The sequence below is a fragment of the Hibiscus syriacus genome, unplaced genomic scaffold, assembly GCF_006381635.1.
Source record: "Hibiscus syriacus cultivar Baekdansim isolate YM2019G1 unplaced genomic scaffold, ASM638163v2 tig00004919_pilon, whole genome shotgun sequence".
In the NCBI taxonomy this organism is placed as follows: Eukaryota; Viridiplantae; Streptophyta; class Magnoliopsida; order Malvales; family Malvaceae; genus Hibiscus; species Hibiscus syriacus.
This window is the reverse complement of record NW_024062035.1, coordinates 112961-175399: the sequence shown is the minus strand read 5'-3', so window position 1 is coordinate 175399 and position 62439 is coordinate 112961. Positions and strand designations below refer to the sequence as shown.

The window sequence follows — 62439 nt, the reverse complement described above, 5'->3', positions numbered from 1 at the left end:
AATTCAGTCATGATCACTTCTAACACTAGTGATAGAGTAACCTTTTTCGTTTTGGATTACTTTTGAAAATGTGATGAAATTTCTAATGCTTCATCTTTAGTACTTAAGAATAGAACCCAAGTATATCTAGAGTAGTCATCTACCAAGACAAATGCATATTGTTTTTCCACCCAAGCTAGTAGTCCTAGTTGGCCCAAAAGATCTATATGGATCAATTGTAATACTCTACTATTGATACATCATTAATGGATTTAAAAGAAACTCGTTTTTTATTTCCTTAGCACAAGCATCACAGATTTTATCATTATCAAATTTAAGTTTAGGCAGCCCTCGAACCATTCTCCTTGAACTAACCGTTGCAAAACACTCATGCTAGCATGTCCTAGTCTCCTATGCCATAACCAACTATCATGCTCATCCTTTGCAACTAGGCATAAATTAGTCATTTCTATAGAGTTTAAATGCACCATGTATATGTTTCCTATTCTATGACCAACAAGCATAATCCTATTAGATGCAATGTCAATGACTTTACAACCATTAGTTTCAAATATGACATTGAATCCCTTATCACATAATTGACTAATACTCAAGAGATTATGCTTTAATCCATTCACATATAACACATTTTTAATTTGTATGGAAGAGTTATTACCTATTGTACCTATACCTTCAATGTGACATTTTGAATTATCACCAAAAGTCACTTCTCCTCCATTTTTGGCGTTAAGCTCTATGAACCGGTTTTTGTCTCCGGTCATGTGTCTTGAGCATCCACTATCAAGGTACCATGAATTTGGATTTGTTTCCCATGCCTTGTAGCAATGCTATTTTCCTACAAACATAGATTAATTTCTAATTTTTGGTACCCAAATTCTTTTGGGTCCATATTCATTAGTTTCCAAAATCCTAGCCCCCTTTGGTATCCATTTATGAAGGACATCCTTATCTTTAGTAGTAATGAGTTCTTTAGGAACCCACATACTTCTAACGATTTTTCCATTAGAGGTTCTTCGGGGACCTTTATGATTGTAGTTTTAAAACTTTTTCTAACAAAGTTGGATTTTGAATTTTCTCCTTTTTCAAAACGTTTTGTTCCAACTTTATCAAAAGAAGCTTTAAGATCGTCAATTTTCTTTTGATGATCCTCATTGACCTTTGAAAGTAAATTTTGCAAATCCGAATTTTTCTTTTCAAACTCTTCTAGTTTGATTTGCAAATCTTTGATTTTACTTTCAAGATCGTTGTTGGTTTTGGATATGAGTTTATTTTCATTTTTCAATTTTGAAATATCATTTTTATGTTTTAAAATAATTTCTCATAATCCGAAGACAACCCATTATATTCCTCTAATAGCTCATTATAAGATAAATCATCAAAATCAGATGAGTTAGAGGTTACCTTAGAATATTCCTCGAATGCCATCAAGCATAAGTTTGCTACTTCTTGTTCCTCTTCATCGGAACCTTCTTCATCACTCCATGTAGCCACATGAGCCTTGTGCTTATTCTTTGATTGACCCTTTCTCTTCAATTGTGGGCAATCATATTTGACATGCCCCAGCTTTTTGCATTCATAGCAAATGATCGGGTCCTTCTCTTTTGGTTCATTTTTGAGGCTTTCATTTCGTTTGAATTTTCTTCATTGGTAAGGTCTCATCATTTTTCTGAACCATTTGGCAAATAATGCAATTTCCTCATAATCGTCATCTTCATTCGAATCACTCTCATCTTTTGTGGATTTGAGAGCAACTCCAATGTTTTTCTTCTTCTCCTTCTCCTTTGGTGCCTCGTCAATCTTATATAGGTCCACCTCATCTTCAAGCATCATTTCATGAGTGAGGAGGGAATCGATTAGTTCTTCAAGAGTTAAGGACGTTAGGTCCTTAGACTCGATGATTGTCGTCTTCTTTGATTGCCATGATTTTGAAAGGGAGTAAACTAACTTCCTCATAAGCTTTTCATTTGAAATGATCTCTCCATATGATTTGAGACAATTGACAATCGTTGAGAATCTATCTGTCATAGCTTTGATATCTTCATTTGGTTTCATCCTGAAATTTTCATAGCTATGCGTTAGAATACTAATTTTAGATTTTTTTACCTCATCAGTACCTTCATGAGTGACTTGAAGTTTGTCCCAAATTTTTTTGGCGGTTGTACAAGATGAAACTCTTTCATATTCATCTGGTCCAAGAGCACAAAATATGACATGGATGGCTTTAGAGTTGAGCTGGAACATTTTTGTCTCTCCTTCACTCCACAATCTTGGATGAGTGAGAGGCTTGATGTATCCTTCTTCTACAACATTCCATGCTCCCATGTCACTTGCTTGAATGAAGTACATCATCCTATTTTTCCAATAGGCATAGTTAGCCCCATTGAAGAAAGGAGGCTTGTTGACGGGCATCGAATCGAGACCGGAGTCAAAGTTTGAAGTATAGGCCATTGATGACTTTGATTATCGATATAACTCTTCCCGAATCGACTCAAGAGGTGATTAAACCTTCAAATGAGTTAGGCCCTGATGCCAATTGTTGAGTTAATCGATTGACGAAATCGGCCAAGAGGGGGGTGAATTGGCAATTAAAATTTTGTGGAAGCTTTTGCAGAAAATTAAAAGCAATTGCACAGCGATTTAGAGTGGTTCGACTTTATCAACCAAAGTCTACGTCCACTACCTTAGCTATCCACACTAAGTATTTTCCACAAATTCACTAATTTGTCTTTCTTTTGAGGACAAAGAGTAACCTTACAAACCCTCAAGAATTATGCCCCAAATTCTTGAGAACACTCTCTCCCAAAGAGAACAATACAAATTTGCAAACTTACAAGGAAATCCTCACAAGGTAGATTGTTTGCACAACTCTAGAACAAGAAAAGAACACTAAAAAATATTTACAAATGAGCACAAATGGTGTTCTTGAAAGAAAAATGAATATTGAAAGGAAAATTGGCTTGATTTGCACAAACTTGGTATTTGATGTTTTCTCTCTTGTTTCTCTTATGATTTCTTGTTAATCAAAGGCTTCAGAACTTGTTTAAATACACCTTGAATCACTTCTGAACGTTGGAGATGATTAGTAGAGATAATAGAGCCGTTTAAGTGTGAAATCATTTAATAAAACAGCTTGGAGCGTGGGGGAATCGGTACCCCTCATGGGGAATCAGTTCCCTAAGTGTAAAATTCAAATATTTCGACCGTTGAACAGTAGGGGAGAATCGATACCCCTGGGGTGAATCGGTTTCCTCAGAGCATACTGGAATTCTCGGAGCCAAACCATTCAGGGGGAATCGATTCCCTTTGGACAAACTGTAATTTTTGCCTTTGAAACGGTTCGAAATACTTTGTAAATTTGTTTTAAAATTATTTTAATATTAAAACTTAATTTTACACTTCAGTAAGGATTTAAAATAAACTTTGAAATACTTTGAGTAATATTTTGATATTCAATTAATATATCGAATGTGCTTAGAAAAATATTTTTCAAAATTAAAATTCTTTTAATTTAATTTCTTATATCGAAACATCAAAATATTTTCAACAGGGTCATTGCACCTCCCACCTATAACGTGGATCCGTATTTGAATTCTACAACATTCGAAACCGCGACACCATAGTCACAATCACAATCGTGATGACAACCTCAATTTGATATTATGATAGAACCCTGAAAGTTTATTAATTTAAACCCAAAACCCATCCAATACCCAACGAAGAAAAATACAAATAAAGAAGAAATACCTTGGAAATAAAGGAGGAGTGAAGGCAAATTTCAAATATGCAATGTAAGAAACTGGAGCTCATTCCTTTGTGTGCTCAAACATAAATGGCGAATGCAAATGTAACGGAAATAAGCTTGGCTTACCCAAATCGGTGGCCTCACCCTTTGTTTTCCTCTATTCTCTCATTTGTTTCCATTAATGACAATTGTTAATGCTTTCCATTTTTCCCTATTTCAGGGCTTTTTTTATTCATATTTGACTATTGTATCACTAGGGATGGGCATGGGTCGGGTTTCAGCCAACACGACCCAAATATTTTACATCATTCACCGATCTGACCCGACCCGAAAAATATATACCCTTCACCTGACCTGACCTTTTGAGATAAAATCCAAATCCATATCTGATCCGACCCAAAATAATAAAATAATATTTTTATTAAAAAAAATGATTTAATTGAAAAAAATAATAATATATAGAGGTGTATTATTATAATTATTCCTAAATATACAAGATAAAATTATATTTTTTTCGGGTCGGTCGGATCGGGTATTTTTCACCCTAAAGTTGAATCTGACCCGACCCGAACATCACCTTTAAAAAAACCCGTCCTAACCGACCCGAACCCGATTTAAAAATTGACCCGATCGATTCGGATCGGGTCGAAACCCGTCGGGTTCAAATACCATGTCCATCCCTATGTATCACCTGGATTTTCACTTGTTACAACTTACAGGTCTATAGTTGTTTAACAACTTAACACATAATATACACTTATACCTTTCTATAATGTATGTGTTGATTTAGACTAGGGGTGTAAACGAGCCGAGTCGAGCTCGAATCGACTCGAAAACTCTGAAATTGAGCTCGACTCGGCTCGAAAACTCGCGAGCTTAAAATTTTCAAGCTCGACTCGAACTCGAAATCCTAAACTGAAGCTCTTGAGCAACTCGAAAAGGCTCGAAATGAAATTTTTTTTCTTAAACTTAACACGATTGAAGCTTCAAACTCGAACATGAACCTTAAATACATAAAAATCTTACTATATTTTAAAAAAAAAATCAATATATAAATATTAATATTATTAATAATTTATTTTCTAAAAAAATAAAATCTTAATATATTATTTTTGAGCTGCTCACGAGCTTTTCGAGTCGAATATCGAGTAGCTCGTTACGGTTCGTTAAGAACTCGAGTCGAATTCATTCGATCCGAGTATTTATCGAGCCTTAATCGAGTCGATCTCGAATAGCTCGCGATCTGTCTCGTCTCACTTACAGCCCTAATTTAGACATTGCTGACTTGACAACTCAAGTACACGAGTAACAACTCCATGCCCTTTCCATCTTTATTTTGGGTAAAGCACAATAGATGTCATTAAACTTTAATCATTGTATCTAAGGATTGATCGAATAAGCGGATGGGTAGTCGCTTCCTGGAAATTTAAATTTGTCATATATTTTAGATTGTTTTTCTATGTTTTTATTGAAAATTTGTTTTTATCCCCTTAAGTTTAAGTTCGTCCCGTGTTGGGATTTTCAGAAGCTCGAATCGACAAGCGGAACAGTTTTGCAAAGAGGAGTCGGAATGGTTTGCAAAGAGGAGTCGGAACGGTTTTGTGTTTAGGGAGTAAGGAGATTGAAAGATAGAGAATTGCACAGCGATTTATAGTGGTTCGACTTTCTCAACCAAAGTATATGTCCACTACCTTAGCTCCTCACCAAGGATTTTCCAACAAATTCACTAATTTGTTCTTTCTTTTGAGGGTAAAGAGTAACCTTACAAACTCCCTAGTTTTTTCGGGCTAAACTAGAACCTTTCCCTAGCTTTTACACGGGATAAGCTAGAACATTTCCCCTTTACAAAAGGATAAGAAATGTAAACAATAAACCTCTCTAAGGTAGGTTTTTACAAGAATTAAGCTCACAAGAACAAATATTTACAAGAGAAAGATGAAATAAGAATGATAAACGCTTCTCTTGTGTTTGATTGCTTGGATAGTTGTTCTCTTACTTCTTCAAGTGTCCTTAGCTTGTATTTATAGCTTGAAATGTGTTTGAAGTCGTATATAGCCGTTGGGGATGTTTTGAAGCTGTTTGGGGATGTTTTGGAGCCGTTTAGGGATGAGAATCAATTAATAAAACTGCTTGGAGCGTGGGGGGAATCGGTACCCCTCATAGGGAATCGGTACCCCCTCATAGGGAATCGGTTCCCTAAGTGTAAAATTCAAATATTTCGACCGTTACATAGGGGGGATCGGTACCCCCTTGGGGGGAATTGGTTCCCTTCGAACATTCTGTTTTTTCTCGGAACCAAACCATTCAGGGGGCATCGATACACCCTTTGGGGGGAATCGGTTCCTCTGGACAATCTGGAATTTTTGGCTTTGAAACGGTTCAAAATACTTTGTAAAATTGTTTTGAAATTATTTTAAGATTAAAACTTAATTTTACACTTGAGTAAGGATTAAAAATGACATTTGAAAGATTTGGAGTAATATTTTGATATTCGAATAATTATATCGAATATACTTAGAAAATCTTTTGGAAAATCTTAAAATTCATTTAACTTATTTTTTTATATCGAAATATCAAAATGTTTTCAACAATCTCCCCCTTTTTGATATAACAAAACATTTTAGTAATTTTAAGATTTTGAAAAATCAAGTTTGAAATTACTCCCCCTTACTCTAACACTTCTCTCCCTTTTTGTTAAATCAAAAATAATTCAATCTTTGAAGTTCAAAATAACTTTGGAGAGTAAGTAGTAAATTTGACATTTTAAAAATCATTTGAAAAATCAAAGCTCCCCCCCTCAATAAATGCATTCCAAATAAAATTATGCTTTTAGGATCTTGACACTTAAACAAAATTGAATTTCAACAAAGAATAACAACCATGTTAGTAGCACATGAAATTCAATGTATCCAAGTCTAAAATACTTTATGCAATACCAATTGTTGAATTTAAGATCATATGCATAAAGTTTTCCAAAAAAAATATGTTATGCATTTGAAAATTTTTTATATCAATTGTTAGAGAAATATCATTTTCATTTAAACCACATGCATAAACATTCAAATTTAGGTCAAAAATTTAAAATTTGTAAAATCAAAGTGTTTGAAAAGTTGATATCAATTGTTAGAGAGATATCATTTGCATTTAAAACCAATTTGACCAAAATTTTATTATGATGAACTAAATATTCTTAAAATTAATATATCTTTAAAATGTTCATCATAATCATCTTTTCAACATACACGAGAATAAAACAATGATGCATAATCATTTAAAACCAAAACTCATGCATGCTTAAAATCAAATGAGCAACCAAATAACCAAAATTAAAAGTATTAAGCTTAGAGGTTACCCATTCCATTTTCATGTGTGACTAGAGCACCTTGAATATCATCATTTTCATCACCATTGCTCTCACACACCTACAAGAGACATTTAAGTAGATTTTGGTATCCAAATTACTTTGGGTCCTTAGACGTTAGTTTCAATGCCCCTTGTTCCTTTTGGAACCCATACTTGCCTAATTTTAAAACGTTTTCCTTTCTTCAAAGGACAAGTATGTTCTATATGACCATGATAATGGAAATGTGAGCATTTTGCCATATTTAAACATAATAGGTTGTTTTTAGAAATTAATCTTTTTCTTTTTTAAGCTTTCAAACTTAACTCCTAACTCAAAATTTTCTTTTTCTAAATCATTTATTTTGATTTTTGAAAGTTCTAAATTATTTTTCAAAATTTCATTTTGATTTTCAAAATTTCATTTTGATTTTCAAAATCAACTTTTGCTTTCAAAATCAAATTATCTTTAATTTTGAGTTTTGAAATTAATTTCGTATATTTGGAATTCATGGTCTCAAATCCCAATTATAACATATTATAAGCATCTTGTAACTCATCAAAAGTAATGAATTAAATTCATTTGAGTTAGAAGATACCTCGAATTCTTCTTGAGTGGTCATGAGGCATAGGTTGACTACTTCATCTTCATCACTCCAAGATGCAACAAATGCCTTTTTCCCCTTTTTCTTTAGAAGAGGACATTCATACTTGACATGCCCTCTCTTTGACAATCGAAACATATCGGGGGGCTCTTCTTCTTGGTTGATTCATGTTTCACTTTCTTGGAAATCATGAATCCCTTGAGTTCCTTCAAGAGCTTGACCGTCTCTTCTTCTTGTTCATCATCGTCTTCATCCACCTCATCACTTGAATCTTGATAGCTTTCATTGGTGGATTTGAAGGTAATGCCTACCTCTTTCTTCTTCTTTTTCTTCTTGTTTTTCTTCTTGTTTTTTTCTCTTCTCTTCTTCATCTTCCTTCACCATCATCTCATGAGTGAGAAGGGAACCAATTAGCTCGTCGAGAGTGAGAGACTTTATGTTTCTTGCTTCGATAATGGTCGTCTTCTTTGATTGTCACTCCTTTCGAAGAGAGTAGATCATCTTCTTCACAAGCTTCTCATTTGGGATTACTTCTCCATATCCCTTGAGACCATTAACAATCATGAAAAAACTATCATTCATAGCTTTGATGTCTTCATCGGGTTTCATCTTGAAGTTCTCGTAGCTATGGTTGAGAAGACTTTTCTTTGATTCCCTCATTTCGTTGGTTCCTTCATGAGTGACTTGGAGCTTATCCCAATCTCTTTGGCACTGGAACAAGATAAGATTCTTCCATATTCATTTGGGCCTAAAGCACAAAATAGAATATGTATAGCCTTAGAATTAAGATGAAAATTTTTCTGCTCTTCTCTACTCCAATCGTTGTACTTGCCGGGTGGAGAGAAGTAACCGTCCATGATTGAGTTCCAAGATCCTAGATTGTAGGATTGAATAAAGTACATCATCTTATTCTTCCAATGTGCATAATTTGCTCCATTGAAGAAGGGTGGCTTGTTGACCGGTTGTGAATCCATAATAGGATATTCTTCAAGATAATAAGCACCGGAGGAAAAGGTCATTTCTTTTTCGGTTGTGTCGGGAATTGGTAGAGCTTCTTCGAGGATCGTCTCAAGGTGGTAAAACCTTCTTAACGAGTTAGGCTCTGATGCCAATTGTTGGGATTTTCGGAAGCTCGAATTGACAACCAGAACTGTTTGCAAAGAGGAGTTGGAACGGTTTTGTGTTTAGGGAGTAAGGAGATTGAAAGATAAAGAATTGCACAGCGATTTATAGTGGTTCGACTTTCTCAACCGAAGTCTATGTCCACTACCTTAGCTCCTCACCAAGGATTTTCCAACAAATTCACTAATTTGTTCTTTCTTTTGAGGATAAAGAGTAACCTTACAAACTCCCTAGTTTTTCCGGGCTAAACTAGAACCTTTCCCTAGCTTTTACACGAGATAAGCTAGAACCTTTCCCCTTTACAAAAGGATAAGAAATGTAAACAAGAAAACCTCTCTAAGGTAGGTGTTTACAAGAATTAAGCTCACAAGAACAAAATATTTACAAGAGAAAGATGAAATAAGAATGAAAAACTCTTCTCTTGTGTTTGATTGCTTGGATAATTGTTCTCTTACTTCTTCAAGTGTCCTTAGCTTGTTTATAGCTTGGAATGTGTTTGAAGTCGTATATAACCGTTGGGGATGTTTTGGAGCCGTTTGGGGATGAGAATTAATTAATAAAACTACTTGGAGCATGGGGGGAATCGGTACCCCTCATAGGGAATCTGTTCCGTAAGTATAAAATTCAAATATTTCGACCGTTAAACAGGGGGAATCGCTTCCCTCCGAGTATTCTGTTTCTCTCAGAGCCAAACTATTCAGGGGGAATCGGTTCCCTCTAGACAATCTGGAATTTTGGCTTTGAAACGGTTCGAAATACTTTGTAAAATTGTTTTGAAATTATTTTAAGATTAAAACTTAATTTTACACTTGAGTAAGGATTAAAAATGACATTTGAAAGATTTGAAGTAATATTTTGATATTCGAATAATTATATCGAATATACTTAGAAAATCTTTTGGAAAATCTTAAAATTCATTTAACTTAATTTGTTATATCGAAATATCAAAATGTTTTCAACATCCCGTAACATAAAATCTTATGTTTGTATCTGATTGTATCTTTCATACCATTGAACTTTCGGTTGCTTCAGTTATATCATTGAACCTTCGTTTTAACTTCAATTCAATTGTAGCATTAAATTTTATTTGGTTAAAATAATGACATGATCCTAAGTTGGTCAAGCGGTTAGGTGTTATGCTTTTCTTTATCTAGATTAAATAAGAATCGACTCACAATTCTAACATGAGGAATATTCGACCTGATACAGACTCACAAGGCTTCCAATTACATATGGATATTGGAATGTGCTCCAAGATAGAAACTTTCTTTGAGGAATATTGCATGAATTCACCCCTTTATAATTTGATCGATAAGTCATTTAGTAGAAAGTAAATCGTTTGCAGTGCCTAACCCCAAAAATAATTAATGGTGGGATGATCGTTGTATAATTAAATAATCTTAAGGTGATTGGATGGCTATTAAATCTTCAAAAAGTAGAAAGTAAATCGTTTGCAGTGCCTAACCCCAAAAATAATTATGGTGGGATGATCGTTGTATAATTAATAATCTTAAGGTGATTGGATGGCTATTAAAGCCGATCTTCAAAAAAAAAAACGATGACCAACTTGAATGGGATTTTATTGAAGAGATTCTTGTGGAGGTGGGGATGCCTCCTTTGTTCAGCGAGTGGATTATGATTTGTGTCAAGACTGCTTTTATCCAAGTCCTTTGGAAGGGGATACTTCGGAGAGTTTCAAGTCATCAAGGGGTATTCGTTAGGGGAGCCATTATCTCCTTATCTCTTCGTCCTATGTATGGAGCGGTTATCGCATGCTATTAACCGACGGGTTTCTTCTGGGTCTTGGAAGCAAATTCATCTATCCCGGGGAGGACATGGTATTTCGCACCTGTTTTTTGCAGATGATCTCATCCTCTTTGCTGAAGCATTTTCGGTGATTAAGGAAGTCATGGTGGGGTTCTTGCAGATGATCAATTGCTTCGGGTAGTTGGGACTGGAATAAGATTAGAAGCATCGTTATGGATCACGCTTGCAATAAATTGCTGCTATCTTCCCGCCGAGTCCTTTGCTTGGTGTTGACAAACCGGGGTGTCGCTGGGATGTCAAATAAATTCACAGTGAAGTCGCCTTATATGAGCCTGGTTACACCAACGCATAATGATGCTATGTTGTGGAGAAGTATTTGGAAGCTTTAAATTCCAGAGGGTGAAACTTTTCTTTGGATGGCCGTTCATGGTAAACTCATGACAAACGAGGAGTGCGTCCGATGGCACGTTGCAAGCTCGCCCTATGCCCGTTATGCAATGCTGAAGTAGAGGATATAACCCATGCCCTTCGCCAATGCAATTTCGCCTTTAAAATTCGGAGAAGTGTTATCTAACCGGACAAAATGGGAGGCTTCATGTCGTTGCCAAATAATCTCGGGTTCTTAGCTAACATGAAAGGACAAGGTGCTTTCCCTATGAATACGGCTCACTGGGATGTTTTATTCCCTATTATTTGCTGGAAGCTTTGGAAAAGACGGTGCAACATTGTCTTCCAACCGGATTTTGTGGCGGGTGATGATTTATTGATTCAAAGTGTGCGGCTGAAGAATGAAGTCATTGCCGCTGCTGTCACCAACTCGAGTGACTCTAGCTTGGTAAGGGCGTCTGTTCAACGGAAAAAACCAGACCAGAATTGGATCAAAGCCAACACTGATGGTGCTGTGGGAGGCTCGAACGATATTGCTGCAGCTGGGGGTGTCCTAAGAGACTAATGGTACATGGATTCTCGGATTTTCTAGAAGCCTCGGCATTTGCTCAATTTTATATGCGGAATTATGGGCGATTCATGATGTTTTAGTTCATGCTTGGAATTTGGAAATACGAAGAATCGAGGTGGAAACGGATAGTGCAATGGCGGTGAATCTCATCATCACAGCCCCACTAGGATACAGGGAATACTATTGTCACGCTGATTTGTGATCTTTTAAAATGGAGCTGGGCTTCGAGAATTGGCCATACCTATCGTAAGGCGAATAAGGTAGCTGACAGGCTTGCTTCGATGGCTAGGGGAAACCGGTTGGAACCACGCTGTACCAAGAAGCCCCGTGTGAAGTTGCTACTTTAATAGTTGAGGATCAAGGCTCATAAGCTGGTCTTTGTTTCTGTTTTTCTGTTTTTCTGTATTAGCTAAAAAAGTAATCTTGAAGTGATTATAAAGTAACATCCATTTAGAATATTTCTTAATTATTGACAAAACACACGCCAGCATATACAACTGCTTGAACTCAAAATATGTAGGAAAAAAAAACATTTATCACTGAAACCTCTTGATGGATTCAATAATGTAAAAGATGGACTCTGTATTCTGTACAGCTTTCCATGATCAATGGTCCTGAGAGATTCCAACTTGGGGGCATCACCTTTCATGTTGCCAACTACTCGCACTTTTCGATGCCATTGGCAATGGCCACAACTTTATGTGCCAAATTTTGTGTAACCAGCAACACAACGAAACGTCAATGGACGTACAAACACTTGCAAAAAAGAAGAAGAAAAAATTTGCCAAAGCAAAAATAATGGCACCCAAAAATACAAACATTTGGCTCATGGTTCCTTTTGAGATCCATCTCCACCCATGTTACGGGCTTGCTGAAACTGGAGTGTATATTGTCTCTGAAGATCCCTTAGCTTGTCGAGTGGTTCCTGGAACGTCGGCCGGCACAGCGGATCACTGCTTTTCCCAATTGTTTAGATCGATGTATCAGACCACATTACATAAAAAGAAAACACACACACGCACATATATATATATATAAAAAGAGATAAGCACCTGTGCCAGCAACTCTCGATTATCGAAGCCCATCGTGGATCTACTTCCTTCGGGATCTCCAGCCTATGGTTCACGAACCCTACAGCTCCAATAACCTACATATATTCCATTATAAGACATTCTATTTAGCAGAGAGAAGTCGGTTCCATGATTTTCGCTTCTGAACTTGAATCGTTCTGAAAAAAAACTATACCTGCATCGAGTTGAGATTTTCCCAAGGTATCCTCTCAGTGGCCAGCTCCCATAATATGACTCCGAAACTATAAATATCAGACCTAAGTGTTTCCCAGAAATACAAGGTCATGAGTGAGAGAACGGGTGAATGTGATCGGACTGGGGGACTTGTACGTGAGTGAAAAAGAGAGAAGGGAGCAACATACTTTTCGTCTTAGAGCTCGTTATGAAGAATCAAGAACCTCAGGTGCCATCCATTGAGGCTACAAACAGACATGGTACTTTAAGCCAACCGAGAAACCAGAAAGACATGCATGCATCTCAGAAAATGATTAAGACTCGTTAGATTAGATGTTTCTTGATGAAGGAAATTAAAATTTTCAGTAAATACCGTTCCTTTCCCAGTCTTCACCGTGAGATATGTTTCGTGCTTGAGACGTACTAACCGAAATCGCCAACCTGTTCAAAATAGAATTCAATTAACCTTTAAGTACACAAATATTATCCTCAATTCTGAAATAAATAAACAGATTTGCATTTAAAAAAATGTAATGGCAAACCTTCACCGTCCAGTTCTTATCAACTAGGAGATTTGAAGACTTAGAAACAACTTAGAAACTCTCACGTTCAAAAATCAAAACCTCTCTAAAACCTATATTTTGGCCACCATGGCCAAACCATGAGATTTTTAGATAGAAATGAAGCTCTAAGGGAAGAGACTACCTTTCTTACCTTCAAATTTCCATACTAGCTTTTTAAGACGCTAAATCTTTCACCTTTGAAGCTTGCTAGAGAGGAAGAAGAAAAAGATTGAGAGGAGAAGTGATGAGGAAGATGACAATGATGAAGAAAAAGTGAAGAAGGTTTGTTCAGTCTTTCCCCGTTTACATCATCCATTTTAATTGAAATCAACTATTTTTTTAAACAAGGGTCTAATTACTCCCTTATTCCTTCCTCTTTTAAGCCTAAATAAAAAATACCATCTTTATTACTTTGTGGGTTTTCCTACAAGCCCAAATCTTCTCATTCTTGGACCAAAAGATTAAATTGAACTTATTTAAAAACTCTAAGCCCAACGAAAAAACTCGAAACTACTAACTCGATTTTCGGGGTGTTACAACTCTCCCCTCCTAAAAAGAATTATGTCCTTTAAATTTACCTGATTTAAATAAATGTGAGTACAGTTGTTGCATGTCCTCTTCAGTTTCCCATGTTGTTTCCTCCACTCCATGACTCTTCCATAAGACCTTAACTAGTAGAATGGTTTTGTTTCTCAGCTTCTTGACCTCTCGGGCCAAGATCGTTATCGATTTCTCGATGTAGAACGTCTTTGCTCATTCAATTCGCTCCAACGAAATCACATGTGACGAGATGATCGGTACCTCCAAAGCATGAGCACATGGAACACATTATGAATGCATTCCATCTTAGGCAGTAAAGCTAGTCGGTAAGCTACATGACCTATTCTCTCGAGAATCTCATAAGGTCCAATTAAGCGCCGGTCAACTTTCCTTTTTGGCCAAACTGTAGAACTTTTGTCCAAGGTGACACTTTAAGGAATACCTTGTCACCTACACTAAACTATTCCTTCTAATTCAAATCCGCATAAGACATTTGTCTATCAAATCTTCCTCTACTCGACTCTAAATCAACCGTACTTTATCTTCTACCTATCGGATCAACTTTAGACCAACCAACTTCTTTTCGCTAAGTTCAGTCCAACACAAAGGAGTCATACACTTTCGTCCATACAACGCCTCATAGGGTGTCATCTGAATGTTGTTTTGGTAGATGTTGTTGTAAGCTAACTCGACTAATGGGGGATGATTCTCCCAACTACCTGCAAAATTAATAACACAGCATCACAACATATCCTCAAGGAACTGGATCACCATATCTGATTGCCAATCAGTTTAGGGGTGGAAGGTAGTTATATAATGTAACTTAATCCCTAAAGCCTCATGCAATGCCTTTCAAAACCTCTAAGTGAACCGCATGTCTTTATCAAAAATGATTGTTGTGAATACCCCATGAAGTCTCACAATCTCTCTGATGTATATTTGAGCTAACATTTTTAAAATGAAGTACATTCGTATTGGTAGAAAGTGGACGGATTTGGTCAATCAGTCCACTACTACCCAAACGACATCATGATTTTGATGAGTCCTTGGTAATCTGGTGACAAAATTCATGGTCACCACATTCCATTTCCATTGAGGTATTTGAATCGGCTTAAGTAAATAGGAGGAAACCTGATGCTCCATTTTTTACTCGCTGACAAACCAAGCACTTAAAAACGAACTCAGATACCTCTCTCTTCATACCCAGCCACCAATACAAATTTTGAAGTTCTTGGTACATCTTTCACTTCTGGGGTGCACAGAAAGTAGACTATAATTGTCTTCACCAAGTATTCTCGCCCTCAAATCGAGTTAGCTGGTATATAAAGTCGATTTTGGAAATATAACATGTCCACATCTTTCAATTAAAACTCCCGAAACTTACCTCAATGGACTCACTCTCTTATCAAACATTCATTTGTCGCTTGCATCTATTTTAATTTTCTAACTAACTCTGGCTCAACTTAGAGTTCTGCCACTAAGCCTTCATCCGAAGTCAAACTCATCCTACCTAATAGTGCTCGGAGTTTTGTCATCGACTTGCGGCTCAAAGCATCAACCACTATATTAGCTTTTCCCAGGTGATAGTCTATGCCATAGTCATAATCCTTATGCAGTTCGACCCAACAACGATGTGTCAGATTCAATCTTTCTTAGTAAACATATACTTAAGGCTCTTATGGTAAGAGAAAATGTAGTATTTTCCCGAAGAGGTACTACCTCCAAATCTTTAAAGCAAAGATTATTACAACCAACTTTAGGTCATGGGTAGGGTAGTTACATTCATGCGGTTTAAGCTATCGCGAAACATACGCCACTACCTTCCCCTCTTGCATAAAGATACACACTAATCTATTCAAATATGTATCGTTAAACAAGGTGTATTCCTTTCTGGGCTCGATTTGTGTTAATACCAATGTTTGAGTAATAATTTTTTCAACTTATCGAAACTTTGCTGAAGATTTTCATCCTAAACGAAAGTCTCATCTTTTTGAAGGAGCTTGGAAATAGGAGCGACAATCATGAAAAATCCTTCCACAAAGTGACAGTAATACCTGATAAGTCCAAAGAAACTACACACCTCAGATACATTCTTCGGCGGCTCCTACTCTAACACAGCCTGAATCTTATGGGGATATACTCGAATACCCTCAACGGTTACCACATAGCCTAAAAATGACACCTCAGACAACCAAAATTTACATTTGTTGAACTTTGCATACAAATAACGTTCCTTAAGAGCTTGAAGCACAATCTGAAGATGACAATCATGATCCTCCTCTGACTGGGAGTAAACTGAGATGTCATAGATGAACACCACGACAAACTAATCCAAATAAGGGTGGAACACCTGATTCATTAGATCCATAAAAGTTGTGGCCGCATTGGTAAGTCCAAATAGCATCACCAAAAATTCATAGTAAGCATATCTTGTCCTAAACGTCATCTTGGCTACATCCTCATCCTTGATCTTCAGCTGGTAGAAACCTGACCTCAAATCTATATTGGAGAACACTCTCTCTCCTATAAGCTAATTGAATAAATCATCTATCATCGGAAACAAATACCAGTTCTTGATTATTAATTTGTTTAATTGACGATAGTCGATATATAGCCTCATCGACCCATTCTTTTTCTTTACGAATAACATCAATGCTCCCTATGGTGATATACTTAGGCGAATGAACCCTTGTTCCAATAGCTCTTGAATATGCACCTTGAGATCCTTTAACTCAGTCGGTGCCATACGATACGTGGCAATGGACACCGAGGTTGATTCGAGTAACACTTCAATAATAAACTCCAGCTCGCGATCTGGCGGTAGTCTGGGCAACTCCTCCGAAAATACCTCAGGGAAGTTCCTCACGGTACGAATGTCTTCAATCGTTGGGCTTGGAATTCAAGTGTCATCATATGGGTTAGAAATGCCTCACAACCCTGACCAACTAATCTTTGAGCAGCTAAAGCTGAGATAATTCTAGAGGTGCCATGGAACTCGCCATTATCTTCATCACTTTGATTCCATCATTGCGTCTTTGTTTGAGTTGTCTAGCCTTGCACTTTAACCTCGAATCATACTTGGTCTACCAATCTATCCCAAAGATCGCATCAAACTCTTGAAAATATAACACCATAAGGTTAACGGAGAAATCTTGACCTTGAATCTCTACTGGACACCAATGATTGACCTTTTCCACAAGCACATCTAGTTCTAAAGAGCTAAAAAAATCTCATCTTAACCTCAAGATCATCTAACAAAATACTTTACTCTTAGACAAGCTCATGACACAAGTACGAATGAGTAGAACCATGATCGATTAATACTATAACTAGAGTGCCATAAATAGTAAAGATATATGAAATTACATCTAATGGCTCACAGTCCTCTTGGGCCCTCACTGCATAACACCTCAAAGTAACTTTACCTCGAAGTGTCTTACTCTGCTTCCCTACTGTCAAGCTACTACCACTATAGACCAATCATCGGCCTCTCTGAATCAACTGAGCTGATCTCTAAGGAGACAGTAGTGATGCGCTACTTCCCTCAGGGAAGTCTCGAATGAAATACTCTAACAACCATTAACCGAATCAAGCCTTTGTAACCGGATAACACTCATTCGAATACCACTTTCTGTAATGCTTGTACTGTAGGGGTTGCACTCCTCTACATTACCCCGATCCCCAGTGGCATCCAGAACTCTGTCCAGTCCTTATGGACTGTGATGGTGGGGACATCCTTCCTCCACGAGAGTCATTGGCCCTCTTGGCCGAAGAATGAGATAGCATTGAAGAATCTGGTCATCTCCGGCTCTGGCCTCATGAATCACCCATCATACGGGCCCTTCTCAACAGAATTCTCTCAATTACCTTGTCCTGGCAGGTTAGTTCTGCGAAAACTTGCGATGAATCAACAACTAACTGCATGAATATGACAATGTGAAGCCTCTATATGAACCTCCGACAATAGTGGTACTCAGTCGCTACTAACTCAGGTGCATAACGGTAAAGGCAAAGGTAGTCGCGCTCGTACTTCATCATAGATCGGTCTCCCTGGACTATATAGCTGAATCGGTCTCTTAGATCATCAATATGCGCCTCCCCAATATATTTATGCTTGAACTCCTCTAAGAAGTACTCCCAAGTCAGATTGTCTCCCACCAGTCGATGATATCACCCTTAAGTAATGCAGTGATGCATTTACCTTTCAGGGTAAGGTGAAGTTGTCTCAAAGTACAAAGGGTCTCACAGAGCCAGTGGTCGACGACTATTGGGTCATCATCACTAGTTTCATAGAAGTCTGTGGTCTTATAGCATCGGAGTTACTCTACATGTGACTCCTGGAGTTCTACGGGTGGTGAAGCGGATAAAGTAGGTGCGACATGTGCTCTCAAAATAGCTCACACAATATTCCTAAGGGCATCTATGAGATTCCTGAAGAAGGTGGCCTCATCAATCCTTGCATCCTCAAGGATGCCTCTATCATTAGTATCTGGAATGTACTCATCACTAGTGTCTCCGGCGAGTGAGATGTGACTCTCTTTACGATCATCATGGTTGGAAGCTGGGTTATCGACCATAACCTAAAGAGTTCAAAGAAGGGAGTTATTATCACCATTCCAGATAACCAAGTACATTGAAACTCTAGGGGCATGTACATTACCGACTCTTACTGACTCTAACCCGCGGGTCTTGGGAGCGATTGAACCTAACGCTCAGATAACACTAAATGTAACACCCAAATCTAATTTAAACGAAATCCGACGGGTTCGGGTATTACACGGGACCGCCGAAGTGGTTAACCCAAAATTTTTCTTAAGACTCGAATACAAAAAAGAGTCTATGAAAATACATGCACACTACAATAATCAAGACATACTCTGTTGCTGTTGAAATATGAAATCTGATAGATTGGCGATAAGCTCTCGACGTCTGGCACCTACTAACATGTGAACGAAAATAATTTTAAACGTTGAGCTACGGCTCAGTGCCACATACGACTTCACTATACTAGATGCATCGAAAAACTAGGAATGCTTAACAAGTTAAGTCATAATGCACCAAAATGCATTAAGCATAGATCAAGCATATGAATATGTAATAAACATCATGAAAATCATAATAAGGGTTTGCCATTAATTCACGGAAGTGCCTTAACACTAATACTAAAGTGCCTCAATACTGGTACAAAAGTGCATTTGCACTGATACAAAATCTATTTTGTTCAGACATGTTACCTTCTTATTTAAACTTCAGACAATGCAACAATTCTCATTAATTATTTTGTTCAAGATAGTTCTATGAAATAAGGATATGTTTAGATTAAAAACTAATATAATTTGTGTTTAAATTTTAATAGATTTATATTATATAAATAATTTTATTATTTTCTAATAAATAAATAAACCCTTTAAACTTTCTAAAAAAAGTTAATTAGGTTAAACTTTCTAAGAATTAACATGGAAAATATTAAACCTCACCTTAAAGGGGAAAAGATTTTTAGTACAATATAATCATAATAAAATATTTTATTTAAAATAATATATTTACAAAAATTATTAAAAAGTTATAATATATTAAATAATAAAAATATATATTTAAATTTTAAATAATAATTATTAACTCAAAAACTAATTAAATCAGATATAAAGAAATAATTACAATTAAGACAAAAACCAAAGCCAGTAAGGGGCCACTTATTCGTGGGCTTGTGTTACAGTACGACAAACATAACACACCTTTAATAACCATAAGAAAAAAAACATAACCCATCCCATCAAGCCATAAAACGACGCTGCTTTCAAGTATTCGTCAAGGCACGCGATATTTCTGGCGCGTAGTTAATACGTATTCATCAATAAACTTTCTAAGAATTAACCATCATACTACAAATTCTTTTCTATTTTGGTCATTATATATGTTACTTTATTTTCTTATTTTGGATATATATGATAATAAATTTAGGTTTAATGTATAAATAAGTGTTCAAATGTATCCATAATTAATTTTTAATTTCTAAAGAATTTTTGGTTGAAAATAAATGTCTAACATTTTATCCGTTATACTTTTATGTGTCTAACGTTAAAAAAGATTGTTTAGTGATGCGTGTCATATTTATTTTTTATTTTTTCAAAAATAAAATTTTATTTAAAAATATATATTTTTTAAAAATTGAACATGACACGTTTCATTTAACGATATTTTTTAATGATAGACACCTAAAAGATTGCTCAAATTATACATATTTTATTTAAGTGTCTAAACTTTTTCTTTCGGTCAATGTACTTGTATAATATTTTCTACATTATCATTTTAAATGTATGGTCCATTACAACTGTTAAAAAATTATTATCTAACATGCCACATTTGCTTTTTTTGATTTTTCTTTTAAAAACTTAAAATTATTATTATTTTTTAAAAACTTAATTTTAAAAATCTAAAAAAAATCCTTAATTTTAATACCATTTATTCTCGTCGTCAATCATCTTGGATCACTCGTCTTTCGTCGAACGATCACTCGTACATTGTTGCAACTATTAATTGATCATCACCCTTATTTATGATCGACTTGAACCCCTAAAATTAAATTTCTAAAACCACAAACCATAATCAACAACCACATATTAATGATGAACCTTTGGGTGGAAATATGTGATATGTTGCCTTTGCATTTATTTACGACATTGGTGATGACAGATCGACGATTTTGATGGTGGATGACGATAATAATTGATTGAAATTAAGGATTTTAGAGATTTGAGATTTTATTTAAGATTTTAAGGAAAACATTTGTTTAAATGATAATATTTTTTTTTAAAAAATAAAATTTCAAAAAATATGAACATGATATGTGTAGATAACGATTTTTTAAATGACTATTATAACATATGGACTTAAAATAGTAACGGAGAAATCACTAGTCATTTACATAGATAGAAAAAAAATTTAGGCACTCAAATGAAGACATATAATTTGAGCATTTTTTTATATCAAAAATAATTTTAAAAATATTTTAAAAAAACATTAACATTTTATAAATATTATCGATTTATTCATAATTTTAATTTTAAATAAAAATTATAGCATTAGTGATTAATAATTAATGTGACCAAAATAGGAGAGAGATAATAGTATGATCACTAATGATGTAGTTTAGCCAAGATACTGTGCGTGAAAATAAGATATAAAACGCTGCGTTGAATCCTCGGTTCCCTCATATTCTATTTCTCTCTCCATCGTCCTTCTCTCCTCCGTATCTCTCTCTCTCTCTGGAAACCCCAACAGGAAAAATACACACGCACAGCTCCTTCCTAGAATTCCTTTTTTTTTTTAAATTCATCTCGCGCGTGTCCCTCACTCGCTATCCCCTTCGAATTTCTATTTTCTAATTTGATTGGAATAAAAATTTTAGCGATTATCTTCTTCCACTCGATCCCCATTCCGACTTTAAATCTTCTTTTTAAGTTGAAGAAGATAACACTGAAGCCTCCTGAATGATTCGTTTTACTCCTGAAAAGAATGCAATCTCAGTAACACTTCTGGTTATTCTTTTCCCTTCTTCTCGAAATTTATTCCCTTTTAATTTTTTTCTGCATTTATCGCATTAATTGTCGAATTAGGCCAGTTTTTGTTTACCTTTTAAGTTTAGAATTTATGTTTATTGATTGTTGGCGGTGGAAATAATTTATGTTTAGGGTTTTTGATCTGTTCTTGCTATTACAGGCCTTTGCATTGTGAATTTTCTAATGCGTGGAAGGGTCTTTCTTGTTTCCGGTGACTGCCCTTCCATTTAGTCCACGTGGTACGTTGTAGATGTATTTTTTCCCTCTATTTTCAGTGCTTATGCTTTGATATTTGAATGAATTTGCTGTGAATTCCTTAATTGAGGAATCTATCGAGAGAACCCAGATGTTGAATTTTGATTTTAGTCCCGGCTGGAACCTCTTTGCTGTTATATTTTGTATATGTTCAATTTGGGGTTGGATGGTTTTGTGTTTATGATGAGATCTTAGTTTTTCCCCCCTCGAATAATTCAAATTGTGGTTTTGCATTGGACTGAAAGGATCTTTCTGCTGCACGTGTTGTTATTCAGTTCTTATTTATGTATTGTAGTCATGTGCAAATCAGGTAGAACTTGCCGCAAGTAATTTTGTTGATTGTATCGTTCTAATTTGCAGGTGATATGGCTCTCCAGAAATATGTTCCCTCCAGTGATTCTCCTCCTGTTAAGATGAAGCCTTTGCGTTTTTCCACTAAGGTGCAAGCTCAAATTGCAAATGCAGAGACAAATGATTCTGAGAAGCGGGATGCAGATGTTGACCTCAGAGAAGTTTACTTTTTGATTATGCATTTCCTTTCAGTTAGCCCTTGTAAAAGAACGTATGGGCAGCTTTGGAATGAACTGCTTGAAAACCAGCTTCTACCTAGAAGGTATCATGCTTGGTATTCAAGGGCAGGGGAACATAGCGGACAAGAAAATGATGATGGCATGTCATTTCCTTTGAGTTATGCGCAGTTGGTGCAGAGGTATGGGATTAGCTTTTAGTTTTGTTTCAAGTGATTATAAAATGTCTGTTGAATAGTGGTAAATTTGTTTTCTGTTTGTCACTTCAAATGACAAAAGCAACTTATTTTATAACCAAGTAGTAACAGGCATTTTCTCTGTTTCATGCAGATTTTATGAAAAGTTTGACTTGTTTTTTGTGGTATTTATGCTTGTGTAGGAATCCTCACATTGAAACAGATCACTTGATAAAGCTTTTGAAGCGGTTGTTATTAACTGCACCTTCCCAATCTGAAGGCAAAAGTGCGAGACACATTCCAAATGCCGCTGATGTTCCCACTCTTTTAGGAACAGGCTCCTTTTCTCTTTTGAGCTGTAGGTGGTTTTATTTCAGCCATGGAACATATTTCTTCACACTTTATACCTGGAAAGCATTTGCAAAAAAAAATCAGATGAAGTCCATTACTTTTTGGTTTTTGGGATATTACTTCATTGGATTATAAAATAGCTTCTCTTGCTCATGCTTCCATTTTTCTATCTTCATGAATTTCCTTCTGCCACTAATTTTATGTGATTTTCAATTTTGATTTTCTTCCCATCAGATGATGGCAACAAAGGAAAAAGTGAAGCCAAACATCCTCCTGTTCATATGCGCTGGCCTCATATGCATGCAGATCAGGTTCGTGGGCTGAGTTTAAGGGAAATTGGGGGTGGTTTCACAAGACATCATCGGGCACCATCTATTCGTGCAGCATGTTATGCCATTGCAAAACCATCAACTATGGTGCAGAAGATGCAAAATATCAAGAGGTTGCGAGGACACCGGAATGCTGTCTATTGTGGTATGATTTTTTGTGTTTTTATATATTTAGAATAATCATATCCCTGCCAATGAGGCCTTAGCTTTATGGCTAGGTTGAGGCCCTGGGACCCTTGATGTCCTAGGTTTGAGTCCCACATGTGTGGGTTCTCAGTCCAGATTTATTCTGGTTTAAGTGCCACTATGTGTGGTCCCTGTCTGGATATATTTTGGTTGTTAGTCCAATTATACTTGTAGTGATTAATTCTTGTGATAGTTATTTAGATATGTATTATCTGTATTTGCAATTGTGATTCTAAATGTACATATAATTTCAAAAAAAGAACATGAATAATCATATCCCTGAGTAAACTTGATACATTGTGCTTCAGATTTTGGTTAAATAGGCCTATTTGTTTGTCATAAATTAAGCATGCATACCTGCTTGTCAGCCCATCCCTCTCCCCCTTCTCCCCAAAGGAAAAAAGGCAGCCTTGCAAAGAAGAGCTTAATATACTTGTGAGCTCATTAAAGATTATTTGCCTATATATTTTACAGTTTCTGGCTTTTTGTGGTCTCTACTGTCTTTTCATTCTGTATTTGAACACATTATTTGATAATTTACTTGCTTGCACTCACGAGCCCCGAACTTGACGAGATTTTTCTTAGCATCATGAACTTGAATTTGTTTTCTATACTACTTGCAGCAATATTTGATCGATCTGGGAGGTATGTAATTACTGGTTCTGATGACCGTCTTGTGAAAATTTGGTCTATGGAGACTGCATATTGCTTGGCTAGCTGCCGCGGACATGAGGTGAATTTTATGAGCCATAATGCACATCTTGAAACTGTTGTTGTTGTTGGTTCTATCTTTGATTTCTTTAGTTACACGTTACATAAATTCTATTTGGATGAAAGGGTGACATAACTGACCTGGCTGTCAGTTCCAATAATTTTATGGTGGCGTCCGCTTCAAATGACTGCATTATTCGTGTTGTAAGAATCCCTTGCATCTTATTGATGCTTGCTATTCTTGCTTCAAAGTATCATATTTTTATTCGATGATAGTGATTTTGTTTCCTGCTTGCTGACAGTGGCACTTGCCAGATGGACAACCAATTTCAGTTCTTAGAGGACATACTGGAGCTGTTACTGCCATTGCTTTTAGTCCTAGGCCAGGCTCTGTATATCAGCTTCTATCGTAAGATTGGCTCCTAATCTCTCTTTATTTTTTTTTCTGCAATAGTCATAAAAACTGCCAAATTCCGTTATCTTTGTCACCCTCAACTAGAAGTTAAGTAGTTGGCCTAAGAATGTCATATAATACAAGTTCAAATTTCCCAACAATGGCTTCTCCCCCCGAAAAAAGCCCAACTATGAATCATTCAAAAGCTGTCCTTTCTAATATTTTCAGTTTTATCGGTATTACAGTATGGTTATTTTTCCCTACTGATTGCTTTGCATTATTTTATTTGCTCATTTTCGCTATTGTGTTTTTCTTGTAAATCTTTTAGTTGAGTCCTTCACTTTTGTGGTTAATATCACTATTGTTGTTTGCTTCTGGTACATGGTTTCTGTTTGCATTGAAGTTAAATGTAGGGTTTCTTGACTTTGTGCAGGTCATCTGATGATGGAACTTGTAGGATATGGGATGCTAGGAATGCTGAAATCCGTCCCCGGATATATTTTCCAAAGCCTTCAGATTCTTTAGCTGGTTTGTTACCTTAGTATTCATGATTTTAATGCTCCTTGATGGATGAATTTTACATAGCAATGCTTAAATGGTTGCAGGAAAGAACAACTGTTCATCTTCGACTTCTATACAACAGAGCCATCAAATTTTTTGTTGTGCTTTCAATGCTAATGGAACTGTCTTTGTCACCGGTAGCTCGGACACTTTAGCTAGGGTACACATTATGCCTGTTGCTATGAATTCCTATTCCAAGATGTTGTCCGGCTTTACCATCTCTTTTGTAATTGTGCTAGTTTAGGTGTACAATTTTATTTTGTCGATCCTGCAGGTATGGATTGCTTCTAAACCAAATGCAGATGATTCTGACCAACCAATTCGTGAGATTGATGTGTTAGCTGGACATGAGAATGATGTAAATTATGTGCAATTCAGGTCTGTGTATCATACTCTATTGCTCAGATATTTTATTAATAGAATATGAATTTCAATTTCAATTTACATTACTGCTTTAAATTGCAGTGGTTGTTCTGTTTCATCAAGATATTCTACAGCAGACTGCTTGAAAGAAGAGAGTGTTCCAAAATTTAGAAACTCCTGGTGGGTATTTTCTTCAAGTCTTGTATTCTTGTGTGTGTGTGTGTATGTTCTTTTTTTTTGTGTGTGTGGGTCCGTTCCTCGAGAATCCTGTAGATGACCAGTTGTTGTTAGGGACTTCTTAGTTTCCACTTTATAATTAGACTTTATAGTTTGAAGAAGAATATAACAGTTCATTTCATTTTCTGATGTGATCTGTGACATTCCAGGTTTTCTCAAGATAACATTGTTACCTGCTCCCGTGATGGCAGTGCAATTATTTGGATTCCAAGATCTCGAAGATCACATGTAACTATAAACAGTTCCACCTTAACTGCTTTTTTCCTAGGCCTTCATCATTTATTAAGTTTATGGTTTCATCCTTTTTCCCCTTAATGCCTGTTTCATTTAGAATCTTCTATTTCTGTTACATGTTTCAGGGTAAAGTGGGTCGCTGGTGTAAACATTATCATCTTAAAGTTCCACCCCCACCATTGCCTCCACAACCACCAAGAGGGGGTCCACGCCAGAGAATTCTTCCAACTCCTCGTGGTGTAAATATGATAATCTGGAGCCTAGATAACCGCTTTGTCCTTGCTGCCATCATGGGTATTTATCTATTCATCTAATATTTTAAGGTTGCCATTGAGAACTTCATGGAGCCTTGAACATAAAATTGTAATGATTCATGTTTGACCGAAGAATTTGTTCTCATACCCTTCAAAAGCTGATGCAACACCCTCTCCCCTCCCTAAATGAATAGAATATGTTAAAATGTGGAACTCACATCACATGTAGCTGGAGTTAAAACTTCCTGTGATCACCTTGATGATATGTTGAACATAACTTGCCGTTGATGCTTCATTTATTTAATGCCTGTGGCTCATTTCATTTCTTATGCATCTGTAAAGATTTTGAGTCAAGTGGTTGACTTGGACCTTCATTTCCTGTGACAACTTTCATGTCTATCTGTTGAATGTTATTAGCAGTATTTTGCTTATTAAAACTGTCTTAATGGTGTTGAAGCTGAATTGCCCCCCCCCCCCCCCAAAAAAAAAAAGAGTTGGAGCTGTATTTTTCCGTTAAACAAATCTATGGTTTGGTCATCAGGAAGGCTTCAATCAAATGTAACAGAAGTTTAAGAAATCAACATGAGTGCTTTTCTATCATTTAGTTGAGTAAAACATAAAGTCTCTTTAAGCTGTATTTGCTGCTGAGCTACTCTAGCTATTCAGTGTCTTCAACATAATGTGCAATGTATCCTTTTCCAATATTGGTTCTACACCCAATTGGGAAATTTAAAAGGTTATCTGGACTAGGGCATAAGTAGCTGCAGATTTTGTCTAAAGAACATATTCTCATGATGCAGATTGCAGAATATGTGTATGGAATGCTGCTGATGGTAGCTTGGTACATTCTTTGTCTGGTCATACTGATTCTGTAAGTTGTTTACATTTCCAAGCCTGAATTATTTTCTCATGTTTGTAGTATAATAGCTATGGTCTTCAATATGTTTCTTCTACATTTATTGTGTTATTATGCCACAATTCAGATTAATTCATGTGGTTTCCATTTTAGCTGGTGTATGTCGTCTGGGTGATATTTTGGCTGGATTATTCTCTTCTAATTTAAATGCTCCTTTGCATCCCTTGTACTGTTTATTCGAGCTCTTGACATCATTTTGTTCCCTGTTTCTGATTTTTTGATGGAGCATCCTTGTTGACAATTTCCACCTAATTTCTGACCTGTGATGTTTCATTTGCTTTCCTGCTCTTAGCCTCTTATTGTTTTCTTGCAAAAAAGTGAGAAATGAGTTCATTACCATATTTTAGTTGGTGATTGATTTTGAATCATTCTCCATTGGCAGTTCAATCTGCTTATTTTTTTATAATAGTGTTATTTCGGGTATGGTTCAAACGAGAAGGGTGGAATTTTGCGATTTAATAGCCAACTTTCATAACTAGCTTATACTTTTGAAAACAATCAGAGTGAGATTTTCTGAAATTTTACATGTAGGCATTGGGATAAGGTCCAAATTGTATAAAACTAAGGAACAATGGGAATCATAACTAACATACCCCAAAATGAGACCTACTGGACCACAACTATTGAACATTCGAGCATGTGTAAAATACTTTATGCCCCCGGATCAGAATTCATTTACTGATATGTTATTGATGTGCCACCATGAAATCGTTTTTAATCAGATCTTGAATAACTTCTGTTCTGCTTTATTTGCTCCCATGTTTACATTATGACTTCCAATTCTAGTGCTTGTGATTTGACGGTATCTAATGCTGGATGCGAAGTTGTTTCATAGTTATATCTGACCATTTTACTCATTTATTTAAGACATATGTTTTGGATGTTCATCCTTTCAACCCACGGATAGCAATGAGTGCGGGCTATGATGGAAGAACCATTGTCTGGGATGTGAGTTTCAAGCTCCTTCATGCTCTGTGAAGTATCTTTGGGTCTTCTCTGTTGCTTGACGTGTTTTATTTTTCTTTTGACTGTAGATATGGGAAGGCACACCAATTCGAATATATGAAATCGCTCGTTTCAAGTTGGTTGATGGAAAGTTTTCATCGTAAGTTCACTTGGAGAATGGTTGATTAGAAACTTTTTATTGTGTCAATTCAGTATTATTAAAAATTAAATAGTTTTATTCATCTTATCAAGCTTGCTTTAGCATCATGTTATTTTGTTTGACAGGATATACTTTATATGCATAAATGAATAGGCTGCTTAATGAGAATTCATAGTTTTCCTTCCTTTTCACTATTTAATCAGATAAGGCGTTGCTCTTCATTTTTCTTTTCAAAGTATCTAGACAATGGGAAACTTACGCTTTACTCCCTTCCCTACCCTACCCTGTATCTATACCCCTTATTCCACTGTGATGCTTATGACCTTTTATTGGATTGCAAATAGAATTAAGTACTATCATTTAGGTGGATTACAAACTTTATCTTATCCTCATTTAAATTACATTTGAATCTTTATTAGAAGTCTTCTCCCTGTGTTTTATATTGCAATATCATAGTTACTATATCTTGTTCATTGTATTTGTAAAATAGGGATGGGACATCCATTATACTTTCAGATGATGTTGGTCAATTATACATACTAAATACAGGCCAAGGTGAATCTCAGAAGGATGCCAAATATGATCAGGTACTTGTATTTTAACTTGCTATATTTCATCTGGTTTTATTACAAGTCAACTAGTTTCAACAGCTTTTAATTGTACTTACTCTGTGTACACTTCATCAACAGTTCTTTCTGGGTGATTATCGACCACTTATACATGACACCTCTGGGAATTCACTTGATCTGGTTGGTTGACCATTTTTTAACATTTATTGTTGCAACTGTCCTTTATATGGTGGACTTGCATTTAAAATACTGAGAAGTTAACATAATGGTTCTCTGTTAGCGCCATCATCTTAAAGCTTAAAATGGATAATATTTACTGCTTGGTTCATTGCCCTTGTGTCATTTTTACTGGGAATTATGTTTCCTTTTTTTTGTTCGGAGTATTTTTCTTCTCTCTTCACTATTCTAGCTCATCATTTGCATGGCTCATGCATCCGCATGTGTATTTAGAAAGAGAAGATGGTGGAGCATATCGAAGTTTATGTTAAAAATGTGTTCTAGCTTATATGCCATCAATGATTTTGACCTCATTTCTAGACATGTGGGTCTAGCAGTTTTGGCTTTTTACACCTTTGTAAAGAAAATATTTTCTTTGCCTTTAAGTATATAAAGGTGCTCATATTCCATCTCTAATATTTTGCTGAGTTTTCAGGTAATTAAACACTACATTTTCATCGCTGAAATTCTGATGATTTGACATTGTAATTCAGGAAACTCAGCTTACTACGTATATGCGGAATATGCAAGATCTTCTTTGTGACTCAGGTTTAACTCTACTCATAATTGCCCCAAATGATTGATACATTTTATTCCATCGGTTAATTATTGCTTGGGTTTAAATACTTTAGGGATGATACCATACACAGAACCCTATCAGACCATGTACCAGAAAAGACGATTGGGTGCTTTAGGTTTGGAGTGGAAACCTTGTGCTTTGAACCTTTCTGTGGGACCAAACTTCACTCTAGACCAGGATTACCAAATCCCACCCTTAGCAGACTTAGATGCAATTGCTGCTCCGCTGCCAGTATTCTTAGATGTCATGGATTGGGAACCAGAAATTGAAGTGCAAAGTGATGATAATGATTCAGAGTATAATGTCATTGAGGAGCACTCTACAGGAGGGGAGCAAGGAAGTTTAGGTTCTCTCTCTGGTGATTCTGAGTGCAGTACAGAAGACAGTGAGATTGATGATACTCATAAAGATGCCCTTCGCCGATCAAAAAGGAAAAAACTGAAGGCTGAAGTAAGTTTAATATCCTTTTTTACTATATTTTAAGTTTTTAGAGGCTCTTGGTTAACTTGAATTTTCCTCCACTGCAGATTGAGTTTATGACATCTTCTGGTAGGCGTGTTAAAAGAAGGAATTTGGATGAATGCGATGGCAACTCCTTCAGTAATGGCCCTATTAGGAAATCAAGAAATGGAAGGAAAGCTTTACGGAGAAAGTCTTCTACATCAAAAACTTCTTCAAAATCATCGAGACCTCGAAGAGCTGCTGCACGCAATGCTTTACACTTCTTTTCTAAAATAACTGGAACATCAACTGATGTTGAAGAATATGATTCTGAAGGTGACTCATCTGAGAGTGAATCTATGATACAAGATTCTTACGTTGAGAGTGATGAATCTGATGGAGATTTGCCAAATGGACAAATCAAACTTTCAAAAGGAAAAGAAGTTTTCTTTGGTGAGTCTGAGGATGTTGCTAAAACCAATGCACTTCCTGAATCTCATAATGCTGCTGGGAATAGGAGAAGATTGGTCCTTAAATTTCCTGCGCGGAATCCAAACAAACTTGTACTACCTGAAAGCACAATGGAAAGAAAAGTTGACATACAGGAAAATTCAATAGGTCTGACGTGGAAAGCTTCTGAAGAAGCTACTGAAGGTGGTGTAAAACATATAAGCTCGCCAAATATGGGGTGTTCTTCTGTTGATGCTAAAAATATCATGATTGGTAGAGTAAGTGGGCAATCAGACAAGGTTGAAGATAAAGATGGGGGACATGTGGCAATTAAGTGGGGAGTAGTTAAGGCTCGTACTTCCAAACGTCTGAAATTTGGTGAACCTGTGTCATCGGATGCATATACTGGATCTACGCGATGGCTTTGTGACCATAAAGAAAAAGAAAATGTTGCCAATGGATATGTAGAACCAGAAAAGGCTGGTGCTACTGTATCCCTGTGTACAGATATCAAAATTTGCAAGGACGATATGAATGGTAAGGTGACAATGTCGGAGAAGAACCTTGGGAGTGAAGTGGAACTTCGGGATGATCCAACTCACGCTGAGGACCATTCAGGTCCTAGTGAACATATAAAATATCCTGATTCACCAAAATGGGTTAACGGATCTTCCGAGGATATGCATACCCTAACTTCTCATCTGAATGGACAGCTTTCTGAGGTAAAAGAGGGCCATATGCCTATTTCAACTAAGTTAAGATTTTTGTCAAAAAGTACAACTATTGACAATGAAAATCCTGGGTTGAAACTGAAACTATCAAGAGGTCATGCGAATGGTGGAAATGCCACTTTAATTGATAGCTCCTCAGAGAGGGCAAAGGACATGGTTTCAGAGGTACCCTTAGTTGATAGATTCAATGATATCTGTTCAGATAATGAACGTGATGGGTTTAAAGAATCAGATGCCCAAGTTGATAGAATTCCCATATCAACTCCTCTTGATTTGGTGGGGTTACAACCAGATTCAAAAAAGATGTATAATGTTGTTTATCGAAGATCAAAGACACAGAGAGATAGGTCCAACTCAGAAAATGCTGATGCCATGGTAGAAAGCACTAAAATTGAATCCAGCCTTGATAGAAGTATGGTAGGGGACCTCCATGAGGGTTCAACAAATGGGGCTCCTATTAAACGGTCCTGCAGGTTGAAAGGGCATGAAATTCAATCAGAAGATGTACATAGAAGCACCTGGGGTAGTTCTACAAATGGATCTCAACTTCCGAGTGAGGAATGGGGATCAAGTTCAAGGATGGCAGTTGGATCGAGGTCTACTAGAAATAGGAGAAGAAATACCTATTTCAATGACCCTAGTCCAATACGGAAACCCAGTCAATCAGCCAGAAAAGGGTCATGGTTAATGTTGACAACACATGAGGAAGGGTCTCGCTATATTCCCCAACTAGGTGATGAAATTGTATACTTGAGACAGGTAAGATGAAATTAATTATTTTTATCTGTTCCCGTTATACTGTAATTTTGACGGTTGGTATATTTAGTTACAAAGTTATTTACATTTGGTAGCTTCTATTCTTCAGGGACATCAAGAATATGCAGCTCATATTGGCTTGAAGGAAGCAGGACCTTGGACTTCATCTAAAGGAGGGAGCTTGTTAAGGGCAGTGGAATTTTGTAGAGTTGAAGGGCTTGAATATTCTACGTCTCCGGGGTCTGGGGATAGTCGCTGTAAAATGACGCTCAAATTTACAGACCCTTCTTCCAGCATGTTCGACAGATCATTTAACTTGACTTTACTGGATATGACTAGTTTCCCCGACTTCATTGTAGAAAGAACTCGCTTTGATGCTGCTATGAATAGGGAATGGGGCACCAGGGCTAAGTGCAAAGTCTGGTGGAAAGATGACAGCGGAGATGGTGGAAGCTGGTGGGATGGTCGGATTGTGACTGTGAATCCCAAATCTTGTGAATTTCCTGACAGTCCTTGGGAAAGCTTAACTGTTCGGTACAAGAGCGAGCCCAAGAATCCACAACTTCACAGTCCATGGGAACTCTTTGATGCTGATTTGCAGTGGGAGCAGCCTCATATTGATAGTAAGATCAGAAACAATCTACTTTCCACCTTTGCCAGATTGGAGAAATCTTCACGCGAAGCTCAGGTATATGGCAAGATATGAGTTGTATCTTTTTCCTGAACTTCAAATAATTAATGAAAAGTACTGGATCAGTATCCAAGCTTGAAATTGAGACCTGCCAAATCACTTATCACTCAAGCTTAGTTCAAGCGACACTCTTGCATTGGGTTGAATTCTTATTAACTTTCGCTTTAAAATGTTGCAGGATCAATACGCAGTAAATAAGTTGAAGCAAGTTTCACAGAAGTCTAATTTTACAAACAGGTACATCTCAGGAGTTGTGTTTTACATGCTTATATGAATGTTGTTCAATCACCAGTTATTAATAGGGTCAGCATTTGTAAACATAGAGAGAAAGGTGCTAAAATTGTAATTAGATTTGGAAAGGCTTTCCCCTCCCACCACCCTTACCTACAAAAACTCTGTGGCCTCGAGGTTTAAAATGCGACCGAATGTTTGAAATCGCGGTGTTTTGGCAGGTACCCTGTGCCATTATCGATCGATGTTATTCAGTGTAGGTTGGAGAACAACTATTATCGAACCTTGGAAGCAGTGCAGCACGATATTCAGGTCATGTTGTCGAACGCAGAATCTTACTTTGGGAGAAACAAAGAGCTCTTATCTAAACTCAAACGCCTGTCCGAGTTCTTTTCGCGGACATTTTCATCTTTGCAACCTTCATAGATACATCTATAGTGAAGAGCCATCTTTGTAGATAATTAAAAGATTTTTTTTTGCTTAAATCCAGTTTTGGTTATTTGATTTATGCTCTCAGATGAGGGGTGGAAAAGTATCCACCAGAAAGGTCCATTGTTGTTTCAGACCATTGAAACCGAATATATTGCCAAAATGAAAAACATCTGCAGCCTAGGTTGTTCGCTATTAAATTGAAGTGGTAGGCTATTTCGTTCCGGTTCATATTGGTTGACAATAATTTTTATGTACAAGTAATTTACAATGTCTAATTGATGGTTTTAAAATTTATATTTGTACATGAATATGTTTTGCATATATTACTTGTCATTATTTTAATCATTTTTTTACCTAATGTCTTAGATTGGGCTGGTATAGGTAAAATGTCTTAAAGAATCTCTTCTTTTCTTGAAAAATACAAAAAACATATTCATTCACATGATTCAAAACGAACTTGTTGCTGAATCAATGGATGCTCGCATGATTATGCAAGGTAATTTTTCCGACAATTTTCTATCACAATTAATTATTGGTGATTATTTTTATATCTTTTGATAACTTGAATGACTAATTTATACTTGAATGACCCAACTAAAAAATAATCAATAATTTAGAGTTATACACATAATTTTAATCCCAACTAACTAATAATTCTCTCTATATATACAAGGCTGCTTATGAGCGAGTTGAGCATTGTTTGACTCATGGTCGTTAAATTTTTTTTTGTTTCTCAACTCCACTTGTTGTTTATTAAAATTTTGTTTAACTCGTGCTCGTTAACTTCATTAAAATTTTTATCTTACTTTTTTAAACTACAGATAAAATCTACTAATACTATAAATTAATAGATTAGTCATTCATCATGTTTTTATTATCTATTAGTAAATCAATAGTTTTTTAATGAAATATTTTTTTAAATAACTACTAAAATTTATATAAAAAAATTACCGAGCTACTAGCACTTATCAAATCGAGTTAGACTTTACTCTACTTAATTCATTAAAGTCTTAAGTCAAATCAACCTGAATTAAATTTTTATCGAATCGAGTCCAAACTGCTCACGAGCTCAACTCTATTCTTATCTATATATATATATATATCGGAGTGTGAATCCGACTTGGATAACTCCCCCATCTCTCTCTCTCTCTCTCTCTCTCTTTTGCAGGTTCCATTTCTCTCCCATTTTCTTTCTACCCAAACACCAAAGGGAAAATAAACAAATTAAAGAAAGGCAATGCATTACAGTCCAGCTCTATCTTTCTCTCAACCTACCTCACTTCCTACAACTAATTACGCTTTTCATTCCCATGTCGATCTACGCTTCTGCGGACTCAGAAGGCAACCTTCCGGTTTTTCATTTTCAACTCACTCCGCTTCTACACGAGTTTCACTCTCCACTCCTGCTCGTGGACATTCCAACAAGATCTCTGCTTCATCCGGCAACAATGGAACTCCTAAGTCCTTCGATTATGACTTGATTATCATCGGCGCCGGCGTCGGTGGCCATGGAGCTGCATTGCATGCTGTCGAGAAGGTCTTTTCTATTTTCTTTTATTTTCACTCCGTTTTTTAATGCTATTTGGCCTTCTCTTCTAGATAAAACTGAATGTCTGTATGTTTTCCCCTCAGTTTTGACGCTAAGCTCTATCTTTTAGCTGTAACTAAAAATCTTTTTGTCTTTTTGTCTCAATTTTGACGATATTTAGCTTTATCTTATAGCTGAAACTGAGAATACTTATTTCACTCCAATTTAACGCTTTTTAGCTTAATCGTTTAGATGAATCTGAAAATCTATATGTTTTTCACTCAGTGTTGACGCTATTTAGCTCTATCATAAAGCTGAAACTGTGAATCTTTTTTTTTCACTCTAATTTGACGATCTTTAGCTTAATCGTGTAGCTGAAGCTGAAAATCTATGTTTTTCACTCAGTATGGACTCTTTAGCTCTATCATTTTAATGAAACTGAATTTCTTTTAATTTTTTTACTCCATTTGACGCTATTTAGCTCAATTTTCTGTTTTCCACTCAATTAGTCAATTATTTCAATTTATCTTTTAGCTAAAAGTCTGAAACTTACTCGGTCTCTCTGATTTTTTCCTGGTTCTTTAGTAGAACTTCTTAGGAAATGTAATTATTAGGAAAGAAGCCTCTGTAGTTATTCAGTTGAATTTGCTTTTCCTGCTGTAAGTGATTTTTGTCTTTTTGTCTCAATTTTGACGATATTTAGCTTTATCTTATAGCTGAAACTGAGAATACTTATTTCACTCCAATTTAACGCTTTTTAGCTTAATCGTTTAGATGAATCTGAAAATCTATATGTTTTTCACTCAGTGTTGACGCTATTTAGCTCTATCTTAAAGCTGAAACTGTGAATCTTTTTTTTTCACTCTAATTTGACGATCTTTAGCTTAATCGTGTAGCTGAAGCTGAAAATCTATGTTTTTCACTCAGTATGGACTCTTTAGCTCTATCATTTTAATGAAACTGAATTTCTTTTAATTTTTTTACTCCTTTTGACGCTATTTAGCTCAATTTTCTGTTTTCCACTCAATTAGTCAATTATTTCAATTTATCTTTTAGCTAAAAGTCTGAAACTTACTCGGTCTCTCTGATTTTTTCCTGGTTCTTTAGTAGAACTTCTTAGGAAATGTAATTATTAGGAAAGAAGCCTCTGTAGTTATTCAGTTGAATTTGCTTTTCCTGCTGTAAGTGAAGATCAATGGTGCATTGATCGTGGATTGTTGTCCCCCCCCCCTCTTTTTTCGAGAAATTAGTACTTATGGTCCGATTCCTTCTTTAATTTTCTGGTGATGCTTTGCTAGTGCAGGGTTTGAAAACTGCTATCATTGAAGGCGATGTTGTGGGAGGAACCTGTGTTAACCGAGGTTGTGTTCCTTCAAAAGCTCTCCTGGCTGTTAGTGGTAGAATGCGTGAACTTCAAAATGAGCATCACATGAAAGCTTTGGGTTTGCAGGTAACAGGATTCAATTGTTATGGTTTCGTTTTAGAGTTAGGCTGAGACACGTCTTCTATGTTACTTGGACTTGGGTGCGAGGGTGGGTATGTGTAGGGCACAGGTATTATCAGATTTTTTTTTCTTTTATGTTTTTTCCATGAATTTGAAGGATCCTTCTTTGGAGGTCATATCATGTCATATCCATGTGTCCGGCACAAGTACTTAAAGGAAAATGAAGAGGAGCAACATACCTCATCATTACTTCGAAATATATCACTATTTGCATTTAAACTGACATTTTTGTGCTTTTAACCGGGAAAAAAAAACATGTTGATAGTCTCTTAATTTTAATGTGAACTAGTCTATCAGCTAGCCAGACCAAGCTCACCATTTGTTATCCTGATTATTTCCTTCTTTTCTGTTCTTCTTTGTTACATATGGTAGGTTTCTGCTGCTGGATATGACAGACAGGCAGTTGCTGACCATGCAAATAATCTTGCTTCAAAAATTCGAAGCAATTTAACTAACTCAATGAAGGCACTTGGAGTAGATATATTAACTGGTTTTGGTACTATTGTGGTAGGCTAACTTGCACTTTTAACAAAATTCAGTCTGATTTTTTTGTTCTCAAGTATCCTTATTTTTCTAAATGTGTATTCAGGGTCCCCAAAAGGTGAAATATGGGAAGGTTGGTTTTACTGACACCACTGTAACTGCAAAAGATATCATCATTGCTACTGGTTCCGTCCCTTTTGTTCCCAAGGGCATTGAAGTTGATGGTATAATTTATGCCTTTGAAGTCTTACTTATTCCATTAATGGTTTGATAAAAATAATCTGGGTGTTTAAGGCAGAACGGGCATTTGATAGTATCACTACCCATGATACGTCTTTTGTTCTGTCTTCGTCCTCTTTTACATTTTAATCCCTAGTTGGGGCAACTTTCATGAGATTTTTAGATGGCCATATGTTATGTAACAGGTAATAATGTATCAGTTCAACCAAGTGAAAAGTGGAAGCAAAAGTTTGTATGAACATTTCCTAGTTATTCAATTGCAGCTGAACCAATGGGAATTTTGCATCTGCAACATATAGATAATGTGGTTTGGAAACTAGAAATCTCATCCAAGTCTTTCATAGATTTTTGGGGATTAATCCCAAGATTAGTATTAATTAACAAATAACTGAAATGTGTCTTCCGGAAACCTGACAGAAATTTGCTTCAAGAGAACAACTTTCAGAATTTAACATTTATAGAGTGATGCATGAATTGCCTAGCTGTAATATTCTCTGTTGTTATTGTTCTATTTTCTTCTTCTTTTCTTTCTAATTATTATTATAAACTGCAGGGAAGACTGTTATTACTAGTGACCATGCCCTGAAATTGGAGTTTGTTCCTGACTGGGTTGCAATTGTTGGAAGTGGTTATATTGGTCTTGAATTTAGTGATGTATACACTGCACTTGGCAGTGAGGTGATAACTAATTCTTTTCTTTTTCTATCTTGTATATTTTATGAAATAAATGTAGGAATCTTGATATGAGGATTCAGAGACTCTAAATTTACCTTTTGTTTCAGATTAAAAGTTTCTTTCTCCTGAAATCTCTAAGTACTTGAGATGAAGAATGCATTGAAGTTATGCTTCTCAACTCTAGGATTAATCTATGCTATCTCCAAAACTCCAAGCTGGGAGGATCTATGCTCTTTGTTGACTGCTATTGTATACCAAATGACTGCAAGCCAACTTAGACCATACAAAGCATGCCCCTATTATAGATACATTCTCCTTGATCCAATTCATGATTGAATGAATTACAGATAAGCAATATCCTAGTTGACTCTCTTATTGGGGATCCTACTATTGCAGATAAGCTTCCCTATCCTAATGTTAAAAGGAAAACCGTTCAGAGTTGGCTTCCTCCTCCAACTCATTTTTTTAAGTTTAATGTTGATGGGGCGGTTAGTGGTGATGGGCTAGTGGGTGGTATTGGAGGTATTTTGAAGGACCCCAGCTGTAATGTCTTAGGGTCTTTTTCTATTAGTGTTGGCCCTTGTCTTCCCCCTTTGGCAGAGTTGAAAGCAATAGAAAAAGGCATTGATTTCTTTCTCACATCAGCATGGGCTAAGGAGGGAAGATTGATCATTGAGAGTGACTGTAAAGTAGCTGTGGACTGGATTATGTGGATGGCTTCAGCCCCTCCTTTCTTTACTTCTTTGGTTGGGAAAATTGTATCTATTATTTCGGAAAGGGGGTTTATTGTTAGGTACATTTCTAGAAGTTGCAATTGGGAGGCAGATTCTCTGGCTAAACAAGGGATTGGGTGATGTTTTGTATGTGCTCTGCCCCTATGTAGTTTGTGCTGGGAGTCTGTTTTTTGGATGGTGTGTTAGGTGTTTCTTTATGTAATTTGTACGAGTTTGATCTATTTATAAAACGAGGCACTTTTTTCCCCCTTCCGCTGACTATAGAACACCGTTTTGGTGGTCCGTTAATCATGAGGGGGTTTTTAATGAGACCTCACATTCCTATAAAAAAAATGAATTACCATAAACAACAGGGATAGATTTTTTTTTTTTGATAAAAATGGGAGGCCTCATTAAAACCCCCTTTCATAACAACAGGGATAGATGTCAGTCACTGAAATCTCTATTTGCCTTTTATTAATGTTCTATGGCTGGTACAAAATTATAGCATAACTTAAATGCCCTTGAGTTTTTATTCCAACACAACAATGCTAATGTTAGAGGTTTATGCAGGTTACTTTTATTGAAGCTCTAGATCAACTTATGCCTGGGTTTGATCCTGAGATTGGTAAGTTGGCCCAAAGGGTGCTGATCAACCCAAGGAAAATTGATTATCATACTGGAGTGTTTGCAACCAAGGTAATCTACTGTTTCGATCTGTGACTGTGTACATTCCTGTTCTCTGTTCGATAAGTGGTTATTGATTTTCCTTGGTCTTATTTATAGATCACTCCTGCAAGGGATGGAAAACCTGTCATTATTGAGCTTACCGATGCCAAGACTAAGGAACACAAAGACACCCTGGAGGTATCTGCATAATGTTTATTTTTCTTATGGGAATTCTTGAATCTCCCAATTCACTTTTGGCATTTATGGCAGTCTATTTATTTCTAGACAATGTTATCATGTACTGAAATTGCAGTCATACGATTCTGTTCCTGATGTCAAATCTATAAATGGTATCTGGTTAATCGCATTCATTGGTATCTGGTTGAGTTTTTTTCTTTTTTTTCTCCAGGTAGATGCAGCCTTAATTGCTACTGGAAGGGCTCCATTCACTAATGGTCTTGGCTTGGAGAATGTATGTCTTCTTCATGAATACTGTTGGATTATATATGATTGTCCATTAAAAGGAAATGAATCAGAACATGCATATTCCTTTTTATCAGATTAATGTAGCGACACAAAGGGGTTTTGTTCCTGTTGATGGGAGAATGCGTGTAATTGATGCAAATGGAAATCTGGTTAGTTGCAAAATTCTTTCTAACATATATTTTACACATATTGACTTCAAACAAACACTAATATGTTAAGTTTGAATGCCAGGTTCCTCACCTTTACTGCATCGGTGATGCAAATGGTAAAATGATGCTTGCTCACGCAGCAAGTGCACAAGGAATTTCCGGTAAGTGCCTGCTAACTTATTCTTTGCTCAATTGTAACTGATATTTTTGTTTAGATCCATTTCATCTTTTGCTTAAATATCTCGATTCAGTTGTCGAGCAAGTCACTGGAAGAGATCATGTGCTTAATCACCCCAGCGTCCCAGCAGCTTGCTTCACTCACCCTGAAATAAGTATGGTTGGTTTGACAGAGGTGAATACAGATTCGCAAACATCTCAATATCTGATTTATTATAACGTTTAAATTGGTTGAAACTTTCTGATGTAGCCTTATATTTATAAGATTTACATGTTTTTAGGATCGTTAGATGTGTGAAAATAGATGACTAAGATTATTGGTAGAAAGTGAAAAGATATTCGTTGAAAAACACAAGGAGATAATCTCAGCCGTCTATTATCACTTATCCAACTATCCTAAAAACATGTAAAACTTACCCTATATATATTACAAAGCTTTTCTTCAGAATACCTAAAATGGTATTCTTATGGCGTTAAATCTGAAAATTTGACAATGCTCTAACTTCACAGCCTCAAGCAAGAGAGAAAGCTGAGAAGGAAGGGTTCGAAGTAAGCATTGCGAAAACAAGTTTCAAGGCTAACACAAAGGCACTGGCAGAAAATGAAGGCGAGGGACTTGCTAAGGTTATTTCATTTATCTTGAAACCTGCCTCAATCAGTTAACATGATAAAGATATTGCAAGAAGATAATTTTCATTTTTTTCCGCGTACTTCTCCATTGTAAAAAGTTTGTTTCCTGTTTTTCACAAAAATGCTGGAAACAAATATTTGTCAGTTCTAAAAGAATATCTAATCGAAGCTTATATCTTATATGGTGCTGAATTCTTAAAATAAATGATTAAGGAAAGGTTTCATTTCTTTGATAGAGAAAGAACCAATGACGATGGACTATGGTATCTCTGTATCCTTTGGTTTGGTTTTTGCTTCTCATTCGAACTTCGTCTCAAGCCATTGATATAATTGCTAAGCCCTAGGTATGATTCTTCCATGCAGTTGATTTACAACCCGGACAATGGAGAGATTCTTGGAGTTCATATATTCGGCTTGCACGCAGCGGACCTCATCCACGAGGCATCAAATGCCATGGCTTTAGGAACACGAATCCAGGTGAGTCTTCAGTGTGAAAACCAAAATATTTTCGGTTCACGAATCTGTTTCCTGATTACTTGGCGAAGCTTTGAAATTGTAAATATTTCGAGTTTGTGCCATTTAGGACATCAAATTTGCAGTTCATGCGCATCCAACATTGTCGGAAGTTCTTGATGAACTGTTCAAATCGGCAAAGGTCAGTTTTGAATCCTTCTTATAACGCTCTCAAGATTTATGATCTTGTAATCATGCACTCAAAAGGCATAAACCATGTGATTTGGATACTCTTTTAGATAATCATATCCCTTACCAACCATGTCTTAATATCTATTGTATACGAGTTGTGGACATGAGAACTCGATAAAAAAATGAAGAGTCGGAGTAGCATGGTGCATAAATATTTGCATTACTCCGAATCAGAAGCGCAACGAATCCCTATACACTATTTGATTTTATTGCTTAACCAGGTTAAAGCCCCTGCATCTACTAGCAGCCCAGTAAGCGAGCCGGTTTCCGCATAAATGCTTCTCAAAGCACCCGAAACAAAAACCGCATAATTCTTTTAAGAGCTTGGGTTGGATTAGGGACTATCGAGGAACCTTGTCTCTCCCGGTGACAGACATCGAAACGGCGTCTAAACTGCGAGAGGGAACATCTAGGAGGAATTTACTCGTGTTGATGGTAGTTGTGCCTGAAGTTTTTAACAGCTTTGTGTCATTGTTAATACATATTATTGTGCTCATAGTTTATTTCTTGCAAGCTCGTATTCCTTGTCCTCCTCGAAATGATATCCAGTATTCGGACATTAAAAGGGTAAAATGGTCACACTGAGGAAACAAATTGTTGTTTCGCGGATTATTTCCATTTCGAATGTTTGTCCTTTTAAGGGGTAAAACAGTAAAATGATTAAATAAGTCGTGTTTGTTATTATGCATTTAAAAACTTTATAATTTAAGATTATTATAGGTAATATTATTTCATAATTATATTGTTAAAAAATATTATATTGAACCGAACTGATAATATGATACCATTTTGGTAATGTTAAGCTTCTTATTGGGGATGCTCATCAAACAAGTCGATTGTTAATTGAGCAGTGTTTGACTCGTTAAATTCACCCGAAAAATATCTATATATATGCAAAATTTAATAATAATATATGAAACTTAATATAAATATAAACTTAAATACCTATTTTTCAATTAAACCTTAAATATTTTTTTTGGAAAAAAAAAAGAAAACTAATCATTAGATGATAATAGAGAATTTATCCGAAATCCAACCTAGACAAACCTAGGACAGATCTATTCAGCTTTTTGGGCTAGCCTTTGAAATATATATAACCCAACCAACCAGCATCGCTTAAAGAATTAGCTGTTCATAAAGTTTATTTCTTGATATTTTTGAACTGATATACAAGCAACCTGGCACCTACATCAACCCTAATATCGGTGAGTATAAGCATGGACCATTACTCTAAACCAAGCTTTTCAACTACTAACTAAACATCCGATCATAACTCGAACAAAAATGCTTCCAGATCCGTAGTAGCTAACCTCAAATCGAAGGTTATTGGTTGACGTTGGTTGTTGCATATACAAACTCGGCTACCTAGAGCTATGCTTCGCTTTGATGTGATTGTTCCTGAATCTTGATGTTCTTTCAAGCATCCTTGCAGGAAGAAGGGTTGAGGAGGCTTTGATATTCCAACTGCCAAAACAGGATTTTCCAGGTAAACTGATGAACAAAATCGAATCAACCTCTGCTGGATTTCGGATAATTCACTAGCCAACTTCATTTTCCGGTAGTCTTGTTGTGCTTTCTTTGACCGGAACATAGCTTGAACACGTACAACAGCTTTCTCAACACGTTGTTCGGCTTGTTTTCGGCTGGTTCTGAAGAAATCCTCTTCCGTGTCACTTTCCGTACTTTGCTCTGGAACTGCATCAACTGGGTTAATTTGCAGTCCACGCAAACCTTTTCTTTTTAATCGCCATCGCAGAACTGCTTTCTCAAGCACACCAACCGACCAGACAATCTTACGGTACTGCTTCCTTGTTAGTAGGCCTCGGAAAGCTGCCTGCATTAAATTTCCAAGCAATGTCTCTATTCTGAGCAATCCTCACTTCCTCAGCCACGAACAATGAGAAAATAATTTTTTTTTCATAATAAACCATCGAAAAGATGGAATCGCAGAAAATAATCTTACACTATAAAAAATGTCTGTAGGAAAAAACCGTATATCCAAATGAAAGATTAATTTTGATTTAAAAAAAGGGTATTATATCATAAAATTGGACCAATTAAAGAGAAATCATCCTACTTACATTTTACAGTCCCAAAGTGAAGGAAACAAATAAATTTAATTTTGACATATATATGTATAGGGCTGTAAATGAGACGAGACAGATCGCGAGCTACTCGAGATCGACTCAGTCAAGGCTCGTTAAATACTCGGATCGAACGTACTCGACTCGAATACTTAACGAGCCGAAATGAGCTACTTGATACTCGACTCGAAAAGCTCGTAAGCAGCTCGAAAATATAATATATAAAGATTTTTTTAAAAATAAACTATTAATAATATTAACATTTATGTGTTGAATTTTTTTAAAAAATACAATAAGATTTTCATATATTTAATGTTCAGGTTCGAGTTTGAGGATTCAATCTTGTTAAGTTTAAGAATTTTTTTTTCATTTCGAGCCTTTTCGAGCTGCTCACGAGCTTCAGTTTAGGATTTCGAGTTCAAGTCGAGCTTAAAAATTTTAAGCTCGCGAGTTTTCGAGTCGAGTCGAGCTCCATTTCAGAGTTTTCGAGTCGAGTAACTTGAGCTCTACTCGGCTCGTTTACACCCCTATATATGTATAATGCAATACTCATACCAATAGAATAGTAAGAAGAAAAGAAAGGATATTTACTTGGATTCTGACAGCATGGCGACGCATATTAAGGAACTCTCTACGCATTTTCCAAGTACGGAATCTATATTGGATCCGGGCAGCCGCAGCCATCTGTCTTTTGGCCTCATAGTTGCGATAGGCATGTTGAATCTTCATAGCTGCAATGATAATCCGTGCTTCATCCTCTGGGGTGGAAGACTCGATTATTTTAGTTCTGATTTTCAAGGAGTGTGTCCTGAATGCATTCTGTATGCGTGCAGCTGCATCAGCAGCAGTCCTGTAAGCTGCTAAACTTTCCTTCAAATACAGTTCATCTTCATTAAGGTTATTGGTGTTTGTTGCTTCTGTTCTACTGGTTTGAAGAGAGCCACTAGCATTCCCAGCTACAGCCATATCATTGAACTGCGCTACTAGAGCCTCTTCAGAAAGATAAGCAGCTAGACCATCGTAACCCTTTGAAGATGCTAGATCAGCAGCCGTGCAACCATTTGGATTTTGGGTGGTGGGGTCTGTCACCAAATTTGGCTTTGCACCAGCAGATAAAAGAACAGCAACCATTTTTTCCCTGCATCGAGGATTTTCAGAAGTGAGATACAAATCGAAACTGATTCAAGATTGACAACTATATTAAAGACCAAAGTTCAATTTTTTTGGAATTTACAACTCTAGTTCTACTTTGGAAGTAGAAGATATGAAGATGAATTTTTCAAAAATTTCAGTGGAGCAAAGTAATATTCTGGAAAAAGAATTCACGGAGGAAGAAATATGGGAGACTCTACAATCATGTGATAGCATCAAAGCTCCCGGCCCGGATGGTTTTAATATGGGCTTCTTCAAGAAATTTTGGGTTGTTCTTAAGGTTGATATTCTGAAATTCTTTCATAACTTTTATTTAGGGAAAGATTGGGAACATGGAGTAAATCATACTTTCATTACTCTTATCCCCAAGGTGGCCAATATTGGTGGATTAGATGACTATAGACCTATAAGCCTTGTAGGAGGTTTGTACAAGATCCTCTCAAAATGTCTTTCGAGGAGATTAAGGAATTGCATTTCTGATGTAATGAGCCCTATGCAGTTTGCTTTCATTCCAGGTCGTCAAATTCTGGATTGTTCTCTTATAGCCAATGAGGGGATTGATTTTTGGAGGAAATAGGGACTCAAAGGATGTGTGTTTAAAGTGGATTTTAGAAGGGCATACGACACTGTGGATTGGTCTATTCTTTTTAAGGTTATGGAGAAAATGGGTTTCGGTTCTAAATGGAGAAGTTGGATAAAACAATGTGTTACTACTGCTTCTATTTCAGTTTTGATAAATGGGGTACCTTCTCAGGAATTTCCTATGGCAAGGGGTCTCCGCCAGGGCTGTTCTCTTTCGCCCTTGCTTTTTAACTTAGTTGGGGAACTCCTAAATGTCTTGCTCTTAAAGGTTGTCTCTGATGGATTGTTTTCTGGTCTGCATATTGGGAGGAATGAGACTGCTTTCAACTTATCTCATCTGCAATTTGCAGACGACCTAATTATTTTCTGTGGGGCTTCGAAAATGGAGATTTCAAATGTTAAAAGGGTTTTAAGAGTGTTTGAAGTTATGTCTGGTCTGCAGTTGAATCTTAAGAAAAGCAAGTTATTTGGTGTTAATACGACTACAGAGGAGGTGGAGGAGTGGGCGTCGTCTATTGGCTGTGCAGTGGGGAAATTTCCTTCTGAGTATCTAGGTCTGCCGCTTGGTGCAACACGGAATTCAACCTCTCTTTGGGATCCGGTTGTTTCAAAATTTAACAACAAACTAGCAGGTTGGAAAGCTGCCACCCTTTCCTTGGCAGGGAGATTAGTTTTGATTAAATCGGTTCTCTGTTCTCTTCCTACTTACTACTTGTCTATATTCAAAATTCCATCATCAGTAACTTCTAAACTCAACTCAATCATGTCTAAGTTCTTATGGGGAGGTGGAGCGGAGAAAAATAAGATTCATTGGGTTAGTTGGCTTAACGTGTGCAAGCCAAAGGAGGCTGGTGGTTTAGGAGTGTTAAATATTAGCAATATGAACAGAGCACTATTGGGGAAATGGTCTTGGAGATTTGCTAATGACAAGGATGTTGTTTGGAGGAGAATGATCTGTTCAAAATACAATATTGATCCTTTTTCTTTATTGTTCAATAGCAAAATCCCAGCTCAAGCTTCTTGGATTTGGAGCTCGGTGGTGAATTCTTATTTTAAAGAAGACTCTTTTGGTTGCTATTTCCGCAGCATGTTCAGACTAGGAGTTGGGAATGGTCAATTTATTCAGTTTTGGCAGGACAAATGGGCAATGGACTGCCCTCTTAAGGTTTCTTTTCTGAGGCTGTTCGCAATCTCTACAAACCAGTTTGGAAAACTGATTGAATTTGGCGAGTTCAGTTCTTTGGGATGGATCTGGAATATTCAGTTGAGGAGAAGCTTAGCCGATTGGGAATTTGAACAGTGGGCTAACCTGATGGCTATCATTTCTAATTTTTGTCTGTCTAAAGAGGCAATCGATGGTCTGATTTGGAAAGGAAACGGAACTGGTGTCTATTCTGCTAATTCATGTGTGAAGACTTGTTCTTTGGCTCAGAAGGAGGATTATATTTGGAAGAAATTTGTGTGGAAAGGTCTGGTGCCACCAAGAGTCGAGGTATTCATGTGGCAGGTAGTTCTTCAAAAACTGCCAGTGAGGTCTGAACTGGTTAAGAGAGGGGTTACGGGTATAACAGATCTTTCTTGTCCTCTATGTAATTTGGAGGTTGAATCTTCTTCTCATTTATTTTTCTCGTGTTCAGTTGTGTGGTCACTTTGGAACAAATTTGTGCAGTATTGGAGTCTTTCTGTGGTTTTTCATACAAATGCGCAGAAGTTTCTTCAAGCTTGGGAAGATCTAAATCCTAGGTCTGCTATTTGGAAGTTCATTCCTGCCGTTGTTATTTGGACTGTTTGGAAAGTAAGAAATGATATTGTTTTTGATAGAGGGAAGTTTGACCATCTTAATCTATTTTTCCTAGCAAGAGTACGGCTTGCATCTTGGTTCTCAGCTAAGTTTGCAGATTCTGTAATTTCAATGGATTCTCTAATCGGGGACCCTTCTCTTGGGGATTCATGCTTTCCTCTCAACAAATCGATTGTTACTACAATTCCTTGGTCCCCCCTCCTAAGGGCTTTGTAAAATTGAATGTGGATGCAGCTACAAATTCTGATTGGAACAGCAGTGGAGTTGCGGGTATTCTAAGAGATGAGGAAGGTCTTATTCTAGGATCTTTTAAGGAGGCCACGGGTCCAGGTCCACCTATTATGATGGAGCTAAGGGCTATTCAGAAGGGCTTAATTTTCTTTGATTCAGTGAAAGGAGGTATTAATGGTCGTTTGTTGTTAGAATCAGACTGCAAATTGGCAGTGGATTGGGTTAAGAATGGAACTTTCTGCCCTCAGATTTTTGTCATTCTTGTAAGGAACATAACAATTAAGCTAAAAGAAGTTGAGGGTGTTATTAGATGGGTTGCTCGGACAGCAAATATTGAGACTGATGGGTTGGCTAAATCCGCCATTGGCTAATTCCAGTGTGTCTTAGGGGTATTTTATGTTGGGATTTTCAAATTGTTGTAAGGGGCTTATCTTCTTGTTGTAATCTTATGTATTTTCATTAATGGAGTTTAAGGCACTCTTTTCCTCCTTCCTCTGATGAAGGAACTCATTATAAGTTCCTTATTCAAGAAGGGGGTTTTTAATGAGGCCTACAATTCCTATAAAAAAAAATAAGAATCACGCAAAAAGAACTTACCTCCCATAGTATGCTGCCCAATGAAGAGCTGTCCATCCATGTTTATCGCGAAAATCCAGTGATAAGCCAGAACATGAAAACAGATATATAGCCCAAGTATAACCAAGAATGGCACATAAATGAAGCACTCCTAGACCTTCAGTATCAAACTCGGTTGTTTTACAGCCTTCAATTATTCTTTCCAACAGCCAGTCCCTGAGTCGGTTCTTTAAAGTAATTTCAAACAAACCATCTTTTGCTTGTGTAAACGAAGCTCGATTTTCTTCAATTGACTTGAGCAAATATGCCCAACTATTGGATATGCTGCTAGTCTTCTGGGCAAAACTCTTAGCCTCCTTCAAGGTATTCGGTGAAACTTTACCCGATAAAATATTAAGATTCTTGGAAGTAGAGAAGAGCAAATAAGCAAGCCTCATCTGCAACCGGAATTCCTCCCATATGGATTCATCTTTTGCAGGAACTAATGGGTCAGGTAATAAAGGAGCACGATACTCGAAACTAAGAACTTGGCTGGTGGGTTTATGGCCATCAAGACTCATATACAGGTTCACTAGTCCTGGGGAATGTTGTGATAACACACAACGATAAACCCCAACTTGGATACTTTCTGCTGGGTAGCATATGTCACCACATACACAAAAGAAATTGGACTTAGCAAGATGTTGATAAGCTTGATGAAAGACTCCAGTGACTAAAATCTGCAAATTAATATATAAACAATTGTTATTCAAATGGATACTTTTCTAGCATTAATCTCATGCTGATAAGGTAGGGGGTATTTCTAAAAATCCAGAGAGAGGGAGAAAACATTTTAAGGAAACACCTTTGTCTTTTCAGTTGAATAGGCCCATGCATGTGAGACTTCAGATATGCTAAATATCTGCTCGGGGCAGGTGAAGGAATCTTGAACAGATGAAACTGATGATTCTTGCAGAGTCTCGCCTACAGAAACTGGAGACTCAGTCATAGAGTAGTTAATCCACTTTCCGAAACTGTCCTGACTTCGTAAACCATCATCGATCAAAAGGTCCAATGATTCACCAGTCCCTATGGCAATAGTGTCTTTCCTCAGCTCATTAGGATTTAATTGGCTACTGGATATCGGATTACAAACATTCACTAGAGGGTTGAGGTAAGCATTGTTACTCTGAGCACTTGGCTCAACTAAATTAACAAGCATGGAAATATCTGTTGATAAATTATGGCCTCGAGTGTTGAAGTATGCATTGTTACCCTGCAAAAATGAAGCATTGGTCATCAACCATTAGTGCAGCCAAATACAAAAATAAAAAGGAGAACGATCAAGTGATCTTCATAATATAAAAATGGCGAACAAGTCAATCTAAAAAGTGGTTAAACACACAAAAATCAGAAAAGAATATTAAGACACCCTAGGAGATGTTTCCGCACATGTAAAACCCATATATATTGTTGGGAAGAGAAAATATATGTCTAGAGAAGTGCAGCATAAATCATAAACGTCAAGGAACTCTTAAAAATTAGTTCAGGAGTCTATATGTCCACTTCCCAACTTCCGCACAACATGCAAGAAAATCTTTAGGCAATAACAGCACAAAATCTTATATACTAAGATAAGATAAAATCTAACAATCAAATCTATTTGCCTACAAAGTTATTTCAAACAAGTTTTCATTAAGATGAAAGAGAACTAATAAAATATATTTTCAAAGAACATTATCTGTACTTTAAGAAGGATATAGAAATCTAAGGATTTAAGAGCCATGAAGCTGTTCTGCTTACATCATTTGAGAAGCCATTTCCTGCTGTTTGATTCAATTGCTCAAAGTAAGAATTCTTTTCTGCAATCAAAGTAAATAAGTTAATAATTTAGAAATTAAATAAGGGTATTGTTTATACAAGAAAACAATTTGTTACCTCTTTTAGATGCAGCTGAGTCATTACTATCATTTGTTATCAGAAGCTCATCCCATTCAAGTGTATTAATCTCGTGAAGCCTCCTTTCATGATTTTTGACATCAACACTATTATTAGGTTCTGTTGGATTGCAATCAACAAGAACATGATGTATTTATGCATAGAGAAAAGCACGATAGCAAGGTTAAGCTGACAAATTGTTGGAATAATTTAACATCAATATCACAAAGAGGTCCTTTCTCACCTTCATAATACACATTACCTACTCCAGAATCAAACTCTTCCACAATATTCAAAGGAGTAGACTGGTCAGTTAATGAACTGGAATTTGAATTCCCAGGTGTTGCCGGAGAACCCTGTGACTGTACCAAAGCAACAAAGATCAGTAAATAACTGCTTCTAAGGCATACAAAAAAGTAAAAGAATTCTTTTGTTACGAGACAGTCCTTCCAACTCTTCAGTTTTTATTATTTTAACACCGACCTCTTGTGTTTCACGATAGTGAACAAGAACTATGTGCTCTAGAGACCTGAAAAAATATTATAATATATGGTCAGACTACTCATGATCAGTCTACTAAGATACACTGAAAGATAGAGAGGAGAATTTTCAAATCAAACAATGTGGGGGAAATATAGGCAAGGTAAAGTTATACATCTAAGTTACATACTTGTCAAGCAGCCAGTAACACCTACGAACAAAGGTAGGGTTTTCTAGTCCATGTGCATAATATACATGAATCCTTTCTTCATTGCCAACCTGAAATGTAAAATGAAATACAATTTTCTCAAAATAATTACATTTTAGCCAGTTAAAGAACAAATAGCATAAATTCCCAGAATCAAGGTGATAAAATGGATTTCATAAATTTACTGTGACAATACACAGAAAATTTTGGGCACTCTTTTCCTCCTTCCAATGACTATTGAGTTTTTTGGAACTTGATGGTTATGAAGGGGGTTTTTAATGAGGCCCTTTTCTTATAAAAATAAATAAATTTACTGTGAGGAGATTGAATTTGAAAAGAAAAAGATGCAAGCAAAGAAATAGATGTGCCAACGAGAGGGTTCCATACAGTGAAACTAATCTTTCAAACCATGAAGAGAAATTGCTGATAGAACAGAGTAAAACATAGAATAATCATTAGGGATAAAACAAATTTTAGTCCTTGAACTTGGATTTTTCACCCATTTTTAATCCTTTAGATGATGTGGTAGAATATCAAAGTGCCACATCATCAAAGTAAAATGGAAAAAGTTGTGAAGTCCAAGGACTAATGTGGACTAAGCAAATTTCGAGGACTAAAAGTTGCTTTATCCCTAATCTTTACTGCTCAAAGATAACGCTGCAGCATGTTTGCAGCGTATGAAATTTGCATAATCTTACAATCTTTCCCACATCATGTTATGTATATTTATAAACATGCTATACAAGTAAAGAAAAAAGGACAATTACAAAAACTGAAAATTTGAATCTCAATATCCAGAGGAATGCTGTTATTCACTTTGCTAACTAACAAATTGCACCATTTAAAGCGCCTTTTAGTACAACAAAATCTCACTTTTAAGTGTTCGTGCGCTTCTTTAACAGTCTTCCCGTCTTTTTTCTTTTTCCAGTTATGGCCATCTTTTCGGAAGTTTCGAAGCATCTTTCGGTCAAAAAATACAATAGTACCACCTACAACATCAAGAATAAAATTAGTTATTATATAAGTACACCTTTTCCTAGTTTAGTACTTTAGAAGTTACACAGAAGGTATCGCTCAAAAAAAAAAAGGAGGTAATTTCCTAAAGTCTATAACCAAATATAACAATAACAATAATAATTTCCTGAAGCCATAAGTAATGCAACTGAACATTCTCTTGAAACATGCTGACTTTTGGTGACCTAGTAATACTGCATCAGATTAAACAAATTAGCCTATGTTTGGTCGACACTTTTTGGTTTTCACTCTGTGCCTTTTTGCTAAAATGAATAGTAACAAAAGACAAATAGCAAAAAGATCAATAACACAATGCCTAACTTCACAGAAACTAAAATAACTGGCAGCATGAACTTAAAAAGTTATAAAGCTAGGTCATTTATTTCTTTAAGTAGACCTTATAGCAATTATAACATGGATTAGATTGTTGCTTCATGGAAATCGAGAAAAAATAAAAATGGGTAACTAATTATTATGAGAAGTTACTTTTGGGCAGCTTCACTGGCTTCACATAGATTGGGAGATATTTGTGGTTGCAAAGTATAGCATGAATTTCATTTGGACGCAGCCATCTAGACTTGGCCTCTTCCATCATATTTTGAACATCCAAATCTGTTCACCAAACAAAAAGACAGTAGAAACTAAAATTAACAAAACAATGGCATACGCTTAACTATGACATGAAGCATGATCTAACCAATTATTAGAACAAAATTTAACAGTACATGAAGTTTAAAGTAACTTCTTAGAATGATTATGAAATTATTGCTCATCTGAATTTGTTTTTGAAACAAATAGCCAATTGTTAAAAGTAAAACCAAAAGCTAATTAATAAGTGAGTGATCAAACAAGTTTAGCACATATTGCATAACAAAATTAATAAACAAATTTCAATACTAGATTTATAATCACTAAACACTGTTTGAAATGGATAACCTTATTATCATAGCTTTAAATATAAATGATAGTTTAGCTCTATTTTTTAAAAATAAAATTGATTGAACATATTCTGCTCATAAGTAATAGCATGTCTATCAAATTGACAACTTTAATCATAAAAAAAATTTAAAACAAAAAAAAAGTACGATATAAAATACTTCATACAAGTACAATACCTGCCAATGAATGGAAACCGTGAATCTCGGAGCCGACGAGTGGGCTCGAACTGCCGCCGTCCATCTCCGGAATCAAACTCCGAGAAGAGAAACCGTAGGAAGTTTTTTCCACACTGAAAGATAAAAAAAATTAATATCGAAAAGTTAAACGCGTGTGATAACGAGATTACCGAAAGAGAATATGGTAAAAAGGATCAATAAATTAAAAAATAAGAAGAAGAAGAAGAAAAAACCTAAACCGATGGCTGTTTTCGGAGCTTTGAAGAAGAAAGTCTGACGAAAATGAAGACGAAGAAAGCAAGGTGATCAGAATATTATAAGACTACAGGCAAAAACTTTTTCCATTACTTTGCTGTGAAAAACTTTGGAAGCATTTGGGCCTTTAGTCTTTACACTGATTAGGTTTGTTCTTTCTTTTTGACTATTTTTTTGTTTTTTTTATATGTTCAAAATACAGTATTTTTTTTAAGACTTTTTTCCCATTAAATATATTATTTTTTAATTAAATATAATAATATACCCAACGAAGATAGACAAAAGGGCCTCGCTAGGCAATCGTCCCTTAAATATTTAATTTTTTTATATAATTTAAATATTTTTATTAACAATTTATTTTTATTATCTTAAAATTTTATAAATTGATCATGATATATAATTATGTACGTGTTTATAACATAAAATTATTGTTCATCTCTATTATACCCGTTTATGAGATTTTTGTGACTTTAGGGTAAATTTAAAATATTAACCTCTAATAATAAATATGCATAATGTTAAAATTGACCCTCAACGTTTATCAAAATAATCATTTTGATTTTTTAGCGTTTTGGCTGTAACATTTTATTTTAGGGGGAAAAGGTATCTAATGTTGGATTGAACAATCATTTTATCCCTTATTTTTTTAGAATATTTTGTCCCTCGATATTCATTTTAAGGTTAAAAAGTTTTTATTTTAGAACGTTAATCGTTTGTTAACAAATAATTTTCATCTTCAAAGGGACTATTTTGCCTCAAAATGATACAATAGAGGCTAAATTACTCTAAAAAAATATAGATCAAAGTGATTATTTAGTTGAATTTTAGGAGCATTTTTAACATTATACCAAAAAAATATAACTAAACATGCAATTATAAAAAATAATTAATTTTAATTATAATTTTTTAATTGTAGACCTTGGACAGGTGTCCCTCCTGCCTAAGGCCAACGACGACACTGGTCACTACCGATTATTTAAGTTTATTTTTTTAAGTTATAAATTAATATTTTAGAAAAAAATTACTCTGTAAAATCAAGTCATGTTATAATCATCATATGACTTTATCCTATTTGATTTTATAATACATTGGAATTATTTTGCATACTATAAGATTGGTTTGTTTAGTATGAATGTAAAATTACATTGTTTGGTTAGAGAAATTAAAATTACTTGAATGCATATTTTACCAAATCATCTTTGTGATATATGTTTTTAGAAAAAGTTAAAGTTTAATATTAAATTATAAATATTTGAATGAAAACTCATAGAAATATTTTAATCGTTATATTATCTAACTTTTGAGAAAAATTTATGTTTAATATATAATTAGTATATTAAACTTATATTTTTAAATAATTTTTTAAAAGTATCATATTTATTTATATAAAATATAATATAATATAAAAATTATATTATGATCTCGAGTGGATAAAAATATTATTTTTTAATGTATAAGATCTATTTTTGATAACTTAAATTTGGATATTATTTTAAATAATTATACTTTTACAATGATATTATTTTTCACCTCATAAAATTACAAATAATTAATATATTGAATATTAAAAATATAAATAATTTTAAATTATTAAATTTATTAATATTTTACTAAATTTAACACTTCATAGATTATTATTATTATTATGTTTATAATTTTGAGTAAAGTACAAAAAATAATAATTGAGAAGGATTACTATAAAAAAATTTATTAGTCTAGGGGTATTCTTGTCCAAAGTAGTGTGAATGGTTTAATAACTAATAATTTGGAGGTAATGTCATTCCCCCATTTTAACCAAAAAATGTTATTATTGGGAAAAAAATTCTATGATAATAATCTTTTCCGTGCATTAAAGGTGTGAATGCAGTTCTAAAAAAGATTATTTCACTTAGTAATGATCTTTTTCACGAATCAAACGACCCTTAAGTCCATAAGCATAACCATCACCATGGCAACTTAAGATTATACATGATTGATTTTGATTCAAAGGAAAAAACAATGGAGTATAACTAACTCACTCAAAACACTTTTTAAAGGATTATGTACGATCGGATCAAATTTAAAGGATTATGTTGTACGATCGGATCAAATAAGCCCTTGTGGAATAAATATTCAGTTTCCTGAACCTTTAGGTATAATTTAAATATTATTTAAATAATATATAAATAATAAATAATATATATCTAATAAATAAGATATATAATATTATTCTTAATAATAATATATACTGATTGAGGTACCTTATAATACTTGGTGGCTTGATACTGGTGCAACCACTCATGTTTCCAATGTTATGCAGGGTTACCTAAATATCCACCGAATGCCGAAAAGTGAAAGCTTTCTATTTATGGGAAACAAGATGAAGGCTAGAATTGAAGGTATATGGACATATAGAATTGTGTTAGATACGAGCTATTGCCTTGATCTAGAGAAGTGTCTATATGTTCCAGATTGCTCAAGAAATCTTGTTTCTATTTCTAGGTTGAATGTTTTAGAATTTTATTTTAGGATTGGACATGGTTGTTTTTCATTGTATTGTGAAACGAACCTTTGTAATACTGGTTTATTGTCAGATACTTTGTATTGTTTCAATCTAAATTCTAATTTTGTTATTTCCCTGTTTAATGTTGATGTTGAATGTGATGTTGGTATGAAAAGGAATGCACTCAAAGAATCTTCTGCTGACTTATGGCATAAAAGACTTAGTCGTATATCCAAAGAAAAGATTATGAGGCTAATTAAAAGTGGAGTTTTGTCTCAATTGATTTTATCGATTGTAATTATACTTCTGTAGATTGCATTAAGGGTAAGCAAACCAAGCATATATCAAAACAGACTACCACAAGGAGTAATAGATTACTTGATTTAATACAAACAAATATTTATGGTTCTTTCAATGTACTATCTTGAGACGATGAGAGGTATTTAATCACCTTCATTGATGATTACTCTAGGTACTATTACATATATTTATTATATGAAAGAACTCATCAGTTGATGTCCTTGAGACATTCATTACGAAGGTTGAAAGGCAGTTAAATAGAAAGGTTAAGTTAATACGTTCTGATAGAGTTGGTGAATATTATGGAAAGACATCAGAAGTTGGACAAATTCCAGGTTCATTTAAGAAACTCCTTGACTCTAAGGGCATTTTTACGTAGTATACAATGATCGGATCGCCACATCAAAATGGTGTAGCAGAAAGGTGTAATCATATTGATGGAAAGTGAGAAGTATGATGAATGATAGTTCTATACATGGTTCATTGTGGTTGTATGCATTGAGGATAGTCGCATAAATTGAATAGGGTACTAGTAAAGTAATTCCTAAGACATCTTATGAATTGTGAACATCTAGGAAGCCTAGTTTAAGATATCTTTACGTGTAGGGAATCCAAGCCAAAATAAGGATATATAATCCTCATGAAAAGAATTTGGATTCCAGGACCATTAGTGGTTATTTCATTGGATATCCGAAGATGTCAAAAGGGTATAAATTTTATTGTCCTAACCATAGTACGAGATTGTAGAGTCTAGGAATACTTGCTTCATTGAAAATGACAAAGTTCGTGGGAGTATGAGAGCCCAAATATAGAGATAAGAGAGTCATTGATGAACTAAAACCCATCAAGTGATCCATCTCAAGTTGATGTTCCTATTATTATAGCATGGTCACAAGGCATGAATACGAAACAACAACAAATGGATGCTCCAAATCAAGTTATGGATGCCATTGTTCAATAAGATGGAAATGCTCAAGTTAATGAGCAAGTGCAACCTCAAAAAGAAATAGGATTAAGGAGGTCTACTAGAGAGAAAAGATTGGTTATTTAAATTGAGTATATAGTTTATGCACTTGAGCATTGATAATGACCCAGTCTCTTTTGACCAAGCCATGAACGATGAAAATTCTAACAAATGGTTTATGTCCATGAAGGAAGAGTTGAAATATATGGATGATAATAATGTTTAGGAAATGACAGAATTAGCAAAGAATTCTAAAAAAATCGGTTGTAAGTGGGTCTTTAAGACAAGTGAAACTCTAAGGGCAATGTCGTTAGGTACAAAGATAGACTTGTTGCCAAAGGCTACACTCAGAAAGATGTTATTGACTATAAAGAGACTTTCTCTCCAGTTTCTAGAAAGTGCCCTTTAAGGATTGTAATGGCTTTGGTGGCTCATTTTGATCTTGAGCTTCACCAAATTAATGTTAAAACGTCATTTCTCAATGGAGATTTGGAAGAAGATGTATATATGGATCAACATCAAGGTTTTGAAACCACAAGTAAAAGAAATTTGGTATGTATGTTGAAGAAATCAATCTATGGATTAAAACAAGCTTCCCAACAATGGTACTTGAAGTTTATTGACACTGTATTGCTATATGGCTTTGTAGAAATAAATGTTGACCGATGTATCTATATGAAGGTAGTGGGAAACAAGTTTATAACCCTTTTGTTATATGTAGATGATATTATTTTTGCCGCTAGTTATCGTGGGTTCTTACATAATGTTAAGGCCTACATTTCTGTTGAACTATATTTTGATATAACAATTAAGGCAAAATGTTTTTGGACTTGAATTGAATTTGTTCAAAGTTTTAAAAGTTTTCAAAAATAATTCAAAGTCCATTTTAATTAGAATTGAGCACAAAACAATTTTCTGGACAAGTAATACCGATATTGTTCATATGGTACCGATACCAAAGGTAAGAGAAGTATCGATACTCACTAGGTAGTATTGATACTACCAGCAATACTCAAATTCCAGAATGCAAAAATGTTACCGATACCCAAAGGGGTACCAATACTACTCTATATAGTAGTATCGATACCACTGACATAATATCAATAACATCCCCCCCAACGACTAGTTGATTTAAATATAACAAAGGTAGTATCGATACTCCCTTTAGGAGTACCGATACCCTCTGTTCTGGGCAGTTTTATTTTGCACAAAAATTGATCCCCAACGGCTCCAACACTCCTAATGGCTAGAAATGACCATAATAATATTCCAACATATAAATACAAGTTGATGACACTTGAAGAAGGGTTAGAACACATATCCAAGAAATCAAACACATGAGAAGAACTTTTCACTATTTATTCCAATTCTCTTATAAATATTTGTGTTTTAGTGAGCTAAATTTTGTAAACGCCTACCTTAGAGAGGTTTCTTTGTTTACTTATTTTATCCTTTTGTAAAGGGGTTTTGGTTCTATCTTATCTAATTGAAAAGATAGGCAGTTTGTAAAGGTTACTCTGATCCTTGAAAAAGAAAGAACAAATTAGTGAATTTGTTAGAAAATCCTTAGTGATGAGCTAAGGTAGTTGAGGTAGACTTAATTGAGAAGTTGAACCACTATAAATCCTTGTGTTCATTATCTTATCTTTTACTCTCCTTACTCTCAAAACACATTTTTATCATTCACCCCTTTCACATTTTTCAATTATTTGAATTGAGCCTCTTCGATCCTAACAATTGGTATCAATGTTTGACTCACTAGAAGGTTTAACAACCTTGAGACGATCCTCGAAGAAGCTCTACAGATTCCCGACGCAACCGACAAAGAAATGGCTTTAACCTCCGTGCCTATTACATTGAAGATTCACAATCGATCAATAAACCACCCTAATTCAATGGAGTAAATATGCTATTGGAAGTAGGATGAAGCTCTTCATTCAGCAAACGATCTAGAAGCTTGGAACTAATCATGAAAGGATAGATCATTCCACCGGTGAGATGGAAGATTGGAGTGATGGAGATAAGAAAAAGTTCCAACTCAATGCTAAGGCTATACATATTCTCTTTTGTACATTAGGCTTGGATGAATATGGAAGAGTCTCATCTTGCTCCAATGCCAAGGAGATATGAGATAAGCTCCAAGTCACTCATGAAGGAACCAATGAAGTAAGAAACCAAGATAAGTCTTCTCAACCATAGCTACGAGAACTTCAAGATAAAACCAGATGAAGACATCAAAGCTATGACATATAGATTTTCTGTAATTGTCAAAGGTCTAAAGGGATTTGGAGAAGTAATCTCTAATGATAAGATTGTGAGGAAGATGATATATTCTCTTCCAAAGTCTTGGCAATCAAAAAAGACGGCTATTATCGAAGTTAGAGATATAAAGTCTCTCACTCTCGACGAGTTGATTGGTTCTCTTCTCACTCATGACTTGATGGTAAAGGAAGATAAGGAAGATGAAGAAAAGCAAAACAAGAAGAAGAATATAACACTCATAACCCGTATAATTATACCTATACATATTATGGATGTTATCCGAATTTTTAAACCATTTCCAATTTAAAAGCGATTTAAAATTTATTTTCTTAAATGGTAATTGATATTATAAAAATATCATATCTATAATTATATTTTGTTCTAGCAAATTTAATTCAAAAGATTTTTTATGATAGTACCGTGAACAGTGATGAACATACCCGTAATAGTGTACCGATGCGCTACAGTAACGTGAACATGCACCGATGCAAACCATCGAATTATAATTGTGTATCGATGCATGCTATAGTGCATCATGCACTACAGTGCCTGCTACAGTAACTTCCGAAAATACATATAAATTCATAAAAATTTAACCTTTCATCATATAAAATTTACAAATTTAATCAACAAAACCAATTGAATATTATTATTTACATGCCATTATTTAATTCAAATTCCATCATAGGATATCTTACTGATATTGAAATATACCTCTCGATGCTTGATGTCATTCCGAACTCTTTATATATTGGCTTTTTACTACGTGTGAAAATTATCACACGCTAAGTATATACTTAGTGAGGTAATAAAACAATAAACATGCAATACAATTCATGCATGATTTTCATGTCAAAATCAAATTTCATAAATCATTTTACTAATATATCCAATATTTTACCATGATCAATATAATATAAAATCTTTTACCATTTATCCCATAAGCTCGTAAGCTTATTTTACCAAAATACTTACCATTTAAATTCTATAAGCTCATAAGCTTATTTTATACAAAATACTTACCATTTAATCTCATAAGCTCGTAAGCTTATTTTACCCATATACTTGTCATATTCCAAAAGCTCATAAGCTTATTTGTATGCTTACCATTTTTTAAGCATAACCATAAACCATAGCCTATAGCCCAATATACAACCTTGAGGACCCTGGGTATTCGAGTAATATTTGTACCGTAATGCTACACATAAGGTCATGCCCACCATATACATCGAAGTGTATTACACATAAGGTCATGCCCACCATATACACCGAAGTGTATTACACATAAGGTCGTGCCCACCATATACACCGAAGTGTATAACCTACAACTGCTATACTATGGCATGTCACTATACCCTGTCCCTCAATGACTTACTTGGGCATATATTCTATTTTATTTAATCCATCCATGGCAAAGTATATTATCAATATTTAACACTGGGCAGTTCATACCCGAAAACATTCATGGTAAAATATTACATTTTCCATAATCAATGCATTATAATTTCATACTATGACATATCAATGTCATGTCAATTTATAAAATATGACATAATATCATGCTCATATAAACAAGGTAGACTTATTGCAAGTCTTACTTTATATGTATAAACATCCATGTATAATTTCATGCATGTATTGCACTCACCTTGACACTTTATGTCTTTCAAAATTATGAGCCTCACTATTGTCCACCATAAGCCCTTTTATATTTGATTTGCTTCGATACAAATCAACCACAATCTGTTATAAAATCAATTCATAAATACATATGTAGTATTGTACTAACATAAACATATCCCATAATAACTCCATAATATATTTGAAACCATCTCTATCAAAATACTTATCTCTTAATAATCCTTTAACATTGGAATCAACTTTTCCAATTTACACAAAATTGTCCTTCACCATTTATCACTTAGAATTTTAATACAAAAATTCCAGTATTGAAATTATTATCAACCAAGTACACAAAGGAATAATTACAATAACACTCCTAACAAATTCGAAATTTGTATTACAATCACCAAACTTTCTAAAATTTCCATATTCTGACAACTTGCACTACCTTTAAAGAATCAATATTATGTACTGATATACACACTGGAATTAATTACGTTTTTCCTTTGAAAACTAGACTCGAATACGATCTATCCATATAATAAATCCTTCTAATTCAATCTGTACAATTTATGGTGAATTTTCAAAGTTGATCACAATCTATTTGCAGAATCTGCTGTCCGAATTTTCTGACATTTCCTCGTTAAAAATTCATATCTTTGTGTACACCTTGAAATTGATCCCCGTTTATTTTAAACAGAACTAGATCAATATATGAACATAATATATAAAAATAACCTCCAAAATTATTTTTATATAGTTTCTGGTGAATTTTCGAACCTATTGCCAGATTCAAAATCCAAACTGTTTTCTTTAACTTCATTCTTTGGTTCTTCATCAATTCTTACAACCAATTCTTTAAAATCGCTTAACTCTTCAAAACCCATAAAACACAAGAAATCAAACATTTAACATCTCTACAATCAAATCCTTAATTAACTCTCATCAAAACACAAATTTCTCCAACTTATATTTGGCCGAATTTGAAGAATTAATTCTAGGAAGATTGAACTTGTTATAACCATCAATCAAATTTGAAAATGAATCTACAACCTCTAAAACATCAAGATTCATCATCAATTTCATGATCCCTTATATGAACACAAACCCTTAGATTTAGGATCTTTGAAATCCAGCAAAATTAGAAAGCAATATTTGTACCAAATGATAACGTTTTTCGCTTAGATCACTTTTCTATCTCACGACATAACTCCAATTCCAAAGGAATTAGCTCAAAAATTGAAAATAAAATATTTTCTTACCTTCAAGTTTTCTCACGTTCTTGTGCTGGAGAAGATGAATATTTAGCTTGATATTTTAGATTTATATCATGCTTATCATCTTTTAAAATCATATTTAAATCATTAACTTGAGAAAATACCAATATACCCTTAATATAACTTTATAATTACCAAAGTACCTAGACACTTATTCTTATCACCATCCAAATAAGAGAAATATCAGCCTTATCATCTTATAATAGTCAAAGATGAACAAATATCTTAGTTTACCGATTTTCCCTTGCAATTTTCCAAAATTACAATTCATCACTTTAATCAACAATTTAAATTAAACATGGAATTTAAACCATAAAATATTAATTTCCAACATTTTAAAAAGTGAAAATAATATTTTTATTTCTTATTTTCGTGACAAATTTGTAATTTTTCCAAAATTACATTTTGGTCCCTAAACTTTTTAAAGTTTATACTTTGGTCACCAAACTTTACCAAATTTATAATTTGGTCATTAAATAAATCCATTTATGAAATAAAATTCTTTTTGGGGAAAATCACCACTTAATTCCTTAAACTTTTCCCAATTTTCTACTTTGCCCATCAAACTTTCAAAATTTACATTTTGGTCATTATCTAAATTTTGGGGTATTACAAAGAATGAGGTAAACATTGCCTTCAAGTTCACCAATGAGAGATATTAAGATTCAAGTGAAGAGATAGATGAAGATGATGATGAATAAGAAGAGATGGCCAAGCTCTTCAAAAAGTTCAACAGATTCATGTCTTCCAAGGAAGTGAAACATGAATCAAGCAATAAGAAGGGTCCCCCGGTGTGCTTCAATTGCCAAAGAATGGGGCATGTCAAGTATGAATGCCCTCTCCTAAAAAAGAATGGATCATCCAAGAAAAAGGGATTTGGGTGGCATCTTGGAGTGATGAAGATGACTACAATGATGAAGATGAAGTAGCCAACCTATGCCTCATGTCCATCGAAGAAGATTCAATGGTATCTTCTAACTCAAATAATCTAAATTCACATTCTTTTTATGAGTTACAAGATG

At 35.2% G+C, this 62439-nt stretch overlaps 4 protein-coding genes across 7 annotated transcripts; 2 read left to right on the top strand and 2 right to left on the bottom strand.

Moving 5' to 3' along the window:
• Positions 1–12326: 12326 nt before the first annotated feature.
• On the bottom strand, positions 12327–12994 carry LOC120198860 (serine/threonine-protein kinase EDR1-like). Of its 2 annotated transcripts, XM_039200106.1 has the most exons (4): positions 12966–12994; positions 12779–12860; positions 12586–12680; positions 12327–12486 (listed from the first exon to the last, which is right to left on the bottom strand). In XM_039200106.1, the coding sequence occupies exons 2-4, from the start codon at positions 12782–12784 to the stop codon at positions 12360–12362; spliced, it is 228 nt and encodes a 75-aa protein (XP_039056037.1). In that variant the 5' UTR covers positions 12785–12860; positions 12966–12994; the 3' UTR covers positions 12327–12359. The 2 variants fall into 2 exon arrangements, with proteins under 2 accessions (XP_039056037.1, XP_039056036.1); XM_039200105.1 differs by having other exon boundaries at positions 12779–12972.
• An 8162-nt stretch (positions 12995–21156) lies between these two features.
• Positions 21157–33130, top strand: LOC120198867 (bromodomain and WD repeat-containing protein 3-like). Of its 2 annotated transcripts, XM_039200113.1 has the most exons (25): positions 21157–21418; positions 21600–21678; positions 22055–22403; positions 22601–22755; positions 22983–23222; positions 23887–23996; positions 24101–24178; positions 24277–24383; positions 24802–24896; positions 24974–25089; positions 25204–25307; positions 25395–25472; positions 25679–25757; positions 25889–26057; positions 26818–26888; positions 27801–27881; positions 27968–28038; positions 28529–28625; positions 28728–28787; positions 29318–29372; positions 29456–29853; positions 29931–31784; positions 31891–32469; positions 32651–32709; positions 32925–33130. In XM_039200113.1, the coding sequence occupies exons 3-25, from the start codon at positions 22060–22062 to the stop codon at positions 33127–33129; spliced, it is 5205 nt and encodes a 1734-aa protein (XP_039056044.1). In that variant the 5' UTR covers positions 21157–21418; positions 21600–21678; positions 22055–22059; the 3' UTR covers position 33130. The 2 variants fall into 2 exon arrangements, with proteins under 2 accessions (XP_039056044.1, XP_039056043.1); XM_039200112.1 differs by lacking the exon at positions 21157–21418 and having other exon boundaries at positions 21467–21678.
• Positions 33131–34320: 1190 nt separating this feature from the next.
• LOC120198870 (dihydrolipoyl dehydrogenase 2, chloroplastic-like) lies at positions 34321–41614 on the top strand. 2 transcript variants are annotated; one of them, XM_039200115.1, is made up of 15 exons: positions 34323–34672; positions 35967–36113; positions 36540–36674; positions 36757–36874; positions 37444–37568; positions 38852–38977; positions 39065–39145; positions 39357–39419; positions 39508–39582; positions 39665–39743; positions 39834–39934; positions 40270–40383; positions 40753–40866; positions 40973–41044; positions 41316–41614. In XM_039200115.1, the coding sequence occupies exons 1-15, from the start codon at positions 34373–34375 to the stop codon at positions 41367–41369; spliced, it is 1704 nt and encodes a 567-aa protein (XP_039056046.1). In that variant the 5' UTR covers positions 34323–34372; the 3' UTR covers positions 41370–41614. The 2 variants fall into 2 exon arrangements, with proteins under 2 accessions (XP_039056047.1, XP_039056046.1); XM_039200116.1 differs by lacking the exons at positions 40753–40866; positions 40973–41044; positions 41316–41614 and adding an exon at positions 40626–40708 and having other exon boundaries at positions 34321–34672.
• Positions 41615–42161: 547 nt separating this feature from the next.
• LOC120198868 (calmodulin-binding transcription activator 5-like) lies at positions 42162–52540 on the bottom strand. The gene is made up of 13 exons (XM_039200114.1): positions 52488–52540; positions 52255–52367; positions 51626–51751; positions 50999–51114; positions 50108–50196; positions 49921–49966; positions 49682–49799; positions 49438–49557; positions 49303–49361; positions 48365–48775; positions 47542–48239; positions 43770–44316; positions 42162–42928 (listed from the first exon to the last, which is right to left on the bottom strand). Exons 2-13 carry the CDS (start codon positions 52316–52318, stop codon positions 42362–42364), a joined length of 2961 nt encoding a protein of 986 aa, XP_039056045.1. The 5' UTR covers positions 52319–52367; positions 52488–52540; the 3' UTR covers positions 42162–42361.
• Positions 52541–62439: the final 9899 nt, after the last annotated feature.

Bases quoted from the DNA above. Each gene is read 5' to 3' on its own strand.
- LOC120198870 (XM_039200115.1), top strand. From the start codon at position 34,373: ATGCATTACAGTCCAGCTCTATCTTTCTCTCAACCTACCTCACTTCCT. The intron at 40,384-40,752 runs GTTATTTCATTT...TCTTCCATGCAG, and splicing joins AAGGCGAGGGACTTGCTAAG to TTGATTTACAACCCGGACAA. The intron at 40,867-40,972 runs GTGAGTCTTCAG...TGTGCCATTTAG, and splicing joins CTTTAGGAACACGAATCCAG to GACATCAAATTTGCAGTTCA.
- LOC120198860 (XM_039200105.1), bottom strand. From the start codon at position 12,889: ATGACCTTGTATTTCTGGGAAACACTTAGGTCTGATATTTATAGTTTC. The intron at 12,681-12,778 runs GTATAGTTTTTT...GAATATATGTAG, and splicing joins AAAATCTCAACTCGATGCAG to GTTATTGGAGCTGTAGGGTT. The intron at 12,487-12,585 runs GTGCTTATCTCT...TGGGAAAAGCAG, and splicing joins ATCGAGAGTTGCTGGCACAG to TGATCCGCTGTGCCGGCCGA.
- LOC120198867 (XM_039200113.1), top strand. From the start codon at position 22,060: ATGGCTCTCCAGAAATATGTTCCCTCCAGTGATTCTCCTCCTGTTAAG. The intron at 23,223-23,886 runs GTATGATTTTTT...TACTACTTGCAG, and splicing joins CCGGAATGCTGTCTATTGTG to CAATATTTGATCGATCTGGG. The intron at 25,308-25,394 runs GTCTGTGTATCA...TTTAAATTGCAG, and splicing joins GTAAATTATGTGCAATTCAG to TGGTTGTTCTGTTTCATCAA.
- LOC120198868 (XM_039200114.1), bottom strand. From the start codon at position 52,318: ATGGACGGCGGCAGTTCGAGCCCACTCGTCGGCTCCGAGATTCACGGT. The intron at 48,776-49,302 runs GTAAGCAGAACA...TCATTTTTGCAG, and splicing joins GAAATGGCTTCTCAAATGAT to GGTAACAATGCATACTTCAA. The intron at 48,240-48,364 runs GTGTTTCCTTAA...ATTAATTTGCAG, and splicing joins ATTCAACTGAAAAGACAAAG to ATTTTAGTCACTGGAGTCTT.